This window comes from Hyla sarda, chromosome 7, assembly GCF_029499605.1.
Source record: "Hyla sarda isolate aHylSar1 chromosome 7, aHylSar1.hap1, whole genome shotgun sequence".
Classification (NCBI taxonomy): domain Eukaryota; kingdom Metazoa; phylum Chordata; class Amphibia; order Anura; family Hylidae; genus Hyla; species Hyla sarda.
The window spans coordinates 8042858-8114946 of record NC_079195.1 but is presented as its reverse complement, the minus strand read 5'-3'; the positions used below and the strand labels follow the sequence as shown (position 1 = coordinate 8114946).

At 46.7% G+C, this 72089-nt stretch overlaps 1 long non-coding RNA gene across 1 annotated transcript; it reads left to right on the top strand.

Moving 5' to 3' along the window:
* The first annotated feature begins 30817 nt into the window (after window positions 1–30817).
* LOC130281972 (uncharacterized) lies at window positions 30818–65838 on the top strand. The gene is made up of 3 exons (XR_008846184.1): window positions 30818–30948; window positions 65010–65215; window positions 65295–65838. It is a non-coding gene; the product is annotated as an uncharacterized LOC130281972 (long non-coding RNA).
* The last annotated feature ends 6251 nt before the right edge of the window (window positions 65839–72089 follow it).

The following is a 72089-nucleotide window of genomic DNA, read 5'->3' as shown; positions in this document are numbered from 1 at the left end:
TCATCCACAGATGTGCCCATGCCTATTCCTGTTGCTGAGGAGGTTTGGCCTAACCAGCGGGCACCAACCAAAGGGCCTCGGCCTACTCCTGCTGAAGAGGAGGTTTTGACCAGCCTGCTGTACAAATGGTGGTTACCATCAGTCCCACTATCACTGAATCTACCCTGTCCAGGGTAATTTGGAACACCCGATTGAGTCCATTGGAGGGGGCACAGTTCCGTGGTCCCTGTTATATGTCCCAGCCTAGGAATCAGTCTGATAGGCCAGGCTAGGACGGAAAATTCCCAGGCTGAAGCATTTGTGTATAATGTCATTGCTGTTCAGTCGAGAGACTAACTGTGTTTTGTAGAAGAACCACAGTTTTTTCAGATTGATGCAACGTTAAAGAAAAGCGCCTGGTGGACTTACCAAGAACTCCTGTAACCATTTGCGTAAGTGTATGCGCCCGGCTTATAGCCGTTATCCTGTACTGAGAACTCTAAATGTACCAGAACTGTGGAGTGGTACTCTAAAAATATATTTTCGGAGTAAGGTATTTTGCTTATTCCTTTTTGCACCAGTAAACGCAATTATTGTCATTGTTGTATAGCTTAAGGCACAGTGTAATAAAGTGTATATAGCGTGTTTATACCAAAAATGTCTGAAATGTTCCATGTCTTTTTGTCCAATTTATATAGATATATAGATATAGATATCCTGACTAGGTCAGGAGAAGCGTATTGACTACCTGGCTGCCATGACAGTTACCAGCCAGGTACAGAGAATAATAATAATGTTGTATAAAAGTTATCCCTGCATGGTACACTAATTATTCAGTATAGCATAAATTATGCTAATGTCAGTTCATGTACAGATAAGTCTATAGTGTACCTAGTATTCTGTGTATGTAACTAGTCAAATGTCATGTCTGGTCAGGACTGTAGCTAATGTCTTATGTCTAACCATTTTCCTGTCCATCGTGTACAGGGTGCTCTACTGGCCAGAGAGTCCAGGTAAACACGTGCAGAGCTACTATGTATAAGTAATATTGTCATGTTTTGTCAGAAAATGTGTATTTGCTATTTGTATAATGTTCTGGGGAGAAGTAGCTATAGCCCAAGGGCCCCAGCAGCTAAGGCATTCGGTTAGAAAGCCTCTGGCAGCCCGATCCGAATAAGTATGTGTTTAAGTATGCAGTTGCGAGACTTAAACATTCCACGTGTCCTGATCCCAGTTTTCAAATACCCTTGTCAAAAATGAAGCATGTAAGGACATTACCATCAATGCCACATGGACTCTTCCCCAGTGATTTGTATATCAGCCCTGAGAAAGGCATTCACAAATGCCCCAGGAACTGCTTATGTTTTCCCCAGGCCCCAGTGGCCACTTTTTGTTGTCCGCCCTCAAGGACTGGGCACCGAGTATGACTGTAGTTAAGAGGGGGAGTTTGTGTTGACCCAGTACAGGAGTTGCACCCCTGTACCCTTGCTCCCCTTTCAGGCAGACTCCATTTGGTGACCCCTGGGCCCCCCCTGCACCTGTGTCTTGTATATAAATCCTAAGTGACTATGTTATCCAGCGTTATAATGTGTTATATCTTTAAGAACTGTTGTCATGTGATTGTAACCAGGGAAGGTACCAGTGACCATGTGACCTACAGGGGGACCTATGGGACCCCTCCAGAGTCTCCCCCATATAAGCCCTGGGTGGAGCCTCTGCTCTCTCTCTTTCTGCTTAGCTGAGTTGCAGTAAGGTAAAGTCCTGAGAGAGTGTCTGGAGTCCAAAGGAGGCCTAACGTCTACCACGCAGCCACGGATCCACAAGTCCACTACCCCCCTGGTCCAAGTCAAAACCTGGTGAGCTACAAACGAGGTATAGTCAGTCTCAGTCAAGTCAGTCCAAGTCAATCTGTCTCAAGTCAGCGTTGCCGTACATCAAATTGTCCAAGTCCACTATAAGTCCCAGCAAGCCCTGTGGTCTCTGAAGTCACTGGTCACCTCCTTGGGCCTAGCCAAGCTGTATAGACTGTTATATCTGTCTGACTCAGTAAAGCTGCTGTTGTTCCATAACTTGGCGTCAGAGTCATTATTTACCCCCTTTGCCTAGCCCAGGATCCACAGTCAAGGGACCCCCTTTGGATAGGGGATAAGATAAAGCCGGAATCCCCCTTTAACCTGTCCACTCTTGTTATAAGTCATTGTACAGGGTGGGCCATTTCTATGGATACACCTTAATAAAATGGGAATGGTTGGTGATATTAACTTCCTGTTTGTGGCACATTAGTATATGTGAGGGGGGAAACTTTTCTAGATTGGTGGTGACCATGGCGGCCATTTTGAAGTCAGCCATTTTGAATCCAACTTTAGTTTTTTCAATAGGAAGAGGGTCATGTGACAAATCAAACTTATTGGGAATTTCACAAGAAAAACAATGATGTTCTTGGTTTTAACGTAACTTTATTCTTTCATGAGTTATTTACAAGTTTCTGACCACTTATAAAATTTGTTCAATGTGCTGCCCATTGTGTTGGATTGTCAATGCAACCCTTTTCTCTATATACTGCTATATACTACTATATACACCGCAGGAGAAATGCTAGCACAGGCTTCCAGTATCTGTATACACTGCTATATACTACTATATACACCGCAGGAGAAATGCTAGCACAGGCTTCCAGTATCCGTATACACTGCTATATATTACTATATACACTGCAGGAGAAATGCTAGCACAGGCTTCCAGTATCCGTATACACTGCTATATACTACTATATACACCGCAGGAGAAATGCTAGCACAGGCTTCCAGTATCCGTATACACTGCTATATACTACTATATACACCGCAGGAGAAATGCCAGCACAGGCTTCCAGTATCCGTATACACTGCTACATACTACTATATACACCGCAGGAGAAATGCTAGCACAGGCTTAAAGTTACGTTAAAATCAAGCACATCATTGTTTTTCTTGTGAAATTCCCAATAAGTTTGATGTGTCACATGACCTTCTTCCTATTGAAAAAACTAAAGTTGGATTCAAAATGGTCGACTTCAAAATGGCCGCCATGGTCACCACCCATCTTGAAAAGTTTCCCCCCTCACATATACTAATGTGCCACAAACAGGAAGTTAATATCACCAACCATTCCCATTTTATTAAGGTGTATCCATATAAATGGCGCACCCTGTACAATATGAATACAATGTTATGTATAAGTCAGTTTTGTATATTCCTCACAATATCCCCAGATTCAGATTTATGCAATATGAGGAAAGTTTTCTCACAGTCACATGACAATCCGTATATACAGCAGCTGGAGAGCAGGAGGACGGCGGAGAATTACCATACGGCATGTGATCTACGGCTGACGCTGGAGGCTCAGAATCGTTTTAGGGTTTCAGTTTCTTTCCACCATAAGAGACTCTTTGTAAGAGGCATGCAAGAGATGCATGGGCGGCCATGTTGGATGTAACACAGGGAGGATTGTATAGGAGACGCCGCAGCAGGACGAGACCCTGAAAACGTTAAAGTCCATTAATAACTCAATCACAACAGATTACAGGCATGACAAGGACCCCCTGAGGACCAGGCCCGGAGCTTCTGGGCCCCAGTGTAAACATTGTACCAGACCCTCACCTACCATGATACAACATCATTCATAAGGTGGAAACAATACAATGAAATCTTACATATAAAACTCCCAGAGATTCAGAGCCATCTGTAATGATGATGTCACAGGGTGAGGGCAGTGAGGTCACACAGTCTATATAGGAGGTCAGTCTGTGATTGGATGATGATGTCACAGGGTGATGGCAGTGAGGTCACACAGTCTATAGAGGAGGTCAGTCTGTGATTGGATGATGATGTCACAGGGTGATGGCAGTGAGGTCACACAGTCTATAGAGGAGGTCAGTCTGTGATTGGATGATGATGTCACAGGGTGAGGGCAGTGAGGTCACACTCTATATAGGAGGTCAGTCTGTCATTGGATGATGATGTCACAGGGTGATGGCAGTGAGGTCACACAGTCTATATAGGAGGTCAGTCTGTGATTGGATGATGATGTCACAGGGTGAGGGCAGTGAGGTCACACTCTATATAGGAGGTCAGTCTGTCATTGGATGATGATGTCACAGGGTGAGGGCAGTGAGGTCACACAGTCTATATAGGAGGTCAGTCTGTGATTGGATGATGATGTCACAGGGTGAGGGCAGTGAGGTCACACAGTTTACTATTGGATGATGTCACAGGGTGAGGGCAGTGAGGTCACACAGTTTATGATTGGATGATGATGTCACAGGGTGAGGGCAGTGAGGTCTCACAGTTTATGATTGGATGATGATGTCACAGGGTAAGGGCAGTGAGGTAACACAGTCTTTGTAGGAGGTCAGTCTGTGATTGGATGATGATGTCACAGGGTGAGGGCAGTGAGATCACACAGTTGATGATTGGATGATGATGTCACAGGGTGAGGGCAGTGAGGTAACACCGTCTATGTAGGAGGTCAGTCTGTGATTGGATGATGATGTCATAGGGTGAGGGCAGTGAGGTCACACCGTCTATGTAGGAGGTCAGTCTGTGATTGGTGATGTCGTTCTATCTCTCCATCTTTATCCTGTGGTGACTATAGAGGACAGATATGTGATGAAATAATATTGTATTGCTGAATGGATGAAATATTCCTCAGCTTTCAGGGATTCACAGACTTTTTCATAGATTATTGCATCTTGCTCAGCATTATGGTTCGGCTTTACTCTGGGGTCCGTCCTGTGGCCTCCACATGTTTCATTTCTGTGAGATTAATACATGCACTTCAGGTCCATAGAGAAGTAATGGAGCAGGAGAAAGGTCAGAGGTAAGATATGACATCATCACCGACATATCTAAGAAGCCGTCAGCACAGGAGGTTTTCATCAGAGACTGAACTCAAGCCTGGTCTCTGCCCCAATAACCTTGTAACACTGCCGAGTAGCTTGTATGTGAAATTGGGAGAGCAGTGTACCCCCCTACAGGGCGCAGGTGAGCTTCAACCACAGTGTAAATCATTGCAGTTGTAGTGTCCCATTAGGCCACTACTGGGGGGTAATAGTTAGGCTTTTATCTGCTTTAATGTCCTAGCGCTGTTATGTACTATGATGTAAAGCTTTGTTTTAGTCTGTAAAGAGAATAATAAACCTGTGAGGACAAACATAGGTCAAAAAGACCTCACAACCCACAACTAGGCTCCTCAGGCCTCTGGATCGACCTTAAAACCTGGCAGATGAGCTGTTGTATATTTTTGGAGGACCTGCACCCTACAGATGGGAATTGCAGTACAGACTGAAAGGAACTGAATGGAGAGGATTGCCTGGTCAGCATTTGCTTGTCTGCATCTGAGGGACCTGACTACTGAAGCCAGAGAAAGAGAAGGAGACATTGATGAACCTCATAGACTTCTCCAGCCCAGCAAGCCCGATCGGAACTAAGGACGTTGTGCCTCCATCTTGTTATGACAACTTGTTCCAAGCCTCCTGGCTTTTATCTTCACTTCCCCAACAATGACACCCCACCTCACACCAGCCAGGAAACTCTACACTGAGAATGCCCTGGAGGAACTACCATTCCTATCATTCCTAAGTGTAACCCTATCAGCACTGTGCCAGCTGAAGAAGTGTGGAGAGTCTGGTGAAAAGATCGCTGTCACTGGGACCTGTGAAGAGTACTTGATGGGGACGAGCTTCAGTCACAGTGTGAATCATTACAGAGATCGGTGGGGACGAGCTTCAGTCACAGTGTGAATCATTACTGGGATCGGTGGTGACGAGCTTCAGTCACTGAGTGAATCATTACTGGGATCGGTGGGGACGAGCTTCAGTCACAGTGTAAATCATTACGGGGATTGGTGGGGACGAGCTTCAGTCAGAGTGTGAATCATTACAGGGATCGGTGGGGACGAGCTTCAGTCACAGTGTGAATCCTTACAGGGATCGGTGGGGACGAGCTTCAGTCACTGAGTGAATCATTACAGAGATTGGTGGGGACGAGCTTCAGTCACAGTGTGAATCATAACAGGGATCGGTGGGGACGAGCTTCAGTCACAGTGTGAATCATTACGGGGATCGGTGGGGACGAGCTTCAGTCACAGTGTGAATCATTACAGGGATCAGTGGGGACGAGCTTCAGTCACAGTGTGAGTCATTACAGGGATCGGTGGGGACGAGCTTCAGTCACAGTGTGAATCATTACAGGGATCGGTGGGGACGAGCTTCAGTCAGAGTGTGAATCATTACAGAGATCGGTGGGGACGAGCTTCAGTCACAGTGTGAATCATTACGGGGATCGGTGGGGACGAGCTTCAGTCACAGTGTGAATCCTTATGGGGATCGGTGGGGACGAGCTTCAGTCACTGTGTGAATCATTACGAGGATTGGTGGGGACGAGCTTCAGTCACAGTGTGAATCCTTACGGGGATCGGTGGGGACGAGCTTCAGTCACAGTGTGAATCATTACAGGGATCGGTTGGGACGCGCTTCAGTCACAATGTGAATCATTACAGGGATCGGTGGGGACGATCTTCAGTCACAGTGTGAATAATTACAGGGATCAGTGGGGACGAGCTTCAGTCACAGTGTGAATCATAACAGGGATCGGTGGGGACGAGCTTCAGTCACAGTGTGAATCATAACAGGGATCGGTGGGGACGAGCTTCAGTCACAGTGTCAATCATTACAGGGATCGCTGGGGACGAGCTTCAGTCACAGTGTGAATCATAACAGGGATCGGTGGGGACGAGCTTCAGTCACAGTGTGAATCCTTACAGGGATCGGTGGGGACGAGCTTCAGTCACAGTGTGAATCATTATGGGGATCAGTGAGGATGAGCTTCAGTCACAGTGTGAATCCTTACAGGGATCGGTGGGGACGAGCTTCAGTCACAGTGTGAATCCTTACAGGGATTGGTGGGGACGAGCTTCAATCACTGTGTGAATCATTACAGGGATCGGTGGGGACGCGGTTCAGTCACAGTGTGAATCATTATGGGGATCAGTGGGGACGAGCTTCAGTCACAGTGTGAATCATTACAGGGATCAATGGGGACGAGCTTCAGTCAGTGTGAATCATTACGGGGATTGGTGGGGACGAGCTTCAGTCACAGTGTGAATCCTTATGGGGATCGGTGGGGATGAGCTTCAGTCACAGTGTGAATCCTTACAGGGATCGGTGGGGACGAGCTTCAGTCACAATGTGAATCATTACAGGGATCGGTGGGGACGAGCTTCAGTCAGAGTGTGAATCATTACAGGGATCAGTGGGGACGAGCTTCAGTCAGTGTGAATCATTACGGGGATTGGTGGGGACGAGCTTCAGTCACAGTGTGAATCCTTATGGGGATCGGTGGGGACGAGTTTCAGTCACAGTGTGAATCCTTACAGGGATCGGTGGGGACGAGCTTCAGTCACAGTGTGAATCCTTACAGGGATCGATGGGGACGAGCTTCAGTCACAGTGTCAATCATTACAGGGATCGGTGGGGACGAGCTTCAGTCAGAGTGTGAATCATTACAGGGATCAGTGGGGACGAGCTTCAGTCAGTGTGAATCATTACGGGGATTGGTGGGGACGAGCTTCAGTCACAGTGTGAATTCTTATGGGGATCGGTGGGGACGAGCTTCAGTCACAGTGTGAATCCTTACAGGGATCGGTGGGGACAAGCTTCAGTCACAGTGTGAATCCTTACAGGGATCGGTGGGGATGAGCTTCAGTCACAGTGTGAATCATTACAGGGATCGGTGGGGACGAGCTTCAGTCACAGTGTGAATCATTACAGGGATCAGTGGGGACGAGCTTCAGTCACAGTGTGAATCCTTACAGGGATCGGTGAGGACGAGCTTCAGTCACAGTGTGAATCCTTACAGGGATCGGTGGGGATGAGCTTCAGTCACAGTGTGAATCATTACAGGGATCGGTGGGGACGAGCTTCAGTCACAGTGTGAATCCTTACAGGGATCGGTGGGGCGAGCTTCCGTCACAGTGTGAATCATTACAGGGATCGCTGGGGACGAGCTTCAGTCACAGTGTGAATCCTTACAGGGATCGGTGGGGACGAGCTTCAGTCACTGTGTGAATCATTACGAGGATTGGTGGGGACGAGCTTCAGTCACAGTGTGAATCCTTACGGGGATCGGTGGGGACGAGCTTCAGTCACAGTGTGAATCATTACAGGGATCGGTTGGGACGCGCTTCAGTCACAATGTGAATCATTACAGGGATCGGTGGGGACGATCTTCAGTCACAGTGTGAATAATTACAGGGATCAGTGGGGACGAGCTTCAGTCACAGTGTGAATCATAACAGGGATCGGTGGGGACGAGCTTCAGTCACAGTGTGAATCATAACAGGGATCGGTGGGGACGAGCATCAGTCACAGTGTCAATCATTACAGGGATCGGTGGGGACGAGCTTCAGTCACAGTGTGAATCATAACAGGGATCGGTGGGGACGAGCTTCAGTCACAGTGTGAATCCTTACAGGGATCGGTGGGGACGAGCTTCAGTCACAGTGTGAATCATTATGGGGATCAGTGAGGATGAGCTTCAGTCACAGTGTGAATCCTTACAGGGATCGGTGGGGACGAGCTTCAGTCACAGTGTGAATCCTTACAGGGATTGGTGGGGACGAGCTTCAATCACTGTGTGAATCATTACAGGGATCGGTGGGGACGCGGTTCAGTCACAGTGTGAATCATTATGGGGATCAGTGGGGACGAGCTTCAGTCACAGTGTGAATCATTACAGGGATCAATGGGGACGAGCTTCAGTCAGTGTGAATCATTACGGGGATTGGTGGGGACGAGCTTCAGTCACAGTGTGAATCCTTATGGGGATCGGTGGGGATGAGCTTCAGTCACAGTGTGAATCCTTACAGGGATCGGTGGGGACGAGCTTCAGTCACAATGTGAATCATTACAGGGATCGGTGGGGACGAGCTTCAGTCAGAGTGTGAATCATTACAGGGATCAGTGGGGACGAGCTTCAGTCAGTGTGAATCATTACGGGGATTGGTGGGGACGAGCTTCAGTCACAGTGTGAATCCTTATGGGGATCGGTGGGGACGAGTTTCAGTCACAGTGTGAATCCTTACAGGGATCGGTGGGGACGAGCTTCAGTCACAGTGTGAATCCTTACAGGGATCGATGGGGACGAGCTTCAGTCACAGTGTCAATCATTACAGGGATCGGTGGGGACGAGCTTCAGTCAGAGTGTGAATCATTACAGGGATCAGTGGGGACGAGCTTCAGTCAGTGTGAATCATTACGGGGATTGGTGGGGACGAGCTTCAGTCACAGTGTGAATTCTTATGGGGATCGGTGGGGACGAGCTTCAGTCACAGTGTGAATCCTTACAGGGATCGGTGGGGACAAGCTTCAGTCACAGTGTGAATCCTTACAGGGATCGGTGGGGATGAGCTTCAGTCACAGTGTGAATCATTACAGGGATCGGTGGGGACGAGCTTCAGTCACAGTGTGAATCATTACAGGGATCAGTGGGGACGAGCTTCAGTCACAGTGTGAATCCTTACAGGGATCGGTGAGGACGAGCTTCAGTCACAGTGTGAATCCTTACAGGGATCGGTGGGGATGAGCTTCAGTCACAGTGTGAATCATTACAGGGATCGGTGGGGACGAGCTTCAGTCACAGTGTGAATCCTTACAGGGATCGGTGGGGCGAGCTTCCGTCACAGTGTGAATCATTACAGGGATCGCTGGGGACGAGCTTCAGTCACAGTGTGAATCCTTACAGGGATCGGTGGGGACGAGCTTCAGTCACAGTGTGAATCCTTACAGGGATCGGTGGGGATGAGCTTCAGTCACAGTGTGAATCATTACAGGGATCGGTGGGGACGAGCTTCAGTCACAGTGTGAATCCTTACAGGGATCGGTGGGGACGAGCTTCCGTCACAGTGTGAATCATTACAGGGATCGCTGGGGACGAGCTTCAGTCACAGTGTGAATCCTTACAGGGATCGGTGGGGACGAGCTTCAGTCACAGTGTGAATCCTTACAGTGTTGGTTAAGGACGAGCTTCAGTCACAGTGTGAATCCTTACAGGGATCGGTGGGGACGAGCTTCAGTCACAGTGTGAATCCTTACAGGGATCGGTGGGGATGAGCTTCAGTCACAGGGTGAATCATTACAGGGATCGGTGGGGACGAGCTTCCGTCACAGTGATTCATTACAGGGATCGGTGGGGACGAGCTTCAGTCACAGTGTGAATCCTTACAGGGATCGGTGGGGATGAGCTTCAGTCACAGTGTGAATCATAACGGGGATAGGTGGGGACGAGCTTCAGTCACAGTGTGAATCATTACAGGGATCGGTGGGGACGAGCTTCAGTCACAGTGTGAATCCTTACAGGGATCGGTGGGGACGAGCTTCAGTCACAGTGTGAATCCTTACAGTGTTGGTTAAGGATGAGCTTCAGTCACGTTATGATTCAGTTACACCTCACTCTGGCTCTCCTGCGCATTCGCTGGATTTAGTCCCTGTTGCGTCCTCAGGGGTCATGTGATCAGCCGTATTCATTATCCTGGTCTCTGAGGAACATGAAGTGACAAGAAGTAAATGTTGATGATGCGGTTGGCGGAGGCTTTATTGCCGCTGATTGATGTTAGTGACTGGAGACATGGGCCGCGGCCGCCTCTTTATTTTTGGATGGCTCCCCTCCCCCCCTCGCCGCTCTGCTGGGGCTCATTAGCCGGGCCATGAATGCTGTTTAGAAATCCATAAGGTGATTCCTGTTAATGAACAGTGCAAATGATTCCGCTAACTACCTAAAGATTAATAATAGATAGCGGCGCTGTAACAAACAAGTATGTGCCCCCGGGGACCACCGCAGGAGAGGGAGTAATTGGATCAAGGAGCCGCACATTCATTTTAAGGGTTTTTTCTCTTCTCGCTTCCAAACGGCAAAAAAAAAGAAGTTACCGAATGTTGGAGTGTTTGAAATGTGATCGGTCGTCAGCCCCCGTGGATGTGACCTTATCTGTACTCCATAATTAGTCATTAGAGGAGCTGCGGCAGAAAAGCGCCGTTCTTACGTTTCCATGGTAATAGGTCCAGCAGCGGGAGATTAACTAGCGGTAATACAACCCTGGAGGTGGCTCAGTGCATTAGAATGAGCACCGGGCCGCACTGCCCCCCCCCATCACACCTTCACCGTCTACAAGGGGGAAACATGGCGGCCATCATGTGACCATACTATTAGTCCTGAGGCCCTGTGGGCAGTCCCATGGTATAAGACGGCACTATTAGATATTTGCAATATCTCAGCTTACTGTCAGTGAATAGAAACATTCCCAGAAGCCGATATCCTGACAAGAAACAAGTGAATTAATTCTCAAAAAACTTGAATTCGTCCTGAATTCTCATATAATTCGGATTATTCCAAAACAAATTTGTTTTGAGCAAATTTCACGGCACCCTTCACCAATAGCGTACAGCACAATGGAACATACATAGGGAGCAGGGGATCCTGTAAATATGCATCACCACCTACACATGTCTAAATAGTGCACTGTACTCACTGAGCCTCACTAGTGCACTGTACTCACTGAGCCAAACTAGTGCATTGTATTTACTGAATCTGACTAGTGCTCTGTACTCACTGAACCTCACTAGTGCACTGTACTCACTGAACCTCACTAGTGCTCTGTACTCACTGAGCCTCACTAGTGCTCTGTACTCACTGAGCCTCACTAGTGCACTGTACTCACTGAGCCTCACTAGTGCACTGTACTCACTGAGCCTCACTAGTGCACTGTACTCACTGAACCTCACTAGTGCACTGTACTCACTGAGCCTCACTAGTGCTCTGTACTCGCTGAGCCTCACTAGTGCACTGTACTCACTGAGCCTCACCAGTGCACTGTACTCACTGAGCCTCACTAGTGCTCTGTACTCACTAAGCCTCACTAGTGCACTGTACTCACTGAGCCTCACTAGTGCACTGTACTCACTGAGCCTCACTAGTGCACTGTACTCACTGAGCCTCACTAGTGCTCTGTACTCACTGAGCCTCACTAGTGCACTGTACTCACTGAGCCTCACTAGTGCACTGTACTCACTGAGCCTCACTAGTGCTCTGTACTCACTGAGCGTCACTAGTGCACTGTACTCACTGAGCCTCACTAGTGCACTGTACTCACTGAACCTCACTAGTGCACTGTACTCACTGAGCCTTACTAGTGCACTGTACTCACTGAGCCTCACTAGTGCACTGTACTCACTGAGCCTCACTAGTGCACTGTACTCACTGAGCCTCACTAGTGCACTGTACTCACTGAGCCTCACTAGTGCACTGTACTCACTGAACCTCACTAGTGCACTGTACTCACTGAACCTCACTAGTGCACTGTACTCACTGAACCTTACTAGTGCACTGTACTCACTGAGCCTCACTAGTGCACTGTTCTCACTGAGCCTCACTAGTGCACTGTACTCACTGAACCTCACTAGTGCACTGTACTCACTGAACCTCACTAGTGCACTGTACTCACTGAGCCTCACTAGTGCACTGTACTCACTGAACCTCACTAGTGCACTGTACTCACTGAACCTCACTAGTGCACTGTACTCACTGAGCCTCACTAGTGCACTGTACTCACTGAGCCTCACTAGTGCACTGTACTCACTGAGCCTAACTATTGCACCTGTACTCACTGAGCCTCACTATTGCACTGTACTCACTGAGCCTCACTAGTGCACTGTACTCACTGAGCCTCACTAGTGCACTGTACTCACTGAGCATCACTAGGGCACTGTACTTACTTAGCCTCACTAGTGCACTGTGCTCACTGAGCCTAACTAGAGCACTGTACTCACTGAGCCTCACTAGTGCACTGTACTCACTGAGCCTCACTAGGGCACTGTACTTACTGAGCCTCACTAGTGCACTGTGCTCACTGAACCTCACTAGTGCACTGTACTCACTGAACCTCACTTGTGCACTGTACTCACTGAGCCTCACTAGTGCACTGTACTCACTGAACCTCACTAGTGCACTATACTCACTGAACCTCACTAGTGCACTGTAGTCACTGAGCCTCACTTGTGCACTGTACTCACTGAGCCTCACTATTGCACCGTACTCACTGAGCCTCACTATTGCACCATACTCACTGAGCCTCACTAGTGCACTGTACTCACCGAGCCTCACTAGTGCTCTGTACTCACTAAGCCTCACTAGTGCACTGTACTCACTGAGCCTTACTATTGCACTGAACTCACTGAGCCTCACTATTGCACTGTACTCACTGAGCCTCACTATTGCACCATACTCACTGAGCCTCACTAGTGCACTGTACTCATTGAGCCTCACTAGTGCACTGTACTCACTGAGCCTCACTATTGCACTGTACTCACTGAGCCTCACTGTTGCACTGTACTCACTGAGCCTCACTATTGCACCATACTCACTGAGCTTCACTAGTGCACTGTACTCATTGAGCCTCACTAGTGCACTGTACTCACTGAGCCTCACTATTGCACTGTACTCACTGAGCCTCACTATTGCACTGTACTCACTGAGCCTCACTATTGCACCATACTCACTGAGCCTCACTAGTGCTCTGTACTCACTGAGCCTCCCTAGTGCACTGTACTCACTGAGCCTCACTAGTGCTCTGTAATCACTGAGCCTCACTATTGCACCATACTCACTGAGCCTCACTAGTGCACTGTACTCACTGAGCCTCACTAGTGCACTGTACTCACTGAACCTCACTAGTGCACTGTACTCACTGAACCTCACTAGTACACTGTACTCACTGAGCCTCACTAGTGCACTGTACTCACTGAGCCTCACTAGTGCACTGTACTCACTGAACCTCCCTAGTGCACTGTACTCACTGAGCCTCACTAGTGCACTGTACTCACTGAGCCTCACTATTGCACTGTACTCACTGAGCCTCACTATTGCACCATACTCACTGAGCCTCACTAGTGCACTGTACTCACCGAGCCTCACTAGTGCACTGTACTCACTGAACCTCACTATTGCACCATACTCACTGAGCCTCACTAGTGCACTGTACTCACTGAGCCTCACTAGTGCACTGTACTCACTGAACCTCACTAGTGCACTGTACTCACTGAGCCTCACTATTGCACCATACTCACTGAGCCTCACTAGTGCACTGTACTCACTGAACCTCACTAGTGCACTGTACTCACTGAACCTCACTAGTGCACTGTACTCACTGAGCCTCACTATTGCACCATACTCACTGAGCCTCACTAGTGCTCTGTACTCACTGAGTCTCACTAATGCACTGTACTCACTGAGCCTCACTAGTGCTCTGTACTCACTTAGTCTCACTAATGCACTGTACTCACTGAGCCTCACTAGTGCTCTGTACTCACTGAGCCTCACTAATGCACCATACTCACTGAGCCTCACTAATGCACCATACTCACTGAGCCTCACTAGTGCTCTGTACTCACTGAGCCTCACTAATGCACCATACTCTCTGAGCCTCACTAATGCACCATACTCTCTGAGCCTCACTAATGCACCATACTCACTGAGCCTCACTAGTGCTCTGTACTCACTGAGCCTCACTAGTGCTCTGTACTCACTGAGCCTCACTAATGCACCATACTCTCTGAGCTTCACTAATGCACCATACTCACTGAGCCTCACTAGTGCACTGTACTCACTGAGCCTCACTAGTGCTCTGTACTCACTGAGCCTCACTAGTGCTCTGTACTCACTGAGCCTCACTAATGCACCATACTCTCTGAGCCTCACTAATGCACCATATTCTCTGAGCCTAACTAATGCACCATACTCACTGAGCCTCACTAATGCACTGTACTCACTGAGCCTCACTAATGCACTGTACTCACTGAACCTCACTAGAAGTTTCAGTAAAGTTGACAACTTGTTGACAACTTCACTGACAAAAGTTGGGATCAAGCTCCTTTGTATGAGGAAATCACAATCTATAAGAACATTAAACAACTGAGGCTGGGCACAAGAGCTTACACTCTAATACGGGAGCTGTTTGTGGCTGAAGTTTGTGCCCCCCTGTGAGGCAGAGCTGCGCCGCAGTCACTCCTCTCAGCGTATTTACGTGCAGCCATATTTATGTCGCATACACAAACATGGAGTAATGAATAAAAAATCTTTATGTTCTCTGCGACGTGAAAACAAAAGGTAACATCTGCTGGCGCCGATCAGGTGACTCCCCGGGGATCGGGAGATGACTGCACCGCCAGCTGTAATCACTGTTCTGCTGACACTGCAGACCAGCACCAGGGAGAGCAACAAGCATGCAGTCCGTAGGGGCCCGGGGCCACATGTCACCCTCAGGGCTGTACTACTGCCGGGATGGTCATGTGAAAAGGACCTCATAGGGTGGGATTAATACAGGGGGTCTACCAAGGGTCCTGGTTGTTTCTTCTTCTTCCATGTAAGAATTATGGAGGCCACTGAGCACTTGGGAATGTTCAGTGCAGCAGAAATGTTTTGTCCTCTTCTCCACATCTGTGTCTCCACACAATTCTGTATCTGGGCTTTACAGGCAGTTCTGTCCACCTCATGGCTTGGTGTTTGCTCTGATATACACTGTCAGCTGTGAGACCTTATATAGACAGGGCTGTGTCTGAGCTCTACAGGCAGTTCTTTCCCCCTCATGGCTTGGTGTTTGCTCTGATATACACTGTCAGCTGTGAGACCTTATATGGACAGGGCTGTGTCTGATCTCTACAAGCAGTTCTTTCCTCCTCATGGCTTGGTGTTTGCTCTGATATACATTGTCAGCTGTGAGACCTTATATAGACAGGGCTGTGTCTGAGCTCCACAGGCAGTTCTTTTCCCTTCATGGCTTGGTGTTTGCTCTGATATACATTGTCAGCTGTGAGACCTTATATAGACAGGGCTGTGTTTGATCTCTACAGGCAGTTCTTTCCCCCTCGTGTCTTGGTGTTTGCTCTGATATACATTGTCAGCTGTGAGACCTTATATAGACAGGGCTGTGTCTGATCTCTACAGGCAGTTCTGTCCACCTCATGGCTTGGTGTTTGCTCTGATATACATTGTCAGCTGTGAGACCTTATATAGACAGGGCTGTGTTTGATCTCTACAGGCAGTTCTTTCCCCCTCGTGTCTTGATGTTTGCTCTGATATACATTGTCAGCTGTGAGACCTTATATAGACAGGGCTGTGTCTGAGCTCTACAGGCAGTTCTTTTCCCTTCATGGCTTGGTGTTTGCTCTGATATACATTGTTAGCTGTGAGACCTTATATAGACAGGGCTGTGTCTGATCTCTACAGGCAGTTATTTCCCCCTCGTGTCTTGGTGTTTGCTCTGATATACATTGTCAGCTGTGAGACCTTATATAGACAGGGCTGTGTCTGAGCTCCACAGGCAGTTCTTCCCCCCTCATGGCGTGGTGTTTGCTCTGATATACATTGTCAGCTGTGAGACCTTATATATACAGGGCTGTGTCTGAGCTCTACAGGCAGTTTGTTCCTCCTCATGACTTGGTGTTTGCTCTGATATACATTGTCAGCTGTGAGACCTTATATAGACAGGGCTGTGTCTGATCTCTACAGGCAGTTCTTTCCCCCCTCATGGCTTGGTGTTTGCTCTGATATACATTGTCAGCTGTGAGACCTTATATAGACAGGGCTGTGTCTGAGCTCTACAGGCAGTTCTTTCCCCCTCGTGTCTTGGTGTTTGCTCTGATATACATTGTCAGCTGTGAGACCTTATATAGACAGGGCTGTGTCTGAGCTCTACAGGCAGTTCTTTCTTCCACATATCTTGGTGTTTGCTCTGATATACATTGTCAGCTGTGAGACCTTATATAGACAGGGCTGTGTCTGATCTCTACAGGCAGTTCTTTCCTCCACATATCTTGGTGTTTGCTCTGATATACATTGTCAGCTGTGAGACCTTATATAGACAGGGCTGTGTCTGATCTCTACAGGCAGTTCTTTCCTCCTCATGGCTTGGTGTTTGCTCTGATCTACATTGTCAGCTGTGAGACCTTATATAGACAGGGCTGTGTCTGAGCTCTACAGGCAGTTCTTTCCTCCACATATCTTGGTGTTTGCTCTGATATACATTGTCAGCTGTGAGACCTTATATAGACAGGGCTGTGTCTTGTCCAATCACATGAATTTACCACAGGTGACTCCAATCAGGGTGGAAAAACATCTCAGAGATGATCAAGAGAAGTGGGAGGGGCCAGAGCTAAATGTCATGTGCCATAGCAAAGGGTATGGATACTTATGTCCATGTAAAATTTTAGTTTTTCCTTTTTTAATAAGTTTTCAAAAAAATATCTAACATTATGCCACTTGGTGATAACTGTATATTAGAGCGTCAGCTCTTGGGATCAAGCTCAGTTGTATGAAGGAATCACGATGGGGGGGGGGGATTGATTTTTGCAGAAGGGCCACAACAAAATCTGAATGCGCTATGTGATGTGGTGCCCCATAGTGTATAATAACCTGTGCCCCTCCCTGCCTGGCAGGGCATGATGGGAGTTATAGTTGTGCAAGGGCTGAAGAGCCACAATTTGGGGAACAATGATCAGGCTGTCGGGCCATGATGGGAGTTCACTGGTGTAGAATGTGTGATGCCCCTCAGGCCACTCTGTATGGGGCCCCATGACAACACTTCCCTTTCACATTGCATTTACAAAATCAGATGCAAAACTGGTGCCAAAAATCTAATGCGCTCTCTTATGTCCCAATGCTAGTGCTCCCAGAATGCTCTTCCAGAATGGCAGGACAGGCAGTGAGGGCCCTCACTATTGCAGATCAGTTACCGTCGGAATGACATATACTCTAGGTTTACCATTGAAGGTGGGAAGACCAATCTTATAGACCCTCATGGGCGGTTCAGTGGTGAGCACAGGTGGGGCCTTTGATTCTGTAACCAATAATGCTTCTCTGGAGCCTTAAATACAATCTAATAGACCCTCGCGGGCAGGTCAGTAGTGAGCAGGGGTGGGGCCTATGCTTCTGTAGCAAATAATGCTTCTTTAGAGCCTTAAATACAATTTAATGGACCCTCATGGGCAGGTCAGCAGGGGTGGGGCCTATGCTTCTGTAATGAATAATGCTCCTCTAGAGCCCTAAATAAAATCTAATGGACCCTCTTGGGCAGGTCTGTGGTGAGCAGGGGTGGGGCCTTTGCTTCTGTAATAAATAATGCTTCTCTAGAGCCTTAAATACAATCTAATACACCCTCATGGGCAGGTCAGTAGTGAGCAGGGGTGGGGCCTATGCTTCTGTAACGAATAATGCTTCTCTAGAGCCCTAAATACAATCTAATGGGCCCTCATGGGTGGGTCAGTGGTGAGCACAAGTTGCGCCTTTGCTTCTGTAACCAATAATGCTACTCTAGAGCCTTACATACAATTTAATAGACATTCATGGACGGGTCAGTAGTGAGCAAGGGTGGGGCCTATGCTTCTGTAGCAAATAATGCTTCTTTAGAGCCTTAAATGCAATCTAATTGACACTCATGGGCAGGTCTGTGGAGAGCAGGGGTGGGACCTTTGCTTCTGTAACGAATATTGCTTCTCTAGAGCCCTAAATACAATCTAATGGACCCTCATGGGCAGGTCTGTGGTGAGCAGGGGTGGGGCCTTTGCTTCTGTAACGAATATTGCTTCTCTAGAGCCCTAAATACAATCTAATGGACCCTCATGGGCAGGTCTGTGGTGAGCAGGGGTGGGGCCTTTGCTTCTGTAACCAATAATGCTTCTCTAGAGCCTTAATTACAATCTAATAGACCCTCACGGGCAGGTTTGTGATGAGCAGGGGTGGGGCCTTTGCTTCTATAACCAATAATGCTTCTTTAGAGCCTCTACAATCTAATGGACCCTCATGGGCAGGTCAGTGGTGAGCAGGGGTGGGGCCTATGCTTCTGTAATGAATAATGCCGCTCAGAAGCCTTATATACAATCCAGTAGTCTCTATTAAGGACAAGTTTTCAAAGTGCACTAGGCCCCTAGTTCAGATTTACGCCTTGTACCTGTCGGCGCCCCCCCAGATAGGGCCCAAGACATGAGAGACAGGTGCGGGAGGTTGTGTCCTGGGCCCCTATCTCTCAGCTTTCTGTGCAGATACTGTGGGAGCTATCAGATGGGCACGTAGTGGTCCGGCAGCCCACCCGCCGCTCATTACCGAGCCGGAGACAAGGTGTGACATCCCAACGTCTTCACACCCGGCTCAGGCCTGACCCCCTCCTCCTAATCAGCCCAATTAATCTACTGCTGCCCAGAGATTAGCTCATTACCAGAGTAGGACCGGTTCCCTCCGCGAGGTCAGCGAATAAAGGTGACACCATGGAGGCGAGTGCGGCCAGCAGACAGCTGCAAGGAAAAGGGGGGGATAATATGTTTACATGTCACGTTTCCGGTAAAATATAATGTCCGGGATATTTATAACGAAGATCCTTGTCGCAGTACGGCGGTGTTAGGGGGCAAATAATTATCCTGTATATTACCGTTTGCCTCATTATCTTTCCTGTAGTGCTATATCAGTGTTTCCCAACCAGTGTGCCTCCAGCTGTTGCAAAACTACAACTCCCAGCATGCCCGGACAGCCGTTGGCATGTTGGTTGGGAATTACTGCGTTAAATTAAGGAGGTGTCTGGCAACAAAGTAAATACCTTAAATTCTATTCTTCCTTATTTTTACATCGATATATACCACGTAATATTGTATATTATTATATATACTGTGTAATATCATTTATTATTACATCATACACATCAAGTATTATATATTTTTATTTACACCACATATTATCATATGTTGTTAGAGCATATACACCAGGTATTATTAAATTATATACACCAAGTGTTATTATCTATTATTATAAACGCAAAGCATTATGATATATTATATATACCAGGTATCATCATATTTTATTATATAAACCAAGTATTATCATATATTATTATATACACCATGTATTATCATATATTATTATATACACCATGTATTATCATATATTATTATATACACCATATATTATCATAGAAAATTATATTGTAGTGTATATACCATGTATTATCATATATTATATACAGAATGTATAATCATATATTATTATATACACCATGTATTATCATATATTATTATATACACCATATATTATCATAGAATATTATATTGTAGTGTATATACCATGTATTATCATATATTATTGCCGTATATACACCATGTATTGTCATATATTATTATATACACCATGTATTATCATATATTATTATATACACCATATATTATCATAGATTATTATATTATAGTGTATATACCATGTATTATCATATATTATTACCGTATATACACCATGTATTGTCATATATTATTATATACACCATGTATTGTCATATATTATTATATTATATACACCATGTATTGTCATATATTATTATATAAATCATGTGTTATCATATATTATTATATACACCATGTATAATCATATATTATTATATACACCACATATTATTATATATTATATACACCACGTATTATCATATATTATTATATACACCATGTATTATCATATATTATTATATACACAGTGTATCATCATATATTATTATATACACCATGTATTGTCATATATTATTATATATACCAGGTATCATCATCTTTTATTATATAAACCAAGTATTATCATATATTATTATATACACCATGTATTATCATTTATTATTATATACACCATGTATTATCATATATTATTATATACACCATGTATTATCATATATTATTATATACACCATATATTATCATAGATTATTATATTATAGTGTATATACCAGGTATTATCATATATTATTACCGTATATACACCATGTATTGTCATATATTATTATATTATATACACCATGTATTGTCATATATTATTATATACATCATGTGTTATCATATATTATTATATACACCACATATTATCATATATTATTATATACACCATGTATTATCATATATTATTATATACACCATGTGTTATCATATATTATTATATACACCACGTATTATCATATATTATTATATACACCATGTATTATCATATATTATTATATACACCATGTGTTATCATATATTATTATATGCACCATGTATTGTTATATATTATTATATACACCATGTATTATCATATATTATTATATACACCAAGTATTATCATATATTATTATATATACCATGTGTTATCATATATTATTATATACACCACGTATTATCTTTTATTATTATATACACCATGTATTATCATATATTATATACACCATGTGTTATCATATATTATTATATGCACCATGTATTGTCATATATTATTATATACACCATGTATTATCATATATTATTATATACACCACGTATTATCATATATTATTATATACACCATGTATTATCATATATTATTATATACACCATGTATTTTCATATATTATTATATACACCATGTATTGTCATATATTATTATATACACCATGTATTGTCATATATTATTATATACACCATGTATTATCATATATTATTATATACACCATGTATTGTCATATATTATTATATACACCATGTATTATCATATATTATTATATACACCATGTATTATCATATATTATTATATACACCATGTATTGTCATATATTATTATATACACCATGTATTATCATATATTATTATATACACCATGTATTATCATATATTATATACACCATGTATTATCATATATTATTATATACACCATGTATTATCATATATTATTATATACACCATGTATTATCATATATTATTATATACACCACGTATTATCATATATTATTATATACACCATGTATTATCATATATTATTATATACACCATGTATTATCATATATTATATACACCATGTATTATCATATATTATTATATACACCATGTATAATGATATATTATTATATACACCATGTATTGTCATATATTATAATATACACCAGGTATTATCATTTATTATTATATACACCATGTATTATCATATTTTTTTTATATACACCATGTATTGTCATATATTATTATATTATATACACCATGTATTTTCATATATTATTACATACACCATGTATTATCATATATTATTATATACACCACATATTATTATATATTATATACACCACGTATTATCATATATTGTTATATACACCACATATTATCATATATTATTATATTATATTATATACACCATATATTGTCATATATTAGTATATACAAAATGTATTGTCATATATTATTATATACACCATGTATTATCATATATTATTATATACACCATGTATTGTCATATATTATTATATACACCATGTATTGTCATATATTATTATTATAATATTATATACACCATGTATTGTCATATATTATTATATACACCATGTATTATCATATATTATTATATACATCATATATTATCATAGATTATTATATTATAGTGTATATACCATGTATTATCATATATTATTACCGTATATACACCATGTATTGTCATATATTATTATATACACCATGTATTGTCATATATTATTATATACACCATGTATCATCATATATTATTATATACACTATGCATTATCATATATTATTATATACACAATGTATTATCATATATTATATACAGAATGTATAATCATATATTATTATATACACCATGTATTGTCATATATTATTATATACACCATGTATTATCATATAATATATACAGAATGTATAATCATATATTATTATATACACCATGTATTATCATATATTATTATATGCACCACTTATTATTATAGATTATATACACCATGTATTATGATATTGTGGTGTCCCAGTACCGCATTTCATTCGGTACTTATTTATCTATGGGTCCCCGTAGCCAGAGTCCCTATCACTTAGTAATCTCTGTTAGTCAGTCCGCCCCTAGTCGCCTCTATTATAGTATATAGATTTCTAATTTGTCGCAGTAATCGCAGTGAGTTAGGCCTGAGCCTTGCGGCAATGGCTGAATGATCTAAATTATAGAGTGTGTCATCCTCTAGGCACTCTGCAGTATCACCGGACCCAATATTTCCCCTAAATCCGGACGGATCTGGACATCACTCCCTAAATTCAGAGACTACAAGTTTAATGCAAGGTCCGCAACTTCTGCCAGTCGCTAAGCCACCTAAGAACTGTTATATGAGACTGTTCCTACGCATTGGATATTGCAAGCACTGCAGTAAAGTTATTCAAGTTCAAGTTAAATCTGCTTGTGGACCTTCAGTCATTTCATTGCACCTATCGCTTCTGGGAAGGGCGGCGATAGGCTGGAACTTAGATTCAGCATACCAGCCCTCACCCTGGCGTCACGAGTGACAGGGTTAATATTAACCCCTCATATATCAACACCATACCATCCCTACCATACACCCCAAAGGGCTACCACTGAGCCTTTTTGGCGTTGCACAAACAGGATTCGGGTGTGTGCCTACCATTGCCACTAGTGAAAGTGTACTCCCCCCTAAAAAGTGAACTTTATTAATGTACTGTGACTTATACTCCGGAGTAAGGGGTTGCGCGCACGGTGCTGTGTGTAGGAAGTGCGCATGTAAAGTAAGGGGGAGGCGAACAGTACTGCACAGTTACAAGTCAGCGCGGAACATACCAGCGCATGTGATCCACAGACCCCGCCCACCGAAGCCCTCGGTGCCGTGGCGGCCATTTTGTCAGAGCCTAGGGCCAGAAACCAGCAAAGAGAGACAGCCCAGCGCGGCAAAAGGCTAGTGCACCAACAGGCTAGAAGTTGTGAAGAACCGGAGCAGTACGGGACTCTGAGACATCAGATTACCGAATTGAAGTCCTGCATAGAATCGCTCCAGCTGCCGATCTAAGCACTCAAATTCCAATTAAAAGCTGTTGAGTTTCAGGTCACCGCTCTCAAGTTTGAAATCTACGCTCTCAAGTTCCAGATTAAAGAACAATTGCGTGTTTCACTGGGACCTAGGAATCCGAGGTCTATTTAAAGGGCCAGTACAACAAATATGAAAATGTCGGAACCTGCAGTTCCACAGTCCCCACCTGAACAGCAAGGTGGCGATGCTCCAGAGGCCAACAGGGTCTCCACCCTCAGCTAGAAGAATATTGCCGCCCTCACCAGCACTCTCGATCTCCCAAGGGCGTGCCCTGCCTGTGATGCCGGCAAGACCTCCAACACCGGCAGAACAGGACCCAACCGGTCCACCCTCAGTCTCTCCCTATGTGTTGGGAGCCCCATTTGCTGCACCTGTCTTCTTGGGGAATCCTGTACTCCCCACCTACAATGGTGACCCTTTTACGCTAAGAGACTTTAAGGAGAAATTCGACAGCCTCTTTGCATTTTATGCACTTCCCCCTCATCAACAAGTACAACTGCTTCTGGGACAACTCCAGGGACCCGCCTTGGAAGAACTTCGCACCTGGCCAGTGGCCGATAAAGCCACAGTTGGACAGATTTTTCAAGGACTTTCTCAAGTGTTTGAATCTCACTCCCCCTCAGAGGTACGCCCCCGACTCTATGAATGACGCCAGAAGCCAGGTGAGACCCTCCGAGCATATGCAGTGGCTTTGCAGAGCGCATTAGAGGCAGTACAGAAGTTGGACGGCATCACGCTGGACCAGGGCAATCGAGTACTGATGGACCGTTTTATAGAGGGGGCGCTAAACAAATGGGACAAAGCCCAACTTAGTATGCTGGCCGTACAGAATGGACACTGGAAGAGCCAATGCTGGGCTTTAAACGGGCATCCCCTGGGGTCGAGGACCGCACCCCAGGAGTAGAGATTGAAGGTCCAGAATCAACCAGCGACAAGAAAGGACTATCTATGTATGTAGCTGCTTGCCCCTATGTACAGGTGATGATTGAAGGTGTCCCTTTACAAGCTCTGATAGATACGGGGTCTCAGGTATCCACTATCCCACAGGGGTTTTTCTATAAGTACTGGGGCCCAGAAAGGTTGTGTGACCCTCAGGAAGCGGACTTCAGGGTAATTGCAGGGAACGGGAAACCAGTACCCAGACATGGTTACTGGGAGCCCACTGTGCAGGTGGGAAAACATGTCTTAGGAAGGCAAGGGGAGATTGTCACAAATGTCAGAGATGAGGGAGCGGCCGATTTCATTTTAGGCATGAATATTATGAGGCACTGTTTTGATGATATTGTCTGTGCACTGCATGCATCTCTCCCTCACTTGTCACCCCCAGGCCGGCGAGCTGCCCAACACCACCTCAAAACCCTTCAAGCAGAACAGAAGTTCGTGAATCATCATGGAGAAATCTGCCGAGTAAGGACTCAAGATATCTGAGCCATTAGCCTACAGCCACAGACAGAGACAGTTATTTGGTGCCGTGCCCGACCCAGGGTGAAAAATCAAGATTACCAAGCGCTCTTGGAGCCCCTTCTGCTGGAAGATTGTCCCTTGGTTCGAGCTGCTCGAAGCCTTGTGACCGTACAGAATGGGGAGGTTCCAGTGAGGCTTATCAACCTCTCTCAAGTTGCTGTCCAGCTACCCAAGTACACCCCAGTGGCTACATTACATCATCTAGACATCAGAGATGTAGTCTCGAAGTCACAGGTGGTCCAATCTGGACCTGACCAGAGCCCTGCAGAATCTTGGTGGAACCAGCTGCAGATAGGAGACGAAGACACCCCCAAGGAACAGGTGGATGGAGTCATCCAGGTGGCTAAGAAACATCAAGAGGCTTTCAGCAAATTTCCCACAGACTTTGGCAGGACCACTATGATCAAACATAGGATCCTCACCAGAGACAATCCACCCATTAAAGAGAGGCATCGCCCTGTGTCTCCTGGGATGTGTCAGACCATAAAGAAAATGTTGGTAGAGATGAAAGAAGCCGATGTCATCCAAGAAAGCCAGAGACGGTGGGCTGCACCTTTGGTCTTGGTGAAAAAGAAAGATGGCACCATTCGCTTCTGCGTAGACTACCGGAAGCTAAACAACATAACTCATAAAGATGCCTATCCCCTCCCACGCATTGAAGAATCCTTGACTGCGTTGGGGTCTGCCGCCTACTTTTCCACTCTGGATCTGATGAGCGGCTACTGGCAAGTGCCAATGGCAGAAGAGGACAGAGAGAAGACCGCATTTGTGACCCCCATGTGCCTCTTCGAGTTCAAAAGTATGCCCTTTGGATTGTGCAATGCACCAACTACTTTCCAGCGCCTAATGGAGCGATGCTTAGGGCACCTTAACTTCCAGAGTGTTTTATTGTATCTAGATGACGTCATAGTCTACTCTCGAACATATCAGGAACACCTGGATCACCTGAAAGAAGTTTTCCGACATGGACTCAAGGTTAAGCCTTCCAAATGTCACTTACTAAAGCCTCAAGTGCACTACTTAAGACATGTCATCAGTGCTCAAGGAGTCCAGCCTGATCCAGACAAGGTGAGTGCTGTGAAAGAGTGGCCTACACCCAGGACGGTGCAAGACGTCTGATGTTTCCTGGGGTTTGCTGGATATTACCGGCATTTCATCCCTCATTTTGCTCAAATTGCCGGACCCTTGACCGAATTACTGAGAGGGACTGCCCGGGATAATTATAATGGGATGCTTCCCATCCAGTGGGCTGAAGAACAAGAAGATGCCTTTCGAGCCCTGAAGTATCTCCTCATGGAACCCCCCATATTGGCGTATCCTGACTACAGCCTGCCGTTCCGCTAATACACAGACGCTAGCTTTGAAGGTCTGGAGGCGGTCTTATCTCAAGTGCAAGATGGCAAGGAGAGGGTGATTGCCTATGCCAGCCGGCATCTTCGAGGTGCTGAGAAGAATGATGCTAACTACAGCTCCTTCAAGCTGGAACTCCTGGCCCTGGTTTGGGATATTACTGAGAAGTTTAAAGACTATCTGGCTGCTACTCCCTTCACGGTCTACACTGATAACAACCCCTTGGCCCATTTGAACACTGCTAAGTTCGGAGCTCTTGAACAATGTTGGGCCTCTCGGTTGGCCAACTATGACTTTAACATCAAGTACCGCAGCGGAAAAACCAATGTCAACGCGGATGTACTTTCTCGCATGGCCCCGGGAGAGGTACCTCCTGCTGAAGATGTGTGGGAAGATGTAGAAATGCCTCCCTTCTACAGAAGGTTCGTGAGCCAGAATGCTCTAACTACCCAGGCGGGTGACGGACCTGAATCTCCCAAGGTCTCTGAAGATTTGTCTACCTGGAAGATGCTTCAGGATGAGAGCAGAGTTATCGGGGACCTCCTTGACTATTGCCTCCACAAGAAAGTGCCTACTCGGGTGCGCAAGGCCCATGGAGACTTCGAATTGAAGTGACTGTGGCGGTAGAGAAACCACCTGTTCCTGCACAAGGGGTTGGTCTACCGAAATTCCCTAGACCCAGTCTCTGGAGACCGCATACACCAGATTGTGGTTCCCCGGAGGCATGCAGCCATGGTTCTGACTGCTTATCATGACCAATCCGGACACTTCGGGGTCCATAAGACAGAGATCACCGTTAGAAGGAGATTTTACTGGATTGGGATGCAGGGAGACATCAAGAAATGGTGTGCCGAGTGCTCCGTGTGCAATGTGATAAAGAACCCCCGGAGGGACGCAAGAGCCCCTTTGCATCCCATCTGTACAGAAAGACCGAATCAAATTGTTGCCTTGGACCATGTGAAGCTGGCCCCCACTCGATCTGGCTATTGTCATGCTCTAACAATGGTGGATCATTATTCCAAGTGGGTGGTCGTGGTCCCCGTCAAGGATCTTACCGCCAAGACTGCTGCTCAACTCTTCTATCGGCATTGGATTCAACTGTTGGGGTGTCCTGAATCGGTCCTCATGGATCGGGGATACATACAATACAGTACAGGAACCCCCACAATACAGCGCAGGAACCCCCCACAATACAGCGCAGGAACCCCCACAATACAGTGCAGGAACCCCCACATTACAATGCAGGAACCCCCACATTATAGCACAGGAACCCCCACAATACAGTGCAGGAACCCCCACAATACAGCGCAGGAACCCCCACAATACAGTGCAGGGACCCCCACAATACAGTACAGGAACCCCCACAATACAGTGCAGGAACCCCCCACAATACAGCGCAGGAACCCCCACAATACAGTACAGGAACCCCCACAATACAGTGCAGGAACCCCCACAATACAGCGCAGGAACCCCCACAATACAGTGCAGGGACCCCCACAATACAGCGCAGGAACCCCCACAATACAGCACAGGAACCCCCACAATACAGCGCAGGAACCCCCACAATACAGCGCAGGAACCCCCACAATACAGTGCAGGAACCCCCACAATACAGTGCAGGAACCCCCACAATACAGCGCAGGAACCCCCACAATACAGCGCAGGAACCCCCACAATACAGTGCAGGGACCCCCACAATACAGCACAGGAACCCTCACAATACAGTGCAGGAACCCCCACAATACAGCGCAGGAACCCCCACAATACAGCACATGAAATTTCCACACCCCTGTAGTGTAGCATGTGGTACGATGTATAGCGTAGGGAACCTGTGCTGTATATTGTGCTGTTGTGCTATGTATAGTGAATGTATTATGTATTGTATAAGTGCAGCAGGTGCGGGGACTCCTATCAACCCCTTTATGGATAAACTTTATAGAACAGTCACAGAAATCTGCATGGTGTGAACGGGCTCTTACATCAGCCGCGCCGCTATCATGATCCGAAAGGAAAAAAAAATCCCCAGGCTGCAAAATAAGAGAGCGGAATGGAATATTTTAACCGGGAGGGAGAGGGGGGCGGCGGATGACATCCCGACCCATTGTGACGGCGAGATTGTCTTGTTGCTCCAACATGCAGGACGGATTTAAAACAGCTGCTCGCGAAAAAAGCGGTGACATTTTCCAGGACTTATTACCACTCCATCAAATTAGCAAAATAGCTCTAAATGCGGCTCCCTCGAGTGTCAAATATGTTTTTCTTATAAATATTGGCTGATTCCCCCCATGCATTAATGAAGATGGATCCGGGCCAAGAAAATATTCAAATACAATGGCCGCCCTCGCCTCGGTGCATGTGCGGCGTACAAGGGGCTGCTGTTAACCCTCCGCGGGCCTGGCCGCGCCGTAGACAACCTCTAGAGCAGCGTTTTCCAAAGAGCGTGCCTCCAGCTGTTGCAAAACTACAACTCCCAGCATGCCCAGACAGCCGAAGGCTGTCTGGGCATGCTGGGAGTTGTAGTTTTGCAACAGCTGGAGGCACGCTCTTTGACAAAACACTACTTTATAGTGTGAATTCAGGTAGAAGAGACAGACATGGTCGCACATCTACATAATGTATTTTGATCTATTTGCTTCTCAGCATCAATTCAAAAACTAACAGGTTGTTATTATACATTTTTGATCAAAAAGTACAAGCCCACTCGCCACATCAAGGCCACCTATTCAGAGTGGGTCCCTAACGTCCCTAGCATAAAATGGCGTAGCACTGGGAGGCGACCGCCACCGCCGCGACACCAGTGCCCACATGGGGAACGACCCACTGGCAGATGCGGCCCCAATGCCACTCAAACCAGTCCATGGGTCACACCTCCCCACAGACACGGCGCCACGGCAGCAACGGGCTCCGCACAGCACCACACCAGTGTGAACAGGGTGTTAAAGCACCCTGTGGTGCTGTGCAGCATCCGTTGCTGCCGTTGCGCCATGTCTGTGGGGAGGTGCGACCCATGGACTGGTTTGAGGGGCATTGGGGCCGCTCTGCCAGTGGGTCGTTCCCCCTGTGGGCACTGGTGTTGCGGCGGTGGTGGTCGCCACCCAGTGCTACGCCATTTTATGTTAGGGATGTTAGGGACCCACTCTAAATAGGTGGCCTTGACGTGGCGAGTGGGTTTGTACCTTTTGATCAAAATATATACTAACAACCTGTTAGTTTTTGAATTTATGCTGAGAAGCAAATAGATCAAAATAAAATATGTAGATGTGCGACCATGTCTGTCTCTTCTACCTGAATTCACTACTTTATAGTGTACCCTGATGCTGAAGGAAAGCCGCATAACGGGCTGGTGCAGATACTGTGACGAAACCTCAGCTGTGATCCACAGGCCCGAGGTTTCGTCACAGTAGCTGCACCAGACCCAAAGTCTGTCAGGGCATACTGGGAGTTGTAGTTTTGCAACAGCTGGAGGCACACTCTGAAAAAATACAACTTTACAGTGTACCCCGATGCTTAAGGGAAGCCGCACAACAGGGGCTGGTAAGGATACTGTGCCGAAACCTCAGCAGTGTGGATGTCGGGGACATGAGGCGCACATACTTTCACCCCCTCGCACCCAACACCCAGGTCTCCACCATCTCCTCTCTCTCCTCCCCAGACACCAACCACCCCCCCCCCACCCCTCACCTGCCAGCGCTGGTATTTTTTTTTTTAGAAAAATCCGTAAAACGAATTTATGCAGAATTTAGCAGAATAAATCATAAAAACATAAAAAAATAAATAAATTAAAAAGTCACAGCATTACAGGACATGACGGGCAGATTTCATCGCAAACGGGGGAGATTTATCTAAACCTGCACAGAGGAAACATTGACCAGTTGCCCATAGCAACCAATCAGATTGCTTCTTTCATTTCTAAAGAGGCCTATGCAAAAGTGAAAGAAGCGATCTGATTGGTTGCTATGGGCAACTGGGCAACATTTCCTCTACACAGGTTTGGATAAATCTCCCCCAACTTCTGGGAAATTTCTGGAACTTTTTGTGCATTTTTTTGTTTATTATACAGACAGCAGATCGAGGCGTCTTCTCACTGATTCTGTTCCTCTCCGAGGGGTGTTTTTGCAGCAGTTCAGGGGCCCCACAGGACACTCAACCCTCGTCAACTTCTCTTCTGGGGCCTCGGGCTCTAACCTTTGCTCCCTCCGGGGGATATTACCATTATTAACACCTGAGATGCTGGTCAGTATAACCTGAGCTCTTGAGTCGTACTATGGCCGCAATTTCACTGTATGCTCATACATGGGAACAATGTTGTGGATCTGTGATATAGATGACACAATGATGGCAGATAAATAGTGCCGCCATGTACCGGATCCGCGTTACACATGTGTCCATGATATGACCATAAGAGTGGGAAGAGGAGGAGGAGGAGGAAGAGGAGGAAGAGGAGGAGAAGGAGGAGGAAAAGGAGGAGGAAAAGGAGGAGGAGAAGGAAGAGGAGGAGGAAGAGAAGGAAGAGGAAGAGGATGATAAGGATGGGAAGGAGGAGGAGAAGGAAGAGGAGGATGAGGAGAAGGAGGAGAAGGGAAGGAAAGAGGAAGAGAAGGAAGAGGAGGAGGAGGAGGGGAGGGAAGAGAAGGAAGAGGAGGAGGAGGAGGAGAAGGAGGAAGAGAAGGAAGAGGAGGAGGAGGAGAAGGGGAGGGAAGAGGAAGAGGAGAAGGAGGAAGAGAAGGAAGAGGAGGAGGAGGAGGGGAAGGAGGAAGAGAAGGAATAGGAGGATGAGGAGGAGAAGGGGGAAAAGAAGGAAGAGGAGGAAGGGGGAGAAGAAGGAACAGGAGGAGGAGAAAGAGAAGAGGAAGGATGAGGAGGAAGAGGAGAAGGATGAAAAGGAGGAGGAAGAAATGGAGGAGGAGACGGAAAAGGAGGAGGAGGTAAAGGAATAAAGGAAGAGGAGGAATAGGAGAATAATGAGGAAGATAAGTAAAAAAAAAAAGGAGGAGGAGGAGGGAGTCTTGCTGGTTACTGGTGCCTGGTTATTATATACATTAAATATTTTACTGGTAAATAATGAAATATAAGTAGAGGATCATGATCAGTGTGTAATATCAGAGATGGGAGCTGCTCTGCACTCGTTTCTGTATACTCTCAATATAAATATAGACACGTCTCCCCATAACCCCAATATTCCTATAGACACGTCTCCCCATAACCCCAATATTCCTATAATCACATCTTCCCATGACCCCAATATTCCTATAGACACTTCTCCCCATCACCCCAATATTCCTATAATCACGTCTTCTCATTGCACAATATTCCTATAGACATGTGTCTCCATCACCCCAATATGATGAGGACTCCCTCTTGCCCCCTGACTCCTTCTCCTAGGTCTCCTCCAGTCTGGTCCTTACCCCTGAGCTCGGAGTTCCTACTCTTTAATCTGGAGATTCACTAAGATTAAGATCATCACTATGATCAGGTGAGGGTCATACCCCTGGCTTTACCCATCACCCTCCTCATCTTCACACATTGTTCCAGGTTTAACCCTATCTGACATATTACAATTGGTGCCCCCCTCCCCCAGTATCTGCCCAGCACTGCCCTGTGGGGGGGGGGGGGGGTAATCGGACACAGCGTGGCTCATCTCACCTTCTGTGAAGTTACACTGTACGTAATGTTACATGACAAGAACAGCAAAGATACAGTCAATGCCATCCGTAGGACTAAATTATCTCCCATCCCCGAACAGATGGGGCCACGCAGGGCCTCGGGGGCCCCACTATCCTATAATTATACCTACTACTATGGTAACAAAAACCTCAACACTTCAGCCTTCTAGAAGCAGGAGACCATGTACATCCATCTCCCTGTCCACACCGCACAGTCCCAGGATACACTGTCCCAGAAATATTTCTGTTTACTTTTAGTACATCCTACATGCATGCTCTCAGATGGTACCTTCTATCTGTATGCTCTCAGAGAGTGCCCCAACATATACTGTGGAGCCACTGGGGTGCAAGGTATACTTATCACTTTGTGACGCCAGGGCACCGTTAACCTATACAAGGTCCGAGGTGGAGACAGCTTTTCCTGGGTCAGACACGGGGATAATAAACACACCCATGTCTGATTACGGATAACTGTCTTTTACTGAACAGGTGCAGATGGTATTACACACAGTACGGAGCAGAGTAGAAGGGATGCAGTGTGACCCCTTGGGAGCCCTGTTGCCTTGCTGGGACTTATGTTGCTTTTCAACCACTTGAATAATGCTGACTTGAGATTAGAGACTGTAGATATCCCATGCAGACTAAGGTTCTGACAAGGTCCAATCACTATCACCGCCAAGGCTTGACTCACCACCGTACGACGGAACACTTGCAGAATGGCGGGGCTGACTTGAGAAGATATTTTCTTAGGCTTCCCTCAGTATTCACAACAGACAACTTCCTCCTCCTTTCCACACTTGAGCTCAGCATACACCAGTGACTAGCACTGAACTGGGGCAACTCATCCCCCCCCTTACACTATATAATGACCAATTTAGGGGTTCCCATTGGGCAGGCATTTTCACAAAACTGGGGCAAAGGTTTCTGCAGTAATATCCGGAAGTATTTCTTTACTGAGAGAGTAGTGGATGCATGGAATAGTCTTCCTGCAGAAGTGGTCGCTGCAAATACAGTGAAGGAGTTTAAGCATGTATGGGATAAGCATAAGGCTATCCTCCATATAAGATAGGGCCAGGGAGTATTGATAACATTCAGATTATTGGGCAGACTAGATGGGCAAAATGGTTCTCATCTGCCGACGCATTCTATTAGAGATTCGGCCGATTTGCCGAATTAAAAAAAAAATAAAATCAGTTTGATCCGAATTTATTTGTGGGGAATCTATATTAAAAACAGCTATTTCTGGACTACAAAGAGCCTCAATAGGGGTGCAGAACACTTTGCTTTGTTCTAACACGCATATGGAGTGTGCTGGCGTAGTGAAATAATACTGTTATTCAGTATGACATGCAGATTACAGGCATCTGAATGGCACAGCCTGGAGTTGGCAGAAGCATGAAGAGACCATTGAAATGTAAGATTTTTAAATTTAAAATTTTTTAATTGAAATTGAGGATTTTGAAATTGAAATTTTAACTCCCAAGTTTTAGTGCCCTGGGTACTGGCGTGTGGGTACAAAGGAACAAATTTAACAAGAAGTCACATGTCACATGGCAGCACAATGACAGAGCCTGGAGGTGGCATCAGTATGAGGAGACCATATAGTGGCTGAATGACTGAATTCGCTTTTGGCAGCATGGGGAGACCATTTAGTGGCTGAATGGCACAGCCTGGAGTTGGCTGAAGTATGAGAAGAGACCATATAGTGACTGAATGAGACAGCCTGGAGGTGGCATCAGTATGAGGAGACCATATAGTGGCTGAATGACTGAATTCATTTTTGGCAGCATGGGGAGACCATTTAGTGGCTGAATGGCACAGCCTGGATTTGGCTGAAGCATGAGGAGTCCATATAGTGTCTGAATGGCACAGCCTGGAGGTGGCTGAAGCATGAGGAGACCATATAGTGGCTGAATGGCACAGCCTGGATTTGGCTAACGGATGAGGAGACCATATAGTGTCTGAATGGCAAAGCCTGGAGGTAGCTGAAGCATAAGGAGACCATATAGTGGCTGAATGGCACATCCTGGATTTGGATGAAGCATGAGGAGACCATATAGTGGCTGAATGGAACAGCCTGGAGGTGGCTGAATCATGAGGAGACCATATAGTGACTGAATGGCACAGCCTGGATTTGACTGAAGCATGAGGAGACCATATAGTGTCTGAATGGCACAGCCTGGATTTGGCTGAAGCATGAGGAGACCATATAGTGGCTGAATGACACAGCGTGGAGGTGTTGGCAGCATGAGGAGACCATATAGTGTCTGAATGGCACAGCCTGGAGATAGATGAAGCATAAGGAGACCATATAGTGTCTGAATGGCACAGCCTGGAGGTGGCTGAAGCGTGAGGAGACCATATAGTGGCTGAATGGCACAGCCTGGAGTTTGTGGCTGAAGCATGAGGAGACCATATAGTGGCTGAATGGCACAGCCTGGAGTTTGTGGCTGAAGCATGAGGAGACCATATAGTGGCTGAATGGCACAGCCTGGAGTTTGTGGCAGCATCAGGAGACCATATAATATACAGCCTGTAGTTGGCGGCAGATGAGGAGACAATAGGACCTCACAATCTCTAAGAATAAAGGATCAATTTTGAAATTTCCATTGAAGATGTATGGTACCTAGTGCTACCATAAACATTACCTAGTGCTACCATAAACATATATAGGTAATGTCCTTGGCCCAGCAGCATCACTAAACCGTGGACATGCTGAATGACACAGACTGGAGCTGGCTGAAGCATCAGTAAACCATATATTGGATGAATGGCTCAGCCTGGAGGTGGCTGAAGCATCAGTAAAACATATATTGGATGAATGGCACAGCCTGGAGGTGGCTGAAGCATCTGTAAACCATATATTGGATGAATGGCAGCTCCTGGAGGCGGCTGAAGCATGTCTAAACCATATATTGGATGAATGGCACAGCCTGGAGGTGGCTGAAGCATCAGTAAACCAGATGTTGGATGAATGCCACAGCCTGGAGGTGGCTGAAACATCTGTAAACCATACATTGGATGAATGGCACTGCCTGGAGGTGGCTGAAGCATGTCTAAACCATATATTGGATGAATGTCACAGCCTGGAGGTGGCTGAAGCATCAGTAAACCATACATTGGATGAATGGCACAGCCTGGAGGTGGCTGAAGCATCAGTAAACCATATATTGGATGAATGACACAGCCTGGAGGTGTTGGCAGCATGAGGAGACAATGTAGTTGCTGAGTGACACAACCTGGAGCTGGCAGCAGCATGAGCAGAAGCTAGGGCTTCACAATCCCTAAGATTGAAAGTACCGTAAATTTTTTTAGGTCCAGGCCCAGCAGCATCAGTAAACCATATATTGGCTGAATGACACAGCCTGGAGGTGGCTGAAGCATGAGGAGACCATATAGTGCCTGAATAACACAGCCTGGAGTTGGCTGAAGCATGAGAAGAGACCATATAATGGCTGAATGAGACAGCCTGGAGGTGGCAGCAGCAGCATCAGGAGTCCTGAAAGTGACCCGGTGACAGTGTGGTGCGGTAGGTGGCAATACTAGTACCCGGTGACGAAGGTGGGTGAAAAAAGATCTGATGTGGAGGAATGTTTGTAACTGGGGAGCAGCGCCTTAAATCTGTTTGGCACTATCCATATTTGAAAAAATATAGTATGTAGAATGATTTTGCTGACCTACAAGGGGTCATATCATCTCCCAGCATCATTTTTGGGGGTCAAAACCTGTTGACCCCCAAACAGACAGACCAGATGATACAGCCAACACGTGTGATTACCACCTTCGATCATGCATCTCCTATGATACGAGGAATACTTGAGAAACATTGGAGAATTCTACGGATGGATCCTGATCTAAGGGACACAGTATCGGACAAACCCCAGATTACATATGGGAGAGGTAGGAATATAGGGGATTTAGTAACACATAGCCATCTCCCCCCCATACCATCTAAAAGGAGCACTTGGCTTAATAAAACCTATAGTTGGTAACTTTCCCTGTGGTCATTGCAAGGCGTGCCCTAACATGATGAAAACTAAAGAAATTCTCAACGAGAGGACAGGTAAAATACATACCATTCGTAGCTTCATTAACTGTAGCACTTGTGGCATAATTTACTTGCCAATTTGCCCATGCCATAAAAGATACATAGGCAAAACATTCCGGCCTTTTAAGAAAAGAGTGTTAGAACATCTGGGAGATGTCAGAAACAATAGAGATACCTCCCTGGCTCGCCATATGAATTCCGTACATAGTGGCTGTTATGATCATCTTATGTTCATTTCATTAGAACAAATTCATCCATCTCCAAGAGGGGGTGATTTTGATAAATTATTGCTTCAGAAGGAGTGCAGACTTATATACGAAATGGGTACGATGGAACCTATAGGTCTTAATGACCAATTAAGTTTTGCTCCCTTTTTATAGGTCTGGCCATGTGGGGATGATACCGGCTATGGTGACCAATAGGCAGTGAGTGGAGATCTTAGTAGATCTATCAGCTAGTGTCACCAAATTAGTAAGGGAGTGACAGGACAAGTAGGAGGTTCGAGAGCGGGGTCCTCCCTTATTAGGGTGATAACACTGCCTAGGGATCAGGGCGTCAGTCAGCATAGGGTAAGATCAGGTTCCCTAGGCCCAGTTAACTGCCACTCCATCTTTCCCTGACAGTCTCCCCAACTGTATCATCCCCACTTTGTTAGGTCAATACCTGAATTGTATCTTCCTCCCTATACATTTTTATCTATTATTTCTTAGTTGGCTAATTACACAATTTTTCTTAGTTGGCTAATTATATATATTCTGGTCTGTTTTGGAGGTTTACAGATATCCCCTTAAGAGTAGGGGCATTCTCTGGAAACGATAGTGAACTGTAATAGGGGCCTCACAACCCCTTGTCTTTTTGTTCAAGGGGGAAAAAAAAGGGGGGGGGGTTGTAGGCAAGAGCCATTATGTAGGGAATACCGTTCATAATCCCTTTGAGAAAGGTACATCAGTGGATTTGTCCGGGTTGTTTCCAAAGATGGAGGGACTCAGTGCCTGTATTATTTAATTAGGCACCTTAGCGTCCCGGTCCTATCCACTGATGTTTATTTATTTCTAAATATAATATCTACCCCTCCAAGATGTATTCCGTATGACTCTAACATTAAAACCTCACCTCTCCACCATATAGGGCCATTTAGAGGTGCTTAGTGATAGAGAATTTATACATATTTGGGTAGCATCTCTTAATAAGCTCCATTTTTAGGCCGGTTAGTATCCTAGCATTTGATCATAATTGGTGCCGGTCACCGAGGAGTTAATGCACTTACTCCTCTAGCCGTAAATCACATTCTAACATACCTGGCCCCGAATACAGAAGTGACGAGCGGTACTTAGTCCCGCCTCCTATGGGCGTCAGAGAGAGGCGGGGACGGACTACGTCACTCTGGGGTGCCAGGATATGACGCCAGACGCCAAGGATCCCGGCAAGGTAGCGCATAGAAGCCGGTCGGACTGCTACTGGCTCCCCGCCATTGCGGGTTTGCGCACCTACCGGGATCCTGTAATTGGCGGTTACATCAGCGGACTGTGAGTAGCGAGTGGCGGCGATACCGCTATTCTTTTGCAGGTGCCGCGCAGCAACTCCTTACAGGGATATGTGTTGTATTCTTTCTTTAGGTACTGGGAGACGGACCACGGACTGTGAGTGAGAGCCCTATACATGAAAGGATATTATACTGTACCTGATCATATGGGCTGACTGGCTTTATGTATCTTTTTTATAGGTTATCTCCTTTGGATCCGCTGTAATTACAACCCGCATAGTGGCACCTAGTATCGGGGTGCCACATGTAGATCAATTACACCCGCATAGTAGCACAGGGGTGCTACACGCATCTACTTATGTTAATATATTGAGTGACGCCATTGTTATCTCTTTATCTCACACATTTCCACATTGTTGAGACTTTCTATATATGTGAAGTTCTCCTGATGACGCTCTAGATTAGGGCAGAAACGCGTAGAGAACGTTATATATTTGAGAACGGTATATATTTATACAAATCCACCGGATTGGTGGCGCTCTGAATACTGGTAAATCCACCATACGGGTGGTAACCCTGAGTGGATCCTGTGTATTAGTTTTTAAGATGGTATTGGTTCACTATCACGACAGTGATGTATTTTAAATATATATATTAAAAGTTATATTTTAGTAGCACTCCCCTCACACTTTTTCTTCAAAAGTTTTTTTTGACTATCCATATTTGTGAAGTGTTGGGGTGGCACCATGGTCAATCTACTCTCATGCATCAGGCATATGTGGTATGCCTTGGGCGGTGTAGGGTAGTTGGGGTGTTGCTGTAGTATATGAGGGGTTAATTTAACCCTTGTCACTCGTGACGCCAGAGTGAGGGTTAAAACTCTGAGGTAATGCTGGGCCTATCGCCACCCTTCCCAAGAGCGATAGGTGAATGTAGAATAACGGATTGTCCACAACCGGTGCTGAACTGAAAAACTTGTAGAAACTTTACTGAAGATTTTCTGTACATGCAGTAACAGTCCAGATAACAGAGTCTATATTCAGCACGGCGATGACTGACAGTCGGTTGGGACCGGTAAGCTCTCTTTGGAGTAGGAGAATTGGATTGCATAGATCCGCTGGATTTAGGGGTTGGCTTAGGTTTAGTGATCTTGCGAAGATTTCGGAGAATTGTAATAACTCACAATTTGGATTATGGCCGAGGCCGCAAGGCTTTGGCCTAGTGGTTGCCGATGACAGATCCTACCTCATCAGCAGCCCACGAGGAAAAGAGAGATTAATGGCTGCAGCTCCCTTATCTGGGCAGGGGCTGAACTGTTTTAGATTGGTCCATATCAGCTGTCACGTCACTCACCGTTACATAGGATTGTGGGTGATCACCTGACTAGAACCACCAAAGGTCCTTTAGCAAACCATAGAGTTCTGTGATCCAAGTTACATGACCCGTAGGTCCTGCGATGCTAACAAGGTAGGCATCTTAAATATACATATTTACACTTTTATTTACAGTAATTTTAGCTAACTGAGGTGTGACGAGGGGTTAACTAAAGAAGAGAACCCCCATTGTTCCTAGGGACTCTCACTTTGGGGACCCCACCACAAGGTACGGTATGAAATACGGTACCGGGACACCACAAACCCCCTTACTTAAAACAAGTCGACCCCGACGCCTGTCCCCTAAGGCAGAGGGACTAGGACTAGGACAGGATTACTAACCAAAATACACATCCTGACAAAATCTGAGTAAACATTAGACACCTTTAACTTTTCTAGACATTTTCTTTTTACTATGACTAGCATTCTGACTAGACAATTATGAAGCTTACTAGACATTATGCAGCTATCTAGACAATTATGAAGCTTACTAGACATTATGAAGCTATCTAGACATTTAGTTTCTAGCTCCTTAGACATTTATATAGCTCTCTCTATACATTTGTGAGGCTAACTGGACATTTATGCAGCTCTCTATACATTTTACTTCAAGCTGACTAAACATTTTTGAAATCTCACCACATTTTCTTTTGTTTTGCCATGATGAGTCACCTGTTAGTACACAAAGTTATATTGGCTTGCCTGAGGCTATATACCAATAAATTTAGCTGTTAGGGTCTATCGGCTACACGCTACTTACCCCTAGAACACAACAGAATAACCTTACCTAGGTTACCTTTAGAAATATGTGTTTAATTTTAGCACGCAAGAGCATCTACTGGCCAGGTAGAGCATCTCACACACGTAATAAAGAGAAGAAAGATTAGTGTACCTAACAGTGGCAGGAATTGAATATTGATAGGCTACAATTCCTAAAGTGTTTCTTGAGTGTGAGATATTTTTATTTTACTTTGTGTATTGAAGAAGACTGAGACAAGTACATTTAAGTGAGCTATTTGAGGTACTATGTGTGCAAGTACTGCTTAGTAGTCAGTCATGATACCTTAAGGGTAGTTTCTGATGACTCAAGTCCCGGGAGCTGTGCAGTTCCTATGGGGATATTCTCCCGTCATGCACAGCTCCCGGGACGTGACATCATCATTGAGCAGTTAGACAGAAAACTTCAGAAGCTAATAACTATTGGAAGGATTAAGATTTTTTAATAGAAGTAATTTACAAATCTGTTTAACTTTCCGGAGCCAGTTGATATACCGTATATAAAAAAAGGTTTTGCCTGGAATACCCCTTTAACTCTCCAACAAGGTTCAGGCGCATAAACCTGATAAGTGGCATTTTTGGCAAGAAAGTCTTATAAATAGATATATACACAAAACAGACGTGTAAGGATCTGCAGTGCACCTACACTAGGAGTCTATGGGAAACACGGCTTTACCACAATAAGCCGGGCACAAAACGTACAAATCTCCTACTGACTAGGAGTCTCTTGACCTGATGGTCAGGCACAAAGCTTAATGGTTACGTTGCTGAACTTGGAACTGGAACAGTCTTAGCACAGTCCTGCTAGGCACAATTTCTTGAACTTGGTTACTGGAAAACAAAAGTGGTTAGCAAAGAAAAGCAGCAGTCATTACTTTACAGTCCTTCAAAAGACATTCTTCCGAACTCTTCTTGTTCCTCTTGTAGACCCCCTAGCCCTTCCAACATCAGGGGCTGGCTGGGAGTTAATATAACTCTCCCACACCACATTGGTGAGAGTAGAATGTGTAACAGTGGGATTCAAAGTGACCAGGGGTTTACTGGTCGGGATCAAGGTTGGTGCAAAAGGTTTTAGCCCCATCTCCATGCCAGGAGTGGGCCAGAGCACTTTCATTGGTACCCTGGAAGCAGGCAAACTCTCATTGCTCCGAGAGGGCCTTGGTACATAAGTTGGTACCCTGGAAACAGCCAAACTCTCATTGCTCCGAGAGGGTCTAGGTACGGTCTTTGGTGCCCGCAATTTGAGCCTACTTTCTTGGTCCTGAGCAGGCCTTGGCACTTTGCTGTACGAAGAAGATGACTGTTGTTGGGGAGGCTCCTCCACCATGTCTGTACTCTCCGGCTCCTTGTGTAGACTGAAGAGGTCGCTGTGCAGGGGTCTCTTTTATATTGGGCTTTCCCAAAATGGCTGCCGGCAGGAAGAACGTCATCGGTGCAGCCCCGACTTCCGGTCCTCCCAGAAACGACTCCTCTGTCTCTAAGTTCCCTTTCAGCTGTGATACAGCAACTTGGCAGCCACGCCCAGGGGCGTGGCGTGGCGCAGCACGGGATTTCTTTGCGCGCTTCTACGGCAGCAGGTTAACTCTTCCTGTGCTGACCGGACCAGAGAATTGTAGCATGTATTCATTTCGCAGTTTAAACATTCTTGCTGCAAATAAATCTTCGCCTCCCCCCTTACTTTTCGTGTGGCCCCCTTGTATTGTGCACCACGTGCGCTGCTCTTGTACACAATAATGCGGTTTACAGCACATGAATAAATTCCGTTATATTGGGGGGAGTATTTCACTAGTTTATTTCACTAGTTGCAACAGCAGCAGGCACACACCCGAATCCTGTCACTCACCGTTACATACGATTGTGGGTGATCACCTGACTAGAACCACCAAAGGTCCTTTAGCAAACCATAGAGTTCTGTGATCCAAGTCACATGACCCGCAGGTCCTGCAACGCTAACAAGGTAGGCATCTTAAATATACATATTTACAATGTTTACATATTTACGAATTTTAGCTAACAGAGGGGTGACAAGGGGTTAACTAAAGAAGAGGACCCCCACTGTTCCTAGGGACTCTCACTTTGGGGACCCCACCACAAGGTATGAAATACGGTACAAGGACACCACACATGTGTGGTTGGAAATCCTGGCTGATCCATGCCTGATTCGTCTTCACAAAGGTCAGTCTCTCCACATTTTACGTGAACAGATGAGTTCTCCTTGGGGTGACTATGGCCCCCGCTGCACTAAACACCTGCTCTGTTGGCACACTACTGGCCGGGCAGGATAGCTTTTCCAGGGCAAACTCTGCTAGTTGCAGCCACAAATCAAGTTTGGCTGCCCAGAAGTCCAGCGGATCTTCAATGGTTGTTGGCATGGCCATGTCAAGGTATGCCACCACCTGTGCTGCAGCACAAAAAAGCTGTGTGCTAAACACAAAATTGCACTCTGTCACAGACTATTAGGAATGGACTGCTGGGCATTATACCGTCTACAGACTAGTATAACTGTTACGCCTAGCGCTCCGGGTCCCCGCTCCTCCCCGGAGCGCTCACGGCGTCCTTCTTCCTGCAGCTCCCCGGTCAGCGCTGACCGGGAGCGCTGCTCTGCCATGGCCGTTGGGGATGCGATTCGCACAGCGGGACGCGCCCGCTTGCGAGTCGCATCCCAGGTCACTTACCCGTTCCCGTCTCCTGCGGTCATGTGCTGGCGCGCGCGGCTCCGCTCTCTAGGGCGCGCGCGCGCCAGCTCCCTGAGACTTAAAGGGCCAGTGCACCAATGATTGGTGCCTGGCCCAATTAGCTTAATTGGTTCCCACCTGTTCCCTGCTTATATCTAGTCTCCTCCCTTGCACTCCCTTGCCGGATCTTGTTGCCTTAGTGCCAGTGAAAGCGTTCTTTGTGTGTTTATACCCTGTGTACCAGAACTATTGCTATCTCCCCTGACTACGAACCTTGCCGCCTGCCCCCGACCTTCTGCTACGTCCGACTTTGCTTCTGCCTACTCCCTTGTACCTCGCCTATCTTCAGCAGCCAGAGAGGTGCCGTTGCTAGTGGATACGACCTGGTCACTACCGCCGCAGCAAGACCATCCCGCTTTGCGGCGGGCTCTGGTGAAAACCAGTAGTGTCTTAGAACCGGTCCACTAGCACGGTCCTCTCCATCCCTCTCTGGCACAGAGGATCCACCTCCTGCCAGCCGGCATCGTGACAGTAGATCCGGCCATGGATCCCGCTGAAGTTCCTCTGCCTGTTGTCGCCGACCTCCCCACACTGGTCGCCCAGCAAGCCCGACAGATTGCCCAACAAGATCACCAGCTGTCGTACTTGACCACCATGACTCCAGTCGCAGCTACAGCAGATTCAGTCTCAGCTACAGCAGCAGCAACCATCTCCTCCGCCAGCTCCTGCACCTCTTCCGCAGCGAGTGGCCACTCCTAGCCTCCGCCTGTCTTTGCCGGACAAATTTAATGGGGACTCTAAGTTTTGCCGTGGCTTCCTTTCCCAATGTTCCCTGCATCTGGAGATGATGTCGGATCAGTTTCCTACTGAAAGGTCTAAGGTGGCTTTCGTAGTCAGCCTTCTGTCTGGAAAAGCCCTGTCATGGGCCACACCGCTCTGGGACCGCGATGACCCTGTCACTGCCTCTGTACACTCCTTCTTCTCGGAAATTCGAAGTGTCTTTGAGGAACCTGCCCGAGCCTCTTCTGCTGAGACTGCCCTGCTGAACCTGGTCCAGGGTAATTCCTCCGTTGGCGAGTACGCCATACAATTCCGTACTCTTGCTTCTGAACTATCCTGGAATAATGAGGCTCTCTGCGCGACCTTTAAAAAAGGCCTATCCAGCAACATTAAGGATGTTCTGGCCGCACGAGAGACTCCTGCTAACCTGCATGAACTCATTCATCTAGCCACTCGCATTGACATGCGTTTTTCTGAGAGACATCAAGAGCTCCGCCAGGAAAAGGACTTAGATCTCTGGACACCTCTCCCACAGTCTCCACTGCAATCTGCGCCTAGGCCTCCCGCCGAGGAGGCCATGCAAGTGGATCGGTCTCGCCTGACCCTGGAAGAGAGGAATCGCCGTAAGGAAGAGAATCTTTGTTTGTACTGTGCCAGTACTGAACATTTTCTGGTGGATTGCCCAATCCGTCCTCCACGTCTGGGAAACGCACGCTCGCACTCAGCTCTCGTGGGTGTGGCGTCTCTTGATGCCAAGTCGGCTTCTCCACGTCTCACGGTACCTGTTCGGATTTCCACTTCAGCCAGCTCTCCCCTCTCAGCCGTGGCCTGCCTGGACTCTGGAGCTTCTGGGAATTTTATTCGGGACTCCTTTGTGAATAAATTCCGGATTCCGGTGACCCGTCTTGTCAAGCCACTCCACATTTCCGCGGTCAACGGAGCCAGGCTGGACTGTACCATACGTTTCCGCACGGAGCCCCTTCTTATGAGCATCGGATCTCACCACGAGAGGATTGAACTTTTGGTCCTCCCCAATTGCACCTCGGAAATTCTCCTTGGACTTCCCTGGCTTCAACTTCATTCCCCAACCCTGGATTGGTCCACTGGGGAGATCAAGAGTTGGGGGTCCTCTTGTTCCAAGAACTGTCTAAAACCGGTTCCCAGTAACCCTTGCCGTAACTCTGTGGTTCCTCCTGTATCTGGTCCCCCTAAGGTCATTAAGGACTCTGCCTGCCACAGGAAATGCCCCTCCCCCCCTCCCAGTTCCATCAGGCAAGCTTCTGTGTCCCCTCATGGCCCTCGTCCTGGTGTCACACTGCCCCGTGCCAGGTCCCGCCCTCTGCCCTCTCTCCCCATTCCTACTCCTGCGGTTCTGCCTGCCGTTGAGGAATCCCTCCATCCTTTCCCGGTGTCCTCATCCCAGGGGAGGCAGTTACCCGATAAAGAGAAGGGGAGACCTAAGGGGGGGGGTACTGTTACGCCTAGCGCTCCGGGTCCCCGCTCCTCCCCGGAGCGCTCACGGCGTCCTTCTTCCTGCAGCTCCCCGGTCAGCGCTGACCGGGAGCGCTGCTCTGCCATGGCCGTTGGGGATGCGATTCGCACAGCGGGACGCGCCCGCTTGCGAGTCGCATCCCAGGTCACTTACCCGTTCCCGTCTCCTGCGGTCATGTGCTGGCGCGCGCGGCTCCGCTCTCTAGGGCGCGCGCGCGCCAGCTCCCTGAGACTTAAAGGGCCAGTGCACCAATGATTGGTGCCTGGCCCAATTAGCTTAATTGGTTCCCACCTGTTCCCTGCTTATATCTAGTCTCCTCCCTTGCACTCCCTTGCCGGATCTTGTTGCCTTAGTGCCAGTGAAAGCGTTCTTTGTGTGTTTATACCCTGTGTACCAGAACTATTGCTATCTCCCCTGACTACGAACCTTGCCGCCTGCCCCCGACCTTCTGCTACGTCCGACTTTGCTTCTGCCTACTCCCTTGTACCTCGCCTATCTTCAGCAGCCAGAGAGGTGCCGTTGCTAGTGGATACGACCTGGTCACTACCGCCGCAGCAAGACCATCCCGCTTTGCGGCGGGCTCTGGTGAAAACCAGTAGTGTCTTAGAACCGGTCCACTAGCACGGTCCTCTCCATCCCTCTCTGGCACAGAGGATCCACCTCCTGCCAGCCGGCATCGTGACAATAACCAGCAGATGATTTGTTGTGGAACAAGGACACATAATTGCGCATAAAAATTATTCCTGCCTCCTCTGCTAAGGTTTATGAAGTTGAGGCAGCTTGTTGAAATGTATGAGACAACACACAACTATCGGTCCCTCTCTGTAATACAATGCTGAAGAAAGTAACTTGGAGGTAAATATCCTTTTCAGTGAAAAAAACACTACTCTCTGTCCACCAGAATGCTGATGTGACTAGGATGTGAAACACTGCTGGAATGAGCTTTTCTGTGTAACACACACACAGCGATGTCCGTCCTATCTGTATGCAGTGTAATGAATGATATGATGAGCCGCAAAATGGCTGCCGAATATATAGGGCTGTGACATCACAGGGGTGACTGGTTGCTGATAGCCTGCATCCTACATGTGATTTAGGGTCATCCCGCCTACTTCCCTTCCCGCCTTCCCAGCGTTTCTTGCCCCATGTACTTGTGGATCTGCCATTTTAGATGCCCTGTGGCCTGGACCGCAGTAAATAGAGTTTAATGAAGCGAATTGCACGATAGAATCACGGCGATATTCGCATTCGTTGGGAATCAAATATGTAATGAAATTCGTAACAAATTCGGGTTCATCAGCTTCGATTTGCTCATCTCTACATTCTATGTTTTTATGTTGGATGGATTTCAGTTGAGGAAAACCCTACGGATCAGAGCAGGTGTAAAAAAAAGCAAAATGTAGGGAAAGTAGAAAAAGTAGGGAAAACTTAGTAAATACTGTGGAAAAAAATTGTAGGGAATTAAAACCCACAAAGAAACCTACACAACACTCTTAGTAAATCAGGGCCACTCTTTTGGTACTGAAGGGGTCAGCTAGAACTGACATCTTGGAAGTAAATAATAAGGAGCAAAAGTTCAAAGAAGGAAAAGTTCACCTGACGTCTCCATCGTCCATATGTGAAGATCCAGACCGTGTCTAATGCCGTCCATGTAAAATCCTGGGAACATCGAGAAGGTTTCATCATCACTACTTTCTGCAGTTATGTGTAAGATGGAAGATTAAACAAGTCTAAGGGTAGTGTCCATCTGATTGAGTCTATGGGGCAAACGCTCAGCGAGGGGTGACATGACTTAGGCCTAGATGGGACTAAGCCTGACGGGGGTTCTTTACTGTAAGAGTAGTGAGACTGTCGAACTCTCTCCCGGAGGAGGTGGTCATGGGAAACTCTATAAAAGAGTTCAAAAGGAGTCTGGATGCATTTTTGTAGAGTAATAACATTGCTGGTTATGGATACTAGATTTATAGGGACAGAACGTTGATCCAGGGATTTATTCTGATGCCATATTTGGAGTCGGGAAGGAATTTCTACCTCTAGTATGAGGGTTTTTTGCCTTTCTCTGGATCAACTCAGTAGGGACTCATTAGGGTTATAGGTTGAACTTGATGGACTCTGGTCTTTTTTCAACCTTATGAACTATGTAACTGTTTACTGTAAGTGATATTGCCCTCTCTAAAACTGTGCTGCAAGAGATCAAAGCCTAATTTTGGCATCTGTTGCCAGTGATTTGACCCTAAGCCCATAGACCCAACTCACTGGCAACAGATCCTGGCTTAGGCCCATCTTGTTGGCAACAAACACCAGGCTTAGGTTTATATCACTAGCAGCAAACCTCAGGCTTGGTTCTATATTACTGGCAGCAGCAGGCGCCAGGCTTAGTCCATGTCACTGATACCAGGCGCCAGGCTTAGTCCATGTTACTGATACCAGGCGCCAGGCTTAGTCCATGGTACTGATACCAGGTGCCAGGCTTAGTCCATGTTACTGATACCAGGCGCCAGGCTTAGTCCATGTTACTGATACCAGGCGCCAGGCTTAGTCCATGTTACTGGAAGCAGGCGCCAGGCATGGTCCATGTTACTGGCAGCAGGCACCAGGCTTAGTCCATGTTACTGGCACCAGGTGCCAGGCTTAGTCCATGTTACTGGCAGCAGGCGCCAGGCTTGGTTCATGTTACTGGCAGCAGGCACCAGGCTTGGTCCATGTTACTGGCAGCAGGCACCAGGCTTGGTCCATGTTACTGGCAGCAGGCGCCAGGCTTAGTCCATGTTACTGGCAGCAGGCGCCAGGCTTAGTCCATGTTACTGGCAGCAGGCGCCAGGCTTAGTCCATGTTACTGGCAGCAGGCGCCAGGCTTAGTCAATGTTACTGGCAGCAGGCGCCAGGCTTAATCCATGTTACTGGCAGCGGATGTGTGACTGGTTGCTGTGGCCTCTCCTCCATTCCTCTTTGCACTAGTTTTGTGCATCTTGTCGTAGGGTCCCTCCTGAGTTATGGGGGTGCGGGCTCCTCTACGGTCTCCGGAGCAGCACTCGCAGTTCACATGGATGCTGTCAGGGCTTGGCTCACTTAAATGTTTTACAATCACATTCGGCTAAATTGCTTCCAGACTGACAAGTCGTTTTGTTTTGTCTTTGGACACGGTTTTATTTCGCAAGTTTTCTGGTTCCCTGCGAGGATCAAGTTCTGAATTCATTACAGTAAATTATTCCGAGCTGAATTCTTGTGTCAGCTGACGTGTGAGGCCTGTGGTCCGAGTCCTGTCCGGGGTCGGCGGGGGGGGGGGGGGGGGGGGGATGGTGTCAGGTCAGACGTCACCTCCCAGACACCTTCCCGTCCTCACTCTAAGATCCGTCCTGTGTCACAGATTCATTCACCTTTGGACCAGGCGATAAAATGACAACTGGGATTCCTCGGCTCTCTCCGGGAATGGAGCATGTTGACCCCCCCCCCCCTTTGCACAAAGCGTTGGCCAACAGACCCCCTCCATCAGGGACGTGCACACATAGACTCAAAAGGGGGCTTATGCCCCTGCCCTTTTAATGCACCTGCCTATTATGTCCTCACTGATTGGGACCTCTGTGGGGTCATATGGGTCCCATTCAGCTGACATGACTGCTGGAGATCCCTTACCTTATATTTTTTTAAACATTTATTAATTACAAGTGCCCTTTTATTCTACTTGAGCCCCTGCCCCCAAAATGTCTGCGCACGTCCCTGCCCTCCATACTGTATATCTCTATGGTAGAGCTGAAGATAGCTGAACGGCGGCTCCATAGGGGGTGTTGGCTGCGCTTCGTGCAGGGGGTCAATAGGCTCCATTCCAGGGGCCCTATACAGGAGATCGCGGGGGTCCCAGCAGTCGGACCCCCCCCCCCCCCCCATGATCTAAAACTTATGCCATATCCGCAGGATAGAGGGATGAGTTTTTGTGTGTATGATATATCTCCTTTTAACCGAAGGCCAACAAAGAGATTAGTGTACTAGGCACAGAAGAGTTAGCGGTTGGCACTACTATTACAACTTATAGAGGCAAGGGAAAAACACACAGGTGTGACTATGCCCAGAACACGTCGGGCAATAAAACACATAGGGTGGTGCCCACATCCAATATAGTCCAACAAAATAAACACTAAAAAATACCATGTAGAAGAAAATGGGCACTCACCCTTAAAGCGTAGCTTTTATTTCTTCATGTTAAAAAACGCTCTCCTGGTAAGGGAACAAGACGAATGCCGGCAGCCGCCAGCATTCGTCTTGTTTCCTTACCAGGAGAGCAGTTTTTGAAGGGGTTCTCCACCATAAGGTGATTTTAGTACTTACCTGCCCTGCCAGACAGTAATGGACATGCTAAGGAAGGATCAGCACTTGTCTTGGGGCTAAATGGCTATGTTGTGAGATTACCATAAAGTTGCTGCTATCTTTTTGTGAAATGGCTATTTGCCATTGGAGTTCCCTCCCTCCAACTACAAGTCCCAGGATCCGTTGTTTGAAAGTGTAAGGTCACTTTTCTCCCTCCCACACATCAGCCACCCCACCCATTGCAGCACACTTGGGACAATTCCCTGCAGCCCTGTGGAAAATGATAATTCCCCCCTCCCCCACCCAGCTGTCACTCTACCCATTGAAGCAGACAGGCTCCCTTTAAATACACCTGACTAGTGATGTAATGTCTCAGGCCGCTCTGCCTCCTAAGAAAACCTGAGAGAACACTCATTTTGTATGCTGTTAAAAATAAACATCAGGGCAAAGAGCACATAAGAATTGCTAGACGACCATGAAACACAGGTACAGACACTATATTATGAACTACACTAACTTTACAGCCCCTGTAGCATAGTCAAATGAAAAAAAATTCTGGAATACCCCTTTACCATAAAGAAATAAAAGCTAAGTTTCAAAGATGAGTGCCCATTTTTTTCTACATAGTATTTTTTAAGGAGATTAGTAAATTGCAGAGAGACCCTTGTTCAGCCTTCTTCTCTCTGACGTAAATGATAGACTCCCTTTTGGAGAGGAAGAAACTTGTAGAACTTTTATCCTCACAGAATCGACTGAAACAGTGACCTGACTGTAGACAGGATTGTACCTAGATAGAAGACATGTGACCTTGATGAGGATATGTCAACCTAGGAGATGTTGTACTGGCAATGGCCAGACCTAAACTGGTTCTAACAGATTTAAGTCCACCCCTTCTCCTGGGATAGCGAGGTTGGGCTAGGGACCTCCTGCAACCATTGGTTAGGAGGATCATGTGACCAAGGAATCATTCATCTGTTTACAGTAAATGCAGAAATGTTTACCCTTTACATTGTGTAAGACTTCAAGTATACGCAATAAGTAGGGTGCAAATACATTTGTGTGGTGGCCCAGTACAGGAGGTGTTACCCTGGAGGGATCAGTGAACTGGTGACCTAGGGGTGACCAATGGGACCCCACCAGAGCCTCCCCCATATAAGCCCTGGGTGGAGCCTCTGCATGCTCTCTTAGTCTTTGCTGAGGAGCAGTCAAGTCGTGCCTAAGTGTGTGTCCGGAGTCATAGGAGGCCTCAAGTCCAGTCTGCAGCCACAAGCTACAAACCTGCAAGTAAATCACAGTCACAGTCTTGTCAGTCACAAGTCAGTCAAGTCAAAGTCATCTGTCTAGTCAACGTGGCCGGCACTAAATTGTTCCGTTCTTCTACAAGTCCCAGCAAGCCCTTAAGGTCTCTGAAGTCACTGGTCACTTCCGTTGCCCTGGCTGAACTGTATATACTTTTCCAACTGTTTAACCTCATTAAAGCTAAAGTCATTATTTCCCCCGTGCCTAGCCCAGGATCCAGTGGTATATCTTTGGGTGGTATTGAGGATAAACCACGCCCTGGCGTCACGAATACAAGGGGTTAATGCCATCTGCCCCTAGGGTAATTCCATCTGCCCTTTGCATCACACCCCATACCACATTTGCAATAACTCTCCAGAACTTTTCAGCCTCACGACAACTTCTTGTGGAAAGTATTTGCAACAGTTGTAGTAGGACACTGCATGTGCTTCCAGATGCTGAAAACATGTCCTGACCTAGTCTAAACAGCTGAGGGTTCGTTACAATGTATCAGTGTATCAGCCTCAGTCTCCCGTCAAGGATTCTCAGCCTTACACTTCTGAAGAACTACTCTGTCTTCTTTGATGTCACCAGGCTTTGTCCCTGTTCACACAGCGCACCCCGTGTCCGCGTCCTATACGTGTTCTGGTTTTTAGGAGATAATCGGCAACAGAAGGAAGAAGCCGCAGACGCTGATGTTGTGCAATAAGTTTATATTATGGGAAATTTAGAAAGAGGAGGAGGAGGAGGCTTAATCTTCATCATCCTCCCCTATCTTATCTCCTCCCGTCCTCTCACCATGAGGAATTAATGAGAATGGTGGAGACCACGTGTGGCTGGTGATGAGCTCCGACATCATGGAGGACCACCCTCACTCTGCTGCTCTAGCCCTGTCTATATATACCCTGGACAAGATGGTACCTGGGCACACACCCCACAATGTACGGATGGACCCTCTGGGCAGATTATTGGGCTCATACTCCTCCCGTACAAGTGAATGGGGAAGATTTGTCAAAACCTGTCCAGAGGAAAAGTTGCTGAGTTGCCCATAGCAACCAATCAGATCGCTTCTTTCATTTTGCAGAGGCCTTGTTAAAAATGAAAGTAGTGATCTGATTGGTTGCTATGGGCAACTTTTCCTCTGTACAGGTTTTGATAAATCTCCCCCCATGTTCTCTCTGTTCTCAGCCGATAAATGTTCAATCACAATAGACGTCTGGGAGGTGATCAGTTCTATGATCAGTTCTCTGTGATGTGATCGATTTTGTGATGTAATCAGTTCTATGATCAGTTCTGTGATGTGATCAGTTCTATGATCACTTCTGTGATGGGATCGGTTCTGTGATGGGATCGGTTCTGTGATGTGATCGGTTCTTTCATTATTTCTGTGATCAGTTCTGTGATGTGGTTGGTTCTGGGATGTGATCAGTTCTATGATCAGTTCTGTGATGTGATCGGTTCTTTCATTATTTCTGTGATCAGTTCTATGATGTGATTGGTTGTGTGACTGATCATTTCTGTGATGTGATCATTTCTGTGATCAGTTCTTTCATGCAATTGCTTTTGTAATGTGATCAGCTTTGTGATCCAATAATTTGTGATCAACTTTGTGATGTCATAAGTTCTCGAATACGATTGGTTCTGTAATATGATAATATATGTAATCAGTTCTTCGGCTCGCCTCTGTGCGCTAATTGGTTTTGTGATTGATAATGTCTGTGCTGTGATTGGTCCTGTGATTGATCTCTGAGATGTGATTGGTTGTGTGATTGATCCTTTCTGTCATGTGACTGTGGTGACTCTTTTCCTGGTGAAGGAGAATCAATAACTCTCTAATGATCCTGCGATGGTTGTATCAGTGCGGACCCCAGGAGCGCCGGTGTCTGCGGGCAGCATGATCCTCTTTGAAGTGGAGCAGATGATTGATGGTGGGAGTGCGAATATGGAGGGAACATATGTCTGACTCACAAGGGCTTCAGACAGAATAATTTGCTGTTTCTGCAAGTGATAATTTGCTGTTCCTTTAAGTGATAGCCGTATGTGGCACGGGGAGCGGCGGATCGCTGTATCATCTTGTCTTTTGCGTGTGTTCTCCAGGTTATGCCGAAGCCCAGGAAGGGGTTAAATTGATCACGTGCCAGCATGAGAGTTGGCAAACCCTGAATCGCGCTCTCCATCCACCCCATTGCCTTATCATATAACCACATGCACAATATACAGAACTGATTTCCCTTCTCTTGTCTTTTGAAGTAAAGTGGGATCAGTGCAAGTCACTCCAAACATAGACGTCGAGCGAAAAGGGAAAAAAAGACCAAAGACGAAAAAAACTCTTAGTAATGAGATTGAAACTTACAAAACACAGAAGCAAATGTGGCTTTAATACATTGTTATGACCCTTTATAGGGCTGGAAATTACTCTTCAAAACTGATTCTGGCTCGACTTCAGAGCAGAGGGGATTCTGGGATACCGCAGAGTGACTTTGACTAGTAAGTTGGTATTGCAGGAATTTTTTAATTTCCTGTAACACAACAATCCCACTGCAGCCCGGCTGGAAGAGTCCGTCCTGCTGCACTGCATTTGGGAAAGTGTTTGGAGGAGAAATTCTAGAACTTGCAGGAGAGAAGAGTGTGTGCAGCCATGGGGGTGGATTTATCCCTGACCCAAGGAGCCGGTGATGCCGTCACCCCAGTTTGGTCACTTTCTCACCTTTTTTGGGTCACAGCAGCCACTTCCTGTCACTGAATCTCCTCTATAGGAGGTACAAACCATAGAGACTGCGGAGGAATCTGCAGTTGGGCCCGGTGTAAAGGGGGCCCCAGCTCTTGTAAACCATCTCTTACTACTTCAAGGGTAGCGGGGTCCTCCACAGGGTTCCCCTTCATTACAGGCTAAACAGTGGGTTAGGTGTCAGCCAATGGTGTTATACAATGGCCATAAGCCATGAAGGGCCTCCATGTTGAGCGTTGCTATGAGTTCTGTTACTTCTATATCCCACCGGAGTCTGTTTGTTTTGATATTTGGACAAGTAAGGATGTTTGGACAGGATCTGGTGTTTGCATTGGCTTTCATGTTTGGTCGAATGTTGATATTTGGTCAGGTGTTGATGTTTGGATGGGTTTTGATGTTGGACTGGTTCAGATATTGGCACAGGTTTTGATGTTGGAGCAGTTCAGATATTGGCACAGGATTTGATGTTGGACTGGTTCAGATAGTGGCACAGGTTTTGATGTTGGACTGGTTCAGATATTGGCACAGGTTTTGATGTTGGACTGGTTCAGATATTGGCACAGGTTTTGATGTTGGACTGGTTCAGATATTGGCACAGGTTTTGATGTTGGACTGGTTCAGATATTGGCACAGGTTTTGATGTTGGACTGGTTTAGATATTGGCACAGGTTTTGATGTTGGAGCAGTTCAGATATTGGCACAGGTTTTGATGTTGGACTGGTTCAGATATTGGCACAGGTTTTGATATTTGGATTGGTTCAGATATTGGCACAGGTCTTGTGTTTGGATCAGTTCTGTGGTTTGGACAGTTTCTAGTGTTTAGCCAGGTTCTTATGTTACAGGTTCTTATGTTACAGATTCTGATATTCGGATGGGTTTTGATATTTGGACAGGTTCTGATGTTTGAACTGGTTCTCAAGTTGGCATGGATATTGATATTTGGGTGAGTTTTGGTCTGGGCAGGTTCTGATGTTGGCATGGGTCTTGATGTTTGGACAGGTTTTAATGTTTGGCCAAGTTTTGGTGTTTGGACAGATGTTAATGTTTGGACTGGTTCAGAGTTTTGTACAGGTTTTGGTGTTTAGACAGGTTCTTATGTTGGCGCAGGTATTTGATATTTGATCAAGTTTGAACTGTCTTTGATGTTGGCATGGTTTGGTGGCATGGTGTTAATTTTTGGACTGGTTCAGGCACAGGTTTTGATGTGTGGGTGAGTTTTTGTGTTTGGGTGGGTCTTGATGTTTGTACAGGTTCTAATGTTTGGATGAGTTTTTACATTTGGACGAGTTCTCATGTTTGTACAAGCTGTATTGTTTGTACAGGTTTTGACATTTGGATGGGTTCTGATGTTGGCATAGATCTTAGTGTTTGGACTAGTTCTGATGTTTGGACTAGTTCTGATGTTTGGACAGGTTCTGATATTTGGACTAGGTCTCATATTTGGAAAGGGTATGATGTTTGGATCGGTTCTGGTGTTTGGACAGGTTCTGATATTTGGACTAATTCTGATGTTTGGACAGGGTATCATGTTTGGATCGGTTCTGGTGTTTGGACAGGTTCTGATATTTGGACTAGTTCTGATATTTGGACTAGTCCTGATGTTTGGACAGGGTCTGATGTTTGGACCGGTTCTGATGTTTGGACAGGGTCTGATGTTTGGACAGGTTCTGATATCTGGACAGGGTCTGATGTTTGGAATGATTCTGATGTTTGGACAGATTCTGATGTTTGGACTGGTAGTGATGTTTTGACAGGGTCTGATGTTTGGACAGGTTCTCATATTTGGACTAGTTCTTAAATTTGGACAGGGTCTGATGTTTGGATCGGTTCTGATGTTTGGACAGGTTCTCATGTTTGTCCCATTTCTCATGTTTGTCCCAGTTCTCATGTTTGGCCTGGTTCTGATAATGATAAGCTGGTAGGAAAAGTTTCAGCAAGAACTCCAGCACTTTTATCTCCATATATCCAAATGTCAAGATGTTGGCTCAGCAGAGATGAAGGGGTTATTTTGGGTTATTGCGTTATACATCTGATGGCAACTCTTGTCAGTCAGGGTTTTCAAAGGCCTCCGGTCAGCGGGTGATCTGGGAGCCACAGTGGGCTTACATTTCTGACATACCAGCTGTGCCAATTTCTGAATTCTTGTGTAATGCTCTGAAGAGGCCAAACATCTGCTAAGAATAATAAGGAAAGAAATAAAACAAGAAATGTCTCCATGTCTTGCACTGAGAGATGGTGATAATGGCTGCAGAAATATTTCTTTTCTCCCAGACGTTCCGGAGGTGGACTGCAGGAAATGGCCGGTTGTCACGGTGCAGGTTCTACACTAATAATGTTGTCGTGTTTTTGGCGGCGCGGCGGGGATGTGGTTGTCAGTGACCGCTCAGAACTGTGTGAGGAGAGAATAGTGTGAGGTTTGTGTGCGGCATCGTCCCTGATATTACACATTGGACTTAACATCAAGGGAACGTCCTGCGCCGCTTTAAAGAGCCGCTCACACCTATATACGAGCTCACAATAAACCACATGGATTTTACAGCTCAGCCGTGTTGTTAAATTCAACATCTTAATGAAAAATGCCATGCCTGCCTCCTTATTAAATCTACTGAGCCTCACAAGGGCCTGTGTGGAGGTGGTCGGGGGCTCCACCGGCTCAGACCACCCCTGAAAATCACATGCCGAGGGGGAGGAGGACACTGAGCTGACACATAGGCCCTGATTTACTAAGAGTGTTGTGTAGGTTTCTTTGTGGGTTTTAATTCCCTACATTTTTTTCCACTGTATTTAAAGGGGTACTCCGGTGCTAAGACATCTTATCCCCTATCCAAAGGATAGGGGATAAGATGCCTGATCGCGGGGGTCCCGCCGCTGGGGACCCCCGTAATCTTGCACGCAGCACCCCGTTACAATCAGTCCCCGGAGCATGTTCACTCAGGGTCTGATTACTGGCGATCACGGGGCCGGAGCGTTGTGACATCACGGCCCCGCCCCTGTGTGACGTCACCATCCGCCCCCTCAATGCAAGCCTATGGGAGGGGGCGTGACAGCGCCCCCTCCCATAGGCTTGCATTGAGGGGGTGGAGCGTGATGTCACACAGGGGCGGGGCTTTCCCTACATTTTACACTTTTCCCTACATTTTGCTTTTTTTACACCTGCTCTGATCTGTAGGGTTTTCCTCAGCTCAATTTTCTGTGGAAACCTTAGTAAATATGTTGGGATTTTGTGAAAATGTCGGGAACGCGCCCCTTTTCGGTGACCACGCCCCCTTTTCCCAACAGCCATGCCCTTTTTTCGGATTTTCTTAGTAAAATGGAGTTGTTTTTTTTTAAAATTCTGCAAGACATGCAAACCCGACATGTCTTGTCGGGCTGTGCGCCATATTCTGGCGCAGTGTGCCAGAATATGGCGCACAACCTGACAAGACATGTCGGGTTTGCAATAGTAAATGAGGGCCATTTTCTGTGGAAACCTTAATAAATCTGTTGGGTTTTTATGAAAATGTCGGGCACTTGCCCCTTTTTTATGACCACGCCCCCATTTTACTGACATACACGCCCTTTTTTTTCTGGTTTTCTCAGTAAAATGGAGAGTTGGCCGGGTTTTTCCTTTCTGGCGCAGACAGAATTCTGGCGCAAATTCCGGCACAGATAGAATCTGGCGCACAACCCGACAAAACATTGGGTTTACAATAGTCAATTAGGGCCATAAGGTATAGAGAATGTACATATAGAGGGATCTTATTTATGGAATAAACCAATCTGGTCCGGATCCAGGGTGTTCTATCGTGTCATGAACCAAGATCCACTGTGATCTGTGAGCCCGGCTGTATGTGAACCAGGATTCTGTTGGTGTTCTATGAGCTGGACTGGGTGGGTACGAACCAATGCCTTCTGTCAGCTCCGCCATGTGTGGAGCAATTGGACCAGGGTTTAGTTCACATGTTGGGCCAGGTCCAATATACTCGTCCATGCTAATTTGCATAATTAATTATATATGTGTAACATCACAGGATGCACATATGCAGGGGAAATTTTTTAATTTTGTCCTATTCTGACCCCTATAGTTTTTTTTTTAAGTAAATTCGGGTGTTGCAGTTAATTACTATCTACAACTCCCAGCATGCCCTGATACAGCCTGTGGCTCAGCAGCTGCTCCAAACAAAAACTACAACTCCCAGTATGTTGGACTATATAGTAGTATAAAAGTATAGGTAGTATAAAAGTATAGGTCAGTGTTTCCCAACCTCCAGCTGTTGCAAAACTACAATTCCCAGCATGACCGGACAGCCGTTGACTGGGCATTCTGGGAGTTGTAGTTTTGCAACAGCTGGAGGTGCTCAGGTTGGGAAACTCTGGTATAGCATATTGTGCAACATTCCGGTAGTTGGAGGATTGGTTGGATAAACACCGGCCATTGCATATAGAAATATCGGCAGGTTGGCCAAAAAAACGGCTGTTTTGGTAAAATACCGGCCAGGTGGTAATCCTACTGCCAGCCTGGTTGTGAGACCTTGAGAGCATATGCTGTAGCCCTACAGAATGCCTTAGAGACTGTCCAAAGATTAGATGGAGCAGGGCAACAAAGTGTTAATGGACAAATTTATTGATGGAGCCCATAACAAATGGGATGAGGCCCAACAGAGAATGTTAACAGACCAAAACTCCAATATGTCATTTCCTGCTTTTAAAAGACTGGCTATTCAAGTGATTGAGTCCGGGACTGAGATTGAAGATATTTGTACTCCCCTTATACCTGCTCAGGAACCCCTGGGGCAACAGCCAGGCTTATACCATCACCATCCCCTGTCCCCTTCCCCAGTGCAACCTCCTCTGCAGTCCCCACAGTCTCGGATCTTCAGAGTGTTGGGCAGGACATTGAGCAATTGACTAAGGCTGTTAAGGAGCTTGCCACCCGGTCTGCTCCACCTGACTGTGAACTGCCTTTGCCTAGAAAGCCTGCCCCTGTTCCTGCTCCCCCAAATCCCAATTACCGTAATCCTCAACTTTATAGATATTTGGGGACTCATAGACCTTTTTGCACCTATTGTAACAAGCTCGGCCATTGGAAAATGCAGTGCTGGAATTTAAACGGATTTACCCTGAGGTCGAGGACCTTCGGGGTTGGTCATTAGGTCCAACCCCCGAACGACCTAAATCAGGACTCTCACTTCATGTCGCCTCCTGCCCTCTTGTAAACATTATTGTAGAAGGTGTACCTTTAGATTTTAATACGTACAGGGTCACAAGTGTCTACTCTATTTAAACGTGTTTTCTACCAACATTGGGATGCTAGTATATTGTGTGAGCCTGATGATGTTAATTTCAGAGTAGTTGCGGGTAATGGGCAACCAGTCCCCCGACATGGATACTGGGAGCCAACCATCCAGTTGGGAGAACATGTGCAGGACATGGAGTGATTGTAACCAATGTGACAGATAAGGGGTCAGCTGAATTTAAATTGGGGATGAAAATCATGAGGAATTGTTTAACTGAAATTCTAGATGCCTTGTATGCCTCTCTTCCCCATATGCCCCCTTCAGACCAGCAGGTTGTGCAGCACCACCTGAAAGTACTACAAGCGGAAGTTTGCCAACAAGCAAGGCGAGATCTGCAGAGTACGAGTTCAAGACATCAGATCGGTGACCTTACAACCCAATACTGAAACCATCATATGGTGCCGTGCACGCCCCGGAATCCAGAATCGGGATTATCAGGCCCTGCTGGAACCCCTGCAGCTAGAAGATCATCCTTTAGCCCGAGCCACGTCACTGTCTCCAATGGAAGAGTCCCAGTACGGTTAGTGAACCTGTCTGATTCTGCTACTGTATTACCCAAACATACTCCAGTGGCTCAGTTGTACCTCCTAGAGTCCAAGGACATCATGATAGAGCATCTAGTGGCCCGACATTGTGCGGCTCAAGTTACCGGTGGATCCAGTATTAATCCCTCAGAGCCCTGGTGGGCACAGCTCCAGATTAGGGACGACACTACCCCTCATTAATGGAGTCGTCAATGTCGCCAAAAGGTACAATGAATCTTTCAGCAAACACCCCACAGACTTTGGAAAAACTTCCTTGATCCAGCTCCGTATCCTCACAGGCGACAGCCCACCTATCAAGGAGAGACACCGTCCGGTCGCTCCTGGCATGTATCAGACTGTCAAGAAGATGCTAGCCGACATGAAAGAGGCAGACGTGATACAAGAAAGTCAGAGTCCTTGGGCGGCGCCTCTCGTCCTAAGCAATAAGAAGAAAGATGATACTATCCGCTTCTGTGTCGACTTCAGGAAAATGAGCAATGTCACACATAAGGACGCTTATCCTTGGCCAAGAATTGAGGAGTCACTCACGGCCCTCGGGTCAGCTGCTTACTTCTCAACCCTGGACTTAACCAGCGGGTACTGGCAATTGCCCATGACCGCAGAGGATTGGGAGAAGACCGCCTTGGTAACAGCCATGGGGTTGTTCGAGTTTAAAAGTATGCCGTCTGGGCTATGTAATGCTCCTGCTACGTTCCAGCATCTGATGGAAAGGTGCCTGGGACACCTGAACTTCCAAAGTGTCTTATTGTACCTGGATGATGTCATCATGTATTCCAAGTCCTATCAGGAACACCTCGGTCATCTGTCAGACGTCTTTCGAGTCCTGATCAAACATGGGCTGAAGATCAAATCATCAAAGTGTCACTTGCTCAAACCCCAAGTCCATTACCTCGGCCACATTGTCAGTGCAGAGGGAGTTCAGCCAAATCCTAAAAAGGTGGATGCTGTCAAGAACTGGCCTACGCCGTGCACGGTGAAGGATGTCAGGAGCTTCCTGGGATTTACCAGTTATTACCGCCATTTCATCCCACACCTCACCCCAAATTGCAGAACCCCTCACAGCTCTCCTACGAGGTAAGGCGAAGGAGAATTACAAAGGAAGACTACCTATTTAATGGGCAGAAGAGCAAGAGACAGAGTTCCGAGCTCTTAAATGTCTGCTGACAGAACCACCCATCTTGGCGTATCCAGACTACAGTCAGCCGTTCCAGCTATATACTGATGCCAGCTTCGAAGGTCTGGGAGCTGTCCTGTCCCAAGTTCAAGATGGAAAAGAAAGAGTGATTGCCTACGCCAGTCGTAACCTGCGAGGAGCAGAGAAGAATGATGGCAATTACAGTTTGTTCAAACTGGAACTTCTCGCCTGGTATGGGCCATTTTACCAACGGTTTGTGAACCAGAATGTTGTGACTGCCCTCATGGATGGTAAACCCAGGGCCAAAAAGGTTAAAGAAGACCTATATACCTCGAAGACTCTCCAGAATGAAAGCTGAGTCATGAGGGATCTGTTGGACTACCTTCTGGCAAAAAAGGTACCAACCCGTCTACGCCGGGCCCATTGTGTCTACGAGTTGAAACGTCTGTGAGGAAGCAACTGTTTGTGCACAAAGGACTGTAGTGCCGAAATTCTTTGGATCCGGTCTCTGGTGATCAACTTCATCAGATTCTAGTTCCCCGAAGAGACGTGGTCGATGGTCCTCAACGCATATCATGATCAGTCGGGCCCCTTTGAGTCCGCAAGACCGAAGCCACAGTCAGGTGAAGGTTCTACTGGAGTGGAATGCGGAGCGCGACATTGAGAAATGATGCAGTGAATGCTCTGTCTGTAACATCACCAAGAATGTGCACAAGGACGCAAGAGCACCCCTCCACTCCATCCAGAGTGACACACCCAACCAGTTGGTCGCCCAAGACCATGTGAAGTTGTCTCCTACCCGGTCAGGGTATACCTATGTTGTGGATCACTACTCCAAGTGGGTTGTCGTTGTCCCTGTCAAAGATATTACACCGCAGACAGCTGCCCAGATGTTCTACTCTAAATGGGTGCAAACCCTTGGATGTCCTGAATCTGCCTTAACTGACTGTGGAACGGCCTTTGAGGCCCAACTCTTCCATGAACTATATCAATTCCACAACTGCAAGAAACTCTGAACCACTGCCTCACCCTCACCCAAATGCTGCGACCAGCCTCTGTGTCACGACAAGAGGAATGACCCCGGTTGCTACCCGAGTTGCTGGAGATTTACAACACTACCGTGCACTGTTCCACCGGGTACACCCCCTTCTACTTGATGATGGGACGATACAGGCAACCGCCCAACAATCGGACATTCAGGTTGCAAGCCCCGATCAACAATTTCTCTCAGGCATCCCTCAAGGGGGTTTCTGATCTTCAAAGGCAGATTCAAGAAGCCAAAGAGATTGTCAGTAAGAAGATGGGCGGGGCCCAAAAAAGGCAACAAGTTGACTACAACTGGCACCCCACGGTCAAACCACTCCAGGTGGGCGACAAAGTCGGGTTACGAAAGTTCCCGAGAACAGACAAATTGGATTCCATCTGGGAAACGGAGTCCTACACAGTCACCGATATACCCTATCCGTAGCCTGATGTGTACGAAATTCAGAAGCCTTGGTATGAGCTGCAAGTCATCCACCGTAATCATTTCAAGATCTGCCTAAAGGAAGATCTACCAGTACTCCCATCACTGCCTCCTCCAGATGTCAGTCCTGCATGGGAGTATGTTCCTGGCGAAGGGATCCATCCATCCATGGATTTCCCTATGTTCTCCCCAAGTCAGCCAGTGTTTATCTGTTTGTCTCCAGCACCGGGGCTGGTCCAGCCATGTTAGTCAATACGCCAGATCCTGTTCTATCTCCGTTGGCTCCAGCTTGTGTACCTGCTCCCAGACGGTCAGCAATAGCTCCAACCTCTCCAGTTGATGTACCAGCAGTCCCAATTACAGCAACTCCTGAACAAGCTCCAGCTCTGTAATTGCTGAAGAAGAGCCTGCTGAGATTGCAGAAGTTCCATCAGTTCCTGATTCTCCAGAGGTGGTGCTGCGCAGATCCCAACAGTCCACACAAGGCCAATTACCTGCTAGGTATAGAGAGTAAAATACCTATGTATATAAAAGTTATCCGTCAATAGCATACTATTGTCTAGTCATAATAGAGTATCTAATTTTTTGTACAGAAAGTCAGTATAACTAGTCAGTGATGTACATAGCATATTTTGTGTACTTAAAATAGTCACATGTTTAGTCAGCACTGTAGCTAAATAGTTATATATTCAGTCCACATCAGTCAACAAATGTCTAATGTTTCCTGCCCACTGTGCACATGGTTCTCTTGTGGCCAGAGAGTTCTCCTGAAAGGCGTAACTAGCACGAAAAGTGGCAGAGCTATTGTGTTCATATGTAAATGTGGGATGTGGTGTGAGATGCAGGGCAGATGGAATTACCCCAGGGGCAGATGGCATTATCCCCTTGGTGGTTTATCCTCAATACCACCCGAAGGTATACCGCTGGATACTGAGCTAGGCACGGGGGCAATAATGACTCCGATGCCAAGTTACGGACAATGGTAGCTTTACTGAGTGAAAGATGGTACAGTCTATACAGTGTAGTCAGGCCCATGGAGGTGACCAGTGACTTCAGAGACCTTAATGGCTTGCTGGGACTTGAAGTGGTTTTGGACAATTTAGTGCAGGCCACGTTGACTTGACAATAGATGACAGTAACTGACTTGACTGGAGAGAGACTAAGCTGTGACTTTAGCTTTCTTGTAGACTTATAGCTTGTGGCTGCAGACTTGACTTGAGGCTCCTATGACTCCAGACACACTCTTAGGCTTGATTGCACCTCAGCAAATACTCTAAGAGAGAGAAGAGACTCCTCCCAGGGCTTTTATTGGGGAGACTCTGGTGGGGTCCCATTGGTCACCGTTAAGTCACTTGGTCACTGATACCTCCTGGGCAACAATTACATGACAACTGCTGATCACAAGTTAACCTTTTTTAAAGATACAACATTCTTATATACATAACATAGGGATAATATACAATTACGGTGGAACAGATGGGGGGGGGGGGGGGCAGGGGACACTGCAGGAAGGCTGCCTGACAGGGCAGCAAGGGTATGAGGTAACCACTCCCGTACTGGACCACCACATAAAAATTTCATGTGTTGTCAGAAAAATGTATAACTGCTAGTCCAATCTTATGGGGAGAAATAGCTTAAGCCGAAGGGCCCCATTAGCACAGGCATCAGGGTAGAGAGCCTCAGGCAGCCTGATCCAAAACCAATTATTTACCACCAAGCAGTTATGAGACTGAAACACCTCACCATCATTTGGTTCAATTTATCCTGGTTAAATACCCCAAAAGACTGAGCATGTATGGACGTTATACACAATGCCACATGGACTCTTCCCCAGTTCATCAGCCCTGCGAAGGACATTGGTTCAATTGCCCCAGTAACTGTTTTTGTTGTCATCTCATGGCCTCCAGTGGCAACTTTATATCATCCGCCCTCCAGGACTGGGCACCGACAATGGCTGTTGTTAAGAGGGGGAGTTTGTGGTGGCCCAGTACAGGAGTAGCACCCCTGTACCCTTGCTATCCTGCCTGGCAGACTCTATTGCAGTGTCCTCTGAGTCCCCCCTTCTACTGAGTATGTTAAATGGTTAATCAGTGCTTTATGTTATTCATGAAAGTGTGTTTATAATGTATATACCTTTAAATCTTGTTACCATGTCTTGTAACCAGGGAAGGTGTCAGTGATCAAATGACTTGTGGGTGACCTATAGGACCCCTCAAAAGTCTCCCCCATATAAACCCTGGGAGGAGCTAGCTAGTCATTCTAATTTCTGCTGAGGAACAGTCAAGACCTGAGAGAGTGTCTGGTGTCTTTTGGAGACCCAAGGCCTAGTCACGCAGCCACGCTTCCATCACCAAGTGCCCCACAAGTGAACATCAAAGCCTGGTAAGCTACACAAGGGGTGAAGTCTAGTCAGTCCCAATCAAGTCTGTCTAAATTCAGCGTGGGTCTGCAGCATTCTATCCAAGTCCACTACAAGTCCCAGCGAGCCCGCAAGTCTCTAAAGTCACTGGTCACCTCCTTGGGCCTAACTGAGCTGTAAAGACTATTCCAGCTGTCTGCCTCAGTAAAGCTGCTGTTGTTCTGTAACTTGGCTTCGGAGTCATTATTTGCCCGTGCCTAGCCCAGGATTCAGCGTCTATACCTCGGGTTGTGCAGAGGTTAACCACACCCTGGCATCACAAATACAAGGGGTTAATGCCATCTGCCCCTAGGGTAATAACACCTGCCCTCATCACACCCTCACCACACATGGTAACTATTGGGGGTCAGTGCCATCTATAAGAATTGTACACAGTGGCCACTCAGTCCTGCAGCTGAGGGTACTGTAACTATTACGGGTCGGTGCCATCTATAAAACTTGGACACAGTCTCCTCTCAATTCAGCAGCTGAGGGTACTGTAACTATTGGGGGTTAGTGCTTAAAGAATAATACAAAGCAACCTCTCACATAGTAACTATGGGGGTCAGTGCCATCTAGAAATCTTGTACACATTAAGCCCTCGGCCTTGCAGCTGAGGGTACTGTAACTATTGGGGGTCAGTGCTAACAGAATCATACAAAGCAGCCTGTATCACACAGTCACTATGGGGGGTCTCTGTAGTCTATAGAGACAGCAGCCTCTCAGTCTCCTCATTTTGTACGTGGACGCACGTGGTCTCTCTGCCTCTTCTGCACTCGGTTTGATCTCTCTTATGTTTCTGATTTTCGGTTTCCATGCTTCTAAGCTGAGGAATGTTCTTAACTTGTCAGACACTTTTTGTACCGTCCTTTGTAGAGGATAATGAAAACCGCTATACCTGAGAGCGGGGAAGAATTCCTCCAATCTCCTGGCTCCATCTTGTCAGACCGCTGTGTGCTCGGGGCCTGAACAGACGGAGATCCAATGCTACAACAATTATTCTGAATTCTACATGGGAAGAAGTCGTTTCTCAGATACAGGGAGATGAATTATGGCCCAGCAGGACGTCCATCATATTTCGGGTGAGACCTTCAAAGGAACGATCTCGCACCGCACCTCTCCCAGTACAGTGTGGAACTAATGCTTGTGCCGTCTCCTCAGAACGCGCCACCAAGGCCTCGCCTGAAGAAATGGAGATGAGGAGGGAGAATTACCGGAACGGAGCGCTCCGCAAAGACAACGCTAATGAGGAGCATGAAGGATCCCGGTCAGGATGTGCAAGAATATGAGTGCAGGGGTTGTCCTCCATGATGTTCACGTATACAGGCGGCACTGTAGACCCCATAACTTCACATTCGTGTTAGAAACACCTAATGCAAATATGTAAGGAGAAGAAATCTTCAAGACAGCCAAGACCTGAAGAGAAGCATTATGACTGCTCATGGGGAGTCCATAGGGGCCTCGGGGTGAATGTGCACCCACTATGGTGGTTAAGTGCAGTGTATACTGACTGATATGGATAGAACTTTGGATGAAATGTTTGCTGAATCGTTGTGCTCCATGACCTCCTATAAACATAAAACTGTGACCTGTCAGATCGTGCTTGTCCATTTAAATGCTGAGAAAGGAATGGGTCACTACCAAGCCCTCCTGTCCCTCAGAGTCTTTTTTCCCCTTAAGACTTGTCCTCCCCCTCCAGATCCATCTGTTCTCCACCTCCAGACCCCTCTGGCCTCCTCCTCCACTTCTCCAAACCCATCTGTCCTCCTCCTCCAGACCCATCTGTCCTCTTCCTCTAGACCCATCTGTCCTCCTCCTCCAGACCCCTCTGTCCCATCCAGACTCCATTGTATCCTCCAGACTCCTCTGTTCTTCTCCAGACCCCTCTGTCCCATCCAGACTCCATTGTATCCTCCATCCTCCAGACTCCTCTGTTCTTCTCCAGACCCCTCTGTCCCATACAGACTTAATTTTCTCCTCCAGACTCCTCTGTTCTTCTCCTCCAGACCCCTCTGTCCCATCCAGACTCCATTGTCTCCTCCAGACTCCTCTGTTCTTCTCCTCCAGACCCCTCTGTCCCATCCAGACTCCATTGTCTCCTCCAGACTCTTCTGTTCTTCTCCTCCAGACCCTTCTGTTCTCAACGCCAGACCCTTATGTCTCCTCAAGACTCCTCTGACTTCTGGAGACCCCTCCTCCAGTTCCTCTGCCCTCCTCCAGACCCCTTATCTTCTCTGTCCCCTCCAGACTCCCCTATTGACTCAAGACTTGTCCTGCAATATCTTTTTCCAAGCGGGATCAAACAACTGTTGATGTTGTCGATGAGGTCGTGTTGAAATCCATTATCCCCAAACCTGCTCCACCTGCCATGGTCAACTCTGCAGCCCAGGTGACCATTCTTCTCTTCTTTACAATGTGAATGTGATTCCAGATCCTCCTCTGAAACATTGTACGGCCTCTGTCCAGATTCCAGTTCTAGATTTGTATCTCAAACAAATGATGAGACAAGATGGTTGATATAGGGATTTATTCTGGTTCTTCTGCCAGAATTGCATTCGGGATGTATTTTTTTCCCCTAGTATGGGGCAATCGGTACCAATAGGGATTTTCCTTTGCCACGTTAGAATTATATCATCTATGTAACATGGCCGTCACCATTCCGCAGATCCAACCAATGACTGATGCCGACTCTTCGCTGCTGGGGTCCCACGGTCTGTGTAATGGAGGCAACGTGTAATTGATTTATGGCGGATCATGTGTCATCGCTGATGTTTTTCTTCTTCATTTCCTCTCTGTTTCTTTCACACATTTTAACTTGTTAATTTATTTGCGTACAAATACCATCTGTGCTCACATCATGTCTGCGCCATGTACGTGGTGCCCCCGCCTCAGCTGTGCCCATAACCATTCAGTATACAGAATTATCAGCCTTATATAAGGAACCTCCCCACCCAATGTGACCACTGCTGTCACCAGACAAAGTCCCAGATGGCAGCTCTTGTACACTGCCTCTCGCAGTTATCAGCCTGAATTCTTATTTCTATTGCAAGTTTCAGTGGTAGAAGCAGAAGGAAGTTCCAGGGTTTGATTTATCAAGGTCAATGATTAGGGGTCTCTACAGTGGAAACAACACCTGAAGACAATGGGGCGGGGGGAGAAGGCTGACATTTTGGATTATTTCCTATTCTTGTCTTGGTGTTTGATATAGGATCCAATAGACACAGATGGAGCGCATGGGATGCAAACACTGGGAGATCAAATGGGTGGTGGGTCTCTGGGGGTCTAACCCGTCCTCTTCCTTTACTGGATATCAGATGGGGGGTGGTTTTCAGGGGTCTTACTTGTCCTCCTCCTTCACTGGCAATCAGATGGGTGGTGGTTTTCTCACCCTTCCCCCTCTTGGCATTAGGGTAGGTAGTAGGTTTCTGGGATCTTACCCTTTCTCCTTCTTTATTGATGATCAGAAGAAGTTGGGTTTCTGGGGTTTTACCTATCCTACTTTTTCCCTGGTGATCGTTTGGTTGGTTGATTTCTGGGGTCTTACCATTTTTCCTCCTTACTAGAGATCATATAGGTCAGTGGTTCAAAAGCCTGGTCCTCAAGTACCCCCCAACAGGTCATGTTTTCTGGATTTCCTTAGTCTTTTACAGGTGATATAACTGTGGTGATGCCTGATGCACTGACCATAATTATATCTGTGGTGGCCCAGTACAGGTGGTGTTACCCCATGTTACTGCTGTCCTGTCAGGCAGCCTCCTTCAGTGTCCCCAAGGCCCCCTGCACTTGTTTCCCCATTGTAAATATGTTTTACCAGGAGGTATCAGTGACCAGGTGATCCCAAGAGTGACCTATGGGCTCCCTGCTAGTCTCCTCCATATAAGCCCTGGATGGAGCTTCTCTCTCTTCTGCTGATGTCCAGTGCAGTCTTGTCTAGTGTGTGTGTCCAGAGTGTTTGGAGGCCTCAAAGTCCAGTCCTGCAGCCGCCATCAAGTCAAGTAAGCTTAAGTCACAGCTTTATGAGTCAAGTCAGTCCCTGTCATCTGTCAAGTCAGCGTGGTCTGCATTCAATTGTCCAGTCCTACTGCAAGTCCCAGCAAGCCCTTAAGGTCTCTGCATCACTGGTCACCTCCTTGGGCCCTGGCTGAACTGTATAGACTTTACCATATTTCTACCCTCAGTAAAGCCACCATTATCCGTAACTTGGCATCGGAGTCTTTATTGCCCCAGTGCCTAGCCCAGGATCCAGCGGTATACCTTCGGGTGGTTATAGGCTAAACCACGCCCTGGCGTCACGAACACAATGCCATCTGCCCCTAGGGTAACAACATCAGCCCTGCACCACACACCGCGCCATACCATACCTGTGAAAGACTAAGGAAATCCTGAAAACATGACCTGTTGGGGGTACCTGAGGACCGTGCTTGAGAAACACTGATATAGGTGATGTTCACTGGCATTAGAATAGGTGGTGGATTTTGGAGTCTTAATCTTCCTCTTAAACCTGTTTTCCCTGTAAATCTGCTCCTTTTCAACTACTCCCATAATGTTGTCCCTTCATGTTTAATGGAGATGCCTATGCAGAGGACAGGTGATCCATGAATATGACACAGCCATATGTAGGATCTGGTACACCCCGTGTCTTTAGTGGACGTCTCGTCTCTAAACTTCAGTATTTGCTAAGCAGATGGTTCTGTCCCAGTAAAACACCTGGGGCAGACATGAATAATCAGGCAAATTACGGTCCCCCGCCATAGTCTGTGCTTTCCTCCTGCCTGGAGCAAGAGGCTTGGTATGTGACTGCAGGAAGTCGGATTCAGATGGCATGCCACGGTATCAATGGCTGGAATATTACTAGAGACAGTCTATTCTCCACCTCAGATGTATTAGAGACCCAGTCACTAGTTAGTGAACCCCTGACAGTATCATGCTTCATATGTATATCGCACACATATACTGCCGCACGGTCTTACAGTCATGGTGATCACTAGTACAATAACTGCGTTGTACCCGTATTCCCCATCATGTTTGTATACTGATGGTATATCTGTGGCAGATACATTGGCAATATACCATCCTCCTTCACAATCTTGGTTATATTCACTACAAAGACCTACAATACCAGGCACAGGGTGAGAATGGTGCCCTATTTACTAGTCCTGGATGCTAAAAGCTCCTCTCTTGCTGTGCATGAAGATGGCTTCTGTCTGGATTTCATGAACCCCTATCCATGATGAAGACCACTCCGTGACACCTTACAACCTGCCATTTCCTTGCCCAACCTTCTTCTGGGCACGGACCCTACAACCATGCCCTAAATGGTGTATGTGTGGTAGCCACAGGGTGTTAGGAGAAATACCTTATCACTTAGTGAAGCCAGGGCACCGTTATCCTATACACGCTCCAAGATTGGAGACAGCTTCTCCTGGGCCAGACATGGGGAGTAAATTAACCCACCGGCATCAGGTTATGGATAACTGTCTTTACTGAGCAGGGTGCAGATGGAATTACACGGACTGTTGGTTTTGGGAGAGGATGCAGCGTAACCCCTTGGGAGCCCTGTTGCCTTGCTGAGACTTGTGGTGCTTTTACCAAACGCATTAATACTGACTTGTAGGACGGGTAGATGAATCCTGGTAGGTAGAGTTCTGTCAAGTTAGTGAAGCCTTCTCCGCCGGGGCATGAAAGTCTACCGTACGGTCCTTGCACAATGACCAGATGAAGTAGATTTGAGCTAGTCCTCTCCTCAGAGCACACGACACACAGCACACCTGAACCACACCGTGGCTCAGCTTACACACTACTGTGAACTGGGGCAACTCCACCCTCACTACACTATTTTAGGGATTCCCATTGGCAGGCAGGGTCACATGGGGTTTACACAGCTCCTCTCTTAAGGGTACAGTAACACATAAATAACACATATACATATAACAATAGAATTAATTAGAAAAATATATTACTTTTCAATAAAGTGCAAACATAATTGGTATAACAGTACGTCCTTTGGTGGGCCCAACACCTTCTGCTGCAAATCTGTCCGAAGCTGTCTGAAGCCACAGGACGGCTATTGGTGCTGGGACACCACATCTGGATCCGCTACCTGCAGAGATTAGAGGTCAGCGGGGGAAGTGTCCTCCTGACTGATCTCATCCTCTTCTCGCTCTCGGATATGTCCTCCTCCCCTCTCGGAGTGCAGACACCTGCTGCTGATCTCAGTGCCTGAGACCTTGGCGTCTACTAGAGACATGATGGAAAACATCCGTCCAGGAGCAGAGATGTCCTCCATGTTCTGTGCTGGGCCTTGTACCAGGGGCTGAGATCTCGGCCCACCTGACCATGGTCCTCCAGGTCTCATCCATCACCAGCTGCAATTCCTCAGTATATCTCTAACCTTCCTCTGTTGTCTGGAATGTTTCCATCCTCTCTGGATTCCCAATCACCTGGAAATAAATCAATTGACGGCAATACAGTCCACATGGAATTCTGAACGGGCCCTAAGCCTACCGTGACTACCCATGTGGGTGTTATTGACCTCACATCGGCCTCTATGGCAGGACCCATGTGCTCTAAGCTTCTGCCAGTCTAGTCACAGACCAGTTATAGGTGGTGAAGAAACCATTGGACATCAGATACTGGATTCATTAACCTCTTCACTACCAACAATACAATCATTCGGGTCTATTCACACGGCGGAATTTCTGCTTGCAGAATTCGGCCTCAAATAAAAACCAATAGACTTCTATGGAATTCCGCAAGCAGAAGTGTAAAGGGGAGTGCGGAATCCCATAGAAGTCTATGAGCTTTAAAGGGGTACTCCGGCCCTAAGACATCTTATCCCACGGAGTATTGCGAATGTCTCGACTCCGCCCCAGTGTGACGTCACGACCCGCCCCCGCTATGCAAGTCTTTGGGTGGGGGGCGTGACGGACGTCACGCCCCCTCCCATAGACTTGCATGGCGGGGGCGGGTGACGTCACGATACTCCGGCCCCGTGGCCGGTACCCGGCAGTTTGTGAGCTGGCAGCGCGGTGTGCAGCTCAAAGAGGTGGGTGCCGAATGCAAGATTGCGGGGGTGCCCAGCGGCGGGACCACTGTGGTCAGCCATCTTATCCCCTAGCCGAAGGATAGGGGACAAGATGTCTTAGGGCCGGAGTACCCCTTTATTTTGAGGCGGAATCCCATAGAAGTCTATTGGGCTTTATTTGAGGTGGAATTCCATATGCGGAAATTCTGCCGTGTGAATAGCCTTACAATTTAGAATTGACTCTATAGCGGGGGGTGGTGTCGGTGCACCTTACCTACCTATCTAGGGCACCTAGATGCCTCGTCCTAACCCCGAACGTCTTATAAATCCGCCATTCACTTTTCCTCTGTCTTCATACCCGTGTATGGCTTTCTGGCTGGATCACTTGCTGAGTCTTATAGGGGAAATTGATCAAAACCTGTCCAGAGGAAAAGTTGCTGAGTTGCCCTTAGCAACCAATCAGATCACTGCTTTCACTTCTCACATTCCTCTTTAAAAATGAAAGTAGCGATCTGATTGGTTGCTATGGGCAACTGCACCACTTTTCCTCTGTACAGGTTTTGATAAAGCCCCCATATGTTCCTGGTGGGTAACCCGTAGATGTCTGTGAGGCAGTGGATACAGGTGACCGGCTTCGGCCATATATCTTGTACTGTGTAAGGGGCGCGGACGACCGGGATTCAGGTGATTAAAGGGGTATTCCAGGAAAATACTTTATATATATATATATATATATATATATATCTATCAACTGGTTCCAGAAAGTTAAACAGATTTGTAAATGACTTCTATAAAAAAATCTTAATCCTTTCAGTACTTATGAGCTGCTGAAGTTGAGTTGTTCTTTTCTGTCTAAGTCCTCTCTGATGACACCTGTCTCGGGAACCGCCCAGTTTAGAAGCAAATCCCCATAGCAAACCTCTTCTACTCTG